The 72,089-nt window shown below is 37.2% G+C and overlaps 3 protein-coding genes, 2 long non-coding RNA genes and 1 pseudogene across 7 annotated transcripts in view; 2 read left to right on the top strand and 4 right to left on the bottom strand.

The window, feature by feature from the left end:
• Window positions 1–443, bottom strand: part of LOC149611156 (uncharacterized) — a 1,143-nt pseudogene extending 700 nt beyond the window's left edge. Inside the window, exons 1-2 of the transcript XR_016376393.1 lie at window positions 310–443; window positions 1–235 (exon numbers count right to left, since the gene is read on the bottom strand). The exon at window positions 1–235 is cut by the window's left edge and continues 700 nt beyond it. The product of XR_016376393.1 is annotated as an uncharacterized LOC149611156 (transcript). The remainder of the gene's footprint in view (window positions 236–309) is intronic.
• Window positions 444–27,865: 27,422 nt separating this feature from the next.
• On the bottom strand, window positions 27,866–39,172 carry LOC149611155 (uncharacterized). Its single transcript, XM_089858463.1, has 2 exons — window positions 39,092–39,172; window positions 27,866–33,043 (listed from the first exon to the last, which is right to left on the bottom strand). The coding sequence occupies exons 1-2, from the start codon at window positions 39,170–39,172 to the stop codon at window positions 27,866–27,868; spliced, it is 5,259 nt and encodes a 1,752-aa protein (XP_089714589.1).
• Window positions 39,173–41,571: 2,399 nt separating this feature from the next.
• LOC149611153 (uncharacterized) lies at window positions 41,572–49,710 on the top strand. Its single transcript, XR_016376390.1, has 2 exons — window positions 41,572–42,403; window positions 47,731–49,710. It is a non-coding gene; the product is annotated as an uncharacterized LOC149611153 (long non-coding RNA).
• LOC149611154 (uncharacterized) lies at window positions 45,920–47,163 on the top strand. Its single transcript, XR_016376426.1, has 2 exons — window positions 45,920–46,571; window positions 46,664–47,163. It is a non-coding gene; the product is annotated as an uncharacterized LOC149611154 (long non-coding RNA).
• Window positions 49,711–51,865: 2,155 nt separating the features above from the next.
• LOC149611152 (uncharacterized) lies at window positions 51,866–54,900 on the bottom strand. Of its 2 annotated transcripts, none has more exons than XM_089858502.1 (2): window positions 53,700–54,900; window positions 51,866–52,370 (listed from the first exon to the last, which is right to left on the bottom strand). In XM_089858502.1, exons 1-2 carry the CDS (start codon window positions 54,451–54,453, stop codon window positions 52,159–52,161), a joined length of 966 nt encoding a protein of 321 aa, XP_089714628.1. In that variant the 5' UTR covers window positions 54,454–54,900; the 3' UTR covers window positions 51,866–52,158. The 2 variants fall into 2 exon arrangements, with proteins under 2 accessions (XP_089714628.1, XP_089714629.1); XM_089858503.1 differs by lacking the exon at window positions 51,866–52,370 and adding an exon at window positions 52,983–53,545.
• Window positions 54,901–57,177: 2,277 nt separating this feature from the next.
• LOC149611151 (uncharacterized) lies at window positions 57,178–58,784 on the bottom strand. The gene is made up of 3 exons (XM_089858499.1): window positions 58,470–58,784; window positions 58,304–58,405; window positions 57,178–58,231 (listed from the first exon to the last, which is right to left on the bottom strand). Exons 1-3 carry the CDS (start codon window positions 58,767–58,769, stop codon window positions 57,200–57,202), a joined length of 1,434 nt encoding a protein of 477 aa, XP_089714625.1. The 5' UTR covers window positions 58,770–58,784; the 3' UTR covers window positions 57,178–57,199.
• Window positions 58,785–72,089: the final 13,305 nt, after the last annotated feature.

The raw sequence follows: 72,089 nt of genomic DNA, 5'->3' as shown, positions 1-72,089 counted from the left end.
TCTAGGAGACATATCCACGTCTTGAAGATTTCTGAGAAAGTAGCGATACTTATGTTAAAACGATCTGCGATGTCTTGCGTTAATAACCCCAGTTTTAGTCTCATAAGGACAGCCAAGAACTTATTCACGAGTGGTAATTTCCTATAGCCAATATGTTTTCGTTCTCCATCAGTGTTAGTCTTAGAAGTTAGCACTCCGATAGTAGTTCATACACCCAGCCTTTTCCTTTAAATAACTAAAAAATAAGAAATACAAGTGCATGTCTCACTCCACTCTTAAGCGTTAAAAGAAGGTTTCTAAAAATGTTACTTAAATAACCACATAAACACAGCAAAAGTCGGCCTTCCAGTGTAAAACCGAGTTACGTTGTCATCATCTTGGATTTTTTCTACTGACCATTTTTTTCCTTTAAGGTCATCATTCTTCTCTTCAATTTCAAGGTTTTAAATGTTCTTCCATAACCAGATCAATCAATGTTTGCGTTCCTATACCTTTAAAATTTAAAACTATATCTTAAGACAATTCCTACAAGTAAAATTAGAGCAACCTGTTGTAAAAAACCTTACTTTGAAATGATTTCTCATTATTTTCAAGTGTCACGGGTTTTGAAGGTATATCACTATCACCCAAAGAAATTAAAATTTTGGAGGAAATTGGGGATGCTACAGATTTGAATGTGAAAAACGGTAAATCGCATCACGAAGATTTTTGATCTTTAAATCATATCTTATCAAATTGTATTTTTTTACTTTAAATTTAGAAACAAAATCTAGTGTTGCACTTCTTCTCATTCCCAGCATTCATAACGAAAATTTTAGCCGCATGTTTTTAAAAGAGAACAACATTAATTATATCGATGTCGAACCTGTACTAATTTATGGAAAATCAATTCTTGGCAGCAGAACGTACAAGTTATATGTCGATCGAGTGAAAATATTGGAGGCTAGTGAACTGTCATCTGCTATTCCAACATGGTTTTGCTCGTTTTGGATTTTCAATATAAACTACATCGATGGCTTGTTAAAAACCTCCATGGTTTACGGATTCCTTATTTTGAACACAACCAAATCTAAAAATGCTAGCGGAAAAAACCTTTCGTCGAAATTTTAATAAACGTTAAATTTCTGAAAAATTAATTCCAGGATTTTATCTGAAACTTGAAAATAAACAATTTGAAATGGAAAATAGTTATAGATGCATTTTAATTTGTGAAACCCATGGAGAGTAAGATTTAAGGCGACGCGTAGGGGGAGTAATGGCGGCGCATAAGGGGAGTAAAGGCGACGCTTAAGGGGAGTAATTACACCTCACTTGGGGAACAATCTCGAACACAGGGAATTTATTGCGTGCAATATATGGTGTCATCTCAAAACATTAAGGGAATATGGAAATCAACCGGTAGTGTTATGACACTCTTCGAGGATTTTAGTTATTAGTCCAGGAGACAGAGGCTGGTTTCGAGCATAACCGTCGGATTCGGTATGACTAGGGTTTTTTGATCGATTCTTATATTTTCCAGAGCGCTAATCACGAATCTACCGGGTGCCAGGTCGAGAAACTTGAGCATTTTCGGTTATGACATCATCAAGATGGCCGCCGGTCATCTAACATAAAATTAGTGTTATCTCAATAATTATTTGTCATAAAAAATGTGTTTCTGGTATCGTTTAATAGATTTGGCCTTATCAAGAACAATATGTTATTAAACTTATAATATCTGGCAATAGGGGGCGCTGTCATAAGTTCAATTTTATCATCAGCGATTTTTACAAACAATATAGCCTTTTAATATAATATTTAAAAGCATTTCGAGCTCTTATATTAATTAAAAAAATGTTTATGACCTTCTATTTCCTTTGCTAGTTGATTTTTCAGTATATGGTGGGAACTCGGGGCATAAAGCGCCGATGACTCACGTGTCCCTGTGTTTTTTTTTTCGCGTTGAAAATTTATAGCGTGTACAAACGCCTTTATTGCCAAGTCGATTTTAAAGCAGTCTCATTTCAGTGAGCATAGTAAGCCTGTCTAAAATGACTTTCACTTGAACGTTTTTAAAGAACTGGATCGAAATGTCAGAAACTGATGTTAAGAAATGTTTTTTTTTGAGTGTTAACAAAGAGGGTAGAAATAGGGAGAGTTGAAGATAGCGGCTTTGGCAAGGCATTTTGCGTGTTCTCGCTTTTCTTTTTTATTTATTTGTTAGTTTTTACTCCTAATATCCGGTTCACCGAATTTCAACCAATAAGAGAGCAGAGAAAGATGCAAGCGCACACCAGAAGCTTAGAGGAAAACTTTCAAAGCGAGAACACTCCAGCCCAGCCTTCTACTCCCCCACTTTATACCCTCTTTGGTGTGAAAAGACGGGAAAGCTAATTAGTGCAAGATTATTGGCTATCTTCTTTAACTAAACGGAGAAGGAGGAAAAACGTATAATCAAGTTACAGCGGACGATACAGACATTTTTCTACTCCTGATTTACTTTGCTTGGAAGTACAAGATAAAGACAACTGTCTCCATGAATCAGTTTGATGAACGGGTAATTGATATAAATAAAACCGTTTCCAATCTAGGTGACAGAGCAGGGTCGATTTTGCCATTTCATGTCTTAACTGGGTGCGATTCAGTTTCTTATCCTTTTGGGAAGGGTAAAGTTATTGCCTTAAAAACGTTATTTAAAAGAAACATTGACCTCTCCTTAATCTTTGACGAGGACGCCTCAGAAGAAACTTATATGAATTCGGGAAAAGCTTTCATGATAAGTTTATATGGAGGTATCAAAGAGACAAGATATGAGCGCATTAAGGTTTGAAACTTTTAGCAGAAGGAAGGACCCACCAAAAATTAAATCTATTCCACCCACCAATGAAGCTACAATTCAGCATATTAAACGTGCTCGCCTTCAAGTAATGACTTGGTGTGCTGCTGACAAGCCTGGACCTCCAAAATTAGATATTAGAAGTTTCGGATGGCAAATAGACAAAGGAGTTCCTGTACCGATTTTTGGAACATCAGCTGTAACCCCTGAAGGATTATTTAAAGTAGTTGCTTGCTCTTTCCACTCTAAGAATATGTGTAAAGGAAAACGATCCACCTGTAATTCCTCAGGTTTATCGTGTACATCATACTGCAAATGTGAAGGCAGTGATAACTGAAAAAATCCAAATTCAACCAGCAACCCCGTTATAGAAGTTGATGAGGATGAAGGTGATGATGAATAAAAAATATTGTTCGAATTAACTTATAATAATTGAAGTTGTTATTACTAAGTGTGTCCTGAAGAAAGTTGAAATAGGTTTATTTTCCTTAATGCATCTAAAGCCTGATGCCCGTTTATTATCAACAGTTTCATACACACGCCTCATTAGAAACATTGGCGCGTAAGCTTCCATTAATTATTTAGCTAAGGTCATAAATACACAGTTTTATTAAAATGAAATCTCGAGATGATATTAAATGTTGTATTATAAGCCTATGATGAATTGAAACTTATGATAGCGCCCTCTTGTGTCAGATATTGTTAGATTAATAATATGTTTTTGTTGATAAGGCTAAAATTTATCAAACGATACCAGAAACACATTTTTATGACAAATAATTATTGAGATAATACTTATTTTATGTTAGTTGACCGGCGGCCATCTTGATGACGACATAACTGAAAACGCTCAGGTTTCTCGACCTGGCACCCGGCAGATTCGTGATCAGCGCCCTCGAAAATATAAGAATCGATCAAAAAAACCCTAGTCATACCGAATCCGACGGTACACCCCTCCGTCTCCTGGACTATATTGCATTGCTTGCACGTTCATTGGATTATTCAACGACAGTGTAAGTTACCATAGTTTCAATGGATTCTTTCTTTCTTACCATGAAATGGCGTTTAAAATGGGTTTTTATTTACGGACTATTCTGATTTGTTTGCTAGTGATTTGGACGTTGATTGCGTATTTTTCACGTTGTTTGAATTGAAGCTATAGAAAAGCCGTAATATTAGTTTGCTAGTGATTTGAACGTTGGTTGCTTTGCTTGCACGTTTATTGCATTGCTTGCACGTTCATTCAATTATTTAACGACAGTGTAAAATACCATAGTTTCAATGGATTCTTTCTTTCTTATCATGAAACGGCTTTTAAAATGTGTTTTTATTTACGGACTATTCTGATTTGTTCGATAGTGATTTGGACGCTGATTGCGTTGTTTTCACGTTGTTTGGATTGAAGCAATAGAAAAGTCATAGTATTAGTTTCCTCGTGATTTGAACTTTGGTTGCTTTGCTTGCACGTTGGTTGCTTTGCTTGGACGTTCTTTGGATTGCTATCTATATTCTATTGTTTGTTCTTTACATACCGACGGACATAAAAATGAATAGAGCTATAGAAACTGAAACTTTATTCCTGAATAATGATGATCCCACTCCACACCGAGTGGTTCCTATGCCTGGAGATGGTTCATGTCTCTTTCATTCAATATCATTTTCTGTGTTTGCGAACCTTGAGTCGTCGTATGACATTAGGCGTGCGATAGTGAACTATGTGTTTGAGCATTGGGATCAGATGCATCTTTATACGTGTGACGAGCATGGAGACCCTTACAATAACGCTGATCTGTACGCGACGGCAATGCTGCAAGCTTCCACGTACGGATCTGTATCTGAACTTATGGCGGCCGCTGCTTTGTATCCCTACACTTTCGAGGGATGGCCATTTGAGAGGACATTTTGGTGATAATCGTGGGAACCCAGTGAAACGTTTACGTTTCTCTGGTAATTTTTTAAGAGGTCATTTTGAAGTGCTCATCCCTCTCCCTAGTTCTTCTCTAACGACTAATGAAGCTTTCACGCCAGTTGATAAGTCTTCCAAACATATTGGGATTGGGAGACCCAAAAAGATTAAAAGAGGAAGGCCTAAAACCTCAGAAATGACACGTTCTCAACAACTTAAACAAGCAGCTTACCACTATCGGCAAAACAACCCTAAAAAACGAAAAGATACACTAGCTCGTTATACTTCTTCACACCCGGAAGTTAACAAGGCAGCAGTAGCGCGCTACACTGCTTCGCATCCGCAAGTCAATCGTCAAGCCGTAGCTCGCTACACTGTTTCACATCCGGAAGTCAATCGCCAAAATGTAAGGCGCTACACTGCTTCTTATCCGGAAGTTAATCGTGAAGCTGTGGCGCGTTACAACGACTTACACCCTGAAGTTAATGTTGAGTCAGTCCGAAGAAAAAGATCAAGCAACAAACTACAGTTGCAATTGAAAAATTTGGAAAAATTTACTCAAGCTCTAACTATAAAAATTAAGGACAGGTTGAAAGCAGAAAAATTAATAAAATGGACGGTTCACACTAAAAAATTGGCTCTGGGGAACTTTAACAAAACATTTGAAAAATTAAGACAAAAACTAAAAATATCATTAGAAAAACTGACCGCATGTCCTGCAGATAGTACTTTAAGTGACAAATTAGAAGCTTTTCTTGGAAAATCGGAGCACCGGGATAACCAGGAGCCATATTATGCACACGAATCTTACAAAGTCTATGAAGCTAAAGATAAAGCTATTGAAATTGATAATGCGGGCAAAGCGGTCTTTGGACACGTCAAAAAAGATTCCAAAGGTCTAGTCTGGGCTTGTTGTGATGATTTGTGCGCGTTAGATGAAAACGTTATTGTACAATTAAAAAAGTGTTTCGCAAACTGGGTGAACAAAACCACAGTTCAGTATTACTCATCAATACAAAAAGGACAACTGCTTAAATCTATAGCTTATGTCAAAGGTGTAAAATCGCATTTTCCACGCCTCAGAACAATAATAAGAGAAATGTATGAAGTACAGAGCATTTGTAAGCTTTTGAAGAATATAGATGAATCGTTACAAGCGACAGACGTCGAAAAATTGAAGGAATATGGAAAGCAACAAACAGTTGGAAGTACGGTTATGGAAAATATAAATTCCAATGAAATTATGGAAGATGATATCATAGAGAAGCATAGAAACGCTTTCAAATCCTTTAAACTCAAGTGTCCTGATACTCCAAAGCTTGAGTGTATGTCATGTATCAAACTTTGTTGTTCAAGAGATGTTTCATCTATAGAACGTTTACGAAAACCTATAGACACTAGTGTTTGGAGCTATCTATTTGACTACTACAAAAAAAAATAAACTAAATTACAGTCTGCACATTTGTCATTCGTGTTTACGAAAAATTCGAGCAAATCAACTGCCATCAACTTGTGTTTTGAATGATTTGTACGTTAGTGCTATCCCACCACAGATAAGCGTGTTAAATGACTATGAGAAGATTTTAATCCAGCGCGCCTAAGCATTTCAGGTCGTAATGTCAATGAATCCTGTCGCAAACAAACATTTGCCTAATCAACATTTGGTGAAAAAAGTAAAAGGCAGAACTTTCCTCCTTCCATTGCCACTTGAAGAAACGCTTAAAAAGATCTGCCTGCCAGAAGATCCGATTAACATCAACCCTGAGCTCTATATCGTGGTTCGTGGTGTGCCAACAAAGTCAAAAATTGTGTGGGAAGATATTGTAGATATCAACAAGGTTTATGCTGCGTTAGAATACCTCAAAAGTGTAAACGCTCACTATTCTCAGATAAAACTCCCACGATCGCCTCATCAATTCATTAGCTCTATAAATGAAAATGTCCAACATATTGTGGACCGGCCAGAACTTCAGGTAGATGACGTTGTTGTGGGGGATGGTGCACTCCTATCCCAAATTACCATTGATAAAGAGAGGGATTATGACCAATACACCATTTACCCTTTGCATGAGAGGAGAAGAAACGTTCAATTTCAGAGCTCTACCAAATGCTTAAGGTTAATGCTGCTCCCATTGATTCAAGAGATAAAGATTTAGATGTAAAGTGCTTCCCCGACCTTTATGTAGAAGGTAAATATGGCCAGTTTCAAGTTCGTCAACAAAGATTAACATCAAGTGAATTTATAAAAGCTAGATTAATGTCAAAACACTGTCAGTTTCGCTTAAATCAACAATATCTCTTCTTTTTACTAAATGATGCTAATCTGCGTCAAATAAATTCTGGCATTTTCTATAAAATGAACTGTGTCAATCCAAAGGAACAAAGTACAGCTCAACAATACTTTGAGATGCTTAATAAAGATGAGTTGGAAGGCGACCTAACTGCGATATTTGGTAGATATAGGAACACCGAGCAGTACTGGAAAAAACCTCGAAACGATGTTAACTGTATGACGCAAAATTACGGGCCAGCAACGTGGTTCCTTACCATAATTCCTTCTGAATGGATGTGGGATGACTTACGTGAATACATTATGGAAGTCAACGGTCCTGAAATGGCAAACAAAAGCGTTTCTCAGTTAGTTGCGCTTGACCCTGTCTCCACTTCCCGCTTCATTGAAAACAAGTTTAAAGCTATGTTGGATTTTATTACGTCATCAGATGCCCCGCTCGGTAATGTTGTACATTACTTTTGGAGACGCGAATATCAATCGCGTGGGGCGCAACATTTCCATTTAATGTTGTGGTTTAAAGACGCCCCTATCCTTCAGGAGTCTTCACTTGCAGAGGTTGCGTCATTTATCTCTAAGTACGTAACTTGCGTTATACCCAACAAAAACCTTTCGCCAACTCTTCATCAGCAAGTCACGTCATACCAAACCCACAAACATAACAGCTATTGCATGCGAAAAAAGAAAACCAGAAAAGGTTTTGTATCAGTTTGTCGATTTGGATTCCCACGCCCAGTCACTGAACTCCTTACCATAAGAGATATCGTTGAATCAATTGCTGCGAGAAAAACGTTATCTTCCAACAGTCGACTCTACAGTATTGTTCGAAAAGAGGAATGCGTGATGGTTAATGACTACAATGCAACAGTTTTGCTTGCGTGGAATGGAAATATGGACATTCAATATGTTGGTGAAAAAACCGCCATTTTAAATTATTACGTAAAAAAATATACAACCAAAAGTGAGAAAACTCATGCAACTGATATGTTTGAGGACATAAACTCTACAAAAACGTTAAGAAGTCGATTATTTAACATCGGTCTTAGAGTGTTGTCTAGCAGAGAGTGTGGAGCCCTGGAAGCTAGTGACACTCTGCTCGGAATTTCTCTCTATGGCACTGACCCCACTTCAACGATTAGATGGCTTGATGTCAACATTTATCGAAATCGCCTCGTTAAGTCTAAAGCTGATATGATGATGCTTGAACCAGAGTCTACTGATATTTATTACGAGTCTTGGATTGACGACTATTATCCTAATAGGCCCAAAGAATTGGAAAACAATAACTTGTATAGTTTCGCTGAAAACTATGATATAGTTAAATCGCGCCCAGTTTCTACCAAAGTCGAGTATTATGTGCTTCATGAGAGTAAAAGATTCTTGAAGAGAAGGGATAAGCCTTACCTTATTAACCACTATTTTTACGACGTAGAGCAAGTACCCGAAAAGTATTTCTTCTCATTGCTTCTTTTATTCAAACCATGGCGCTCCTTGGAACAACTGAAGATGGGTTGCGATACTTACACGGAGGCCTTTAATATAGCAAAAGATGATTTAAAGGAAGGTGTTGCTTATGGAAATTCACGGATGGAATTGAGGTACAAGTTTCAAAACGCATTTGACATGATAGAGATGAAAGTGGCTGAAATTAACGAAGAGAGAGAAAACGTTCATGATGAGGGCCCCGAAAACCCCTTGGATTTCGAAGCTTTGGAGGCTGCAAATGCGATGAACGACTTTCAGTGAATCAATTTCGCGGAGGTTGAAAATTCTGATATTGATCTCCAAGGGATGATAGAAAAGCTTAATAGTGATCAAAAAGGGTGTTTGATATGATCACAAAAAAATGGATAATATTAATGATGTTGGTGTATTACGTTGCTTTATAAGTGGAACTGGTGGCACGGGAAAAAGCTTTTTAATCAAAACCTTTCAAGTCTGGGTTCAATTACATTTAAAAAAGAAGGTGGCGGTCAGTGCACCAACAGGCATAGCTGCGTTTAATGTTAATGGGTTGACAATACATAGACTTTTGCAGCTACCTGTAGAACATAAACAAACGCCGAAACACAAGCCACTCTCGGATGAAGTCCTTCAAGTATTGAGATCCGATTTGAAAGATGTGGTACTGTTTATCATAGACGAAGTGTCGATGATATCCAATATTACTCTAACATACATTCATTTACGCTTGTCCGAGATATTCGATACTGCCGAAGACCAAGATGGATGGTTCGGTAAAAAACACATTCTTCTATTCGGAGATCTTTTACAGCTTCCACCCGTAAGAGAGAAATCACCTTTTGAGAAACTATCGACCGCTGAAACTAACAAGCTGTTAGGTTCTTTAAGTATGCCCAATCTTTGGGCTGAATTATTCATCTATGATGAACTCACCATAAATATGAGACAGCTCGATGACTCTGTCTTTATTGAAATGTTAAATAGAGTAAGATTAGGCGTAACTACACGCAAAGACCGCGATATACTCTCAAAAAAATTGATTACTTTAAATTCTAATTCCAATCAAAGCAATTTATTTGAAATTAGTGAATATCTCTCTAAACTTCCCGATGATACAGTTTGCCTATTACCGACCAAAAACATGTGCCAACAGTTAAACAGTGCCATCCTCAAATCTCTTCCTCACCCAGAAATAAAACTTGCTGCTGTAGATAGCATAGATTGCCCCAAGTATCTGTCAAAAAGGGCACGTGAATGCATAATAAAATATCAAGATGATGCTTCCATGACAGCGGGGCTAGAAGAAAGCATAGTCATTAAAATTGGGGCAAAAGTGATGTTAAGAAGAAATATTGACGTCACTCTTGGCTTAGTGAACGGTTCAATAGGTTTAGTTCAAGGCGTAAAAGTTGTCTCTGAAGATGCAAATAAAATTCATAAAATACAAATTAAAATCAATAACGATCATCTATACGAGCTAGCTCCAGTTAAAACTTAAGTTTGAAATTATTCCAAGGGCTTATGTTCATCGCGAACAATTTCCAATATGTATAGCCTATGCGATAACCATTCACAAAAGCCAAGGCTTAAGTTTAAAGACAACCCTACTAGACATTGGTTCTTCTATGTTCACGTCCGGTCAAGCGTAGGTTGCACTGTCAAGGGTGACAAGTCTGGACGGATTGCACCTAATCAACGTTGACTTTGGTAGTATCAAAGCTCAGGAGGCCGCAATTGCTGAATATAATCGATTAAGGAGCATTTATCGCCCAGACTTATCAAAGATTGCTACACCAAAACCGCTGAGAAAAACCTACAGAGATAGGGATTGGGATTTGAAAAAATCCGTTGCCGACGTGCAAGAGACAGTACCGGAAAATAAAAAACGGAGGATTGCCTCCAAAAAAACCAAAAAAAAAGTGACTTCAACATGTAAATTACAAAATAATAATAAAATGTAAATAAATTACATTTCATAGTTAATAACCAATATTTTCTGACTCTATCGATAATATACATCTTTGTATATATGAATAATATGTTAACTTGCCTATCACACAATATGTGCATAACGAATAAAAAATCTCTCTTTATGCATTCAAGCTAAAATTGGTGTATATTCATGGACCTCGTGAGAATTCTTAGAATCCAAATTTTGCAATACGAGGAAATCAGTCCCAATTCCGTCCCATATCATTTTCAGATGCACACCCGCGCGAATACCACACCGTCAGATTTTGTGGCAGTGGGAACCCTAACCACTTTCCACGCCTCGAAACCACCATATCTTTTACCGCCTCTACCACCCCCATCGTAGACATACATCATACGATGTCGCCAAAAAAGGGCTTCCTACAAAAAGAAGTGAGATCCCATCAAAAACATTTAACATGTACAAAAATGGGCCAAGTCTCGCTTCGTGCCCTCTCCACCGTAAAACGTTCTGAGATCCCATGTACAGCCAAGTCTGTCATTTTCTTCTCATTCAATCGCCAATTGAACAATTATGTTATAAATTAAGTCCTTTTCCTAATTAATAACTAAAATTCTTTGACTCTATCATTATTATACATCTTTGTTCGTATCAAAAATATCGTGACTTGGCAATCGCAGGTAATTACCTTATAAACGTGTACATAGGGTTATGCATTACTCACCTTATAAACTTGTACATAGGGTTATGCATTACTCACCTTATAAACTTGTACATAGGGTTATGCATTACTCACCTTATAAACTTGTGCATAGGGTTATACATTACTCACCTTATAAACTTGTAAATACCCTAGTAGCACTGCCGACGTAGGGCCTACATGGTTGGCTTTGTGTGTTACCGACGAGTTGGTAAAAAGTCACTAATAAGTCGGGAGAGTAATGGTTTGAAAGTCGAAATGTCCGCCTGGAGGGACGACGGCCCGCCGGTTTTCCTACTGTTTTGAGGCTACTATAAAACGACTGTTGGCCGACTATATGTCGGCGTCATTATGCCTACCTAAAGCCGCGCTCAATCCGACGATTTCGCGACTTTTTAGTATAGGAACGGTAAATCGTCGGTAAAGGGCTGGTAGAGTAAGGGTTTGAGAGTAGAAATGTCCGCCCGTCGGGACGACGGCCCGCCGGTTTTCCGACTGTTATGAGGCGACTATAAAACGGCTGTTGGCCGACCTTAACTCGAGGCCCGACGGTTTTGCGACGATCAAGCCTTAACTCGAGGCTTCATTCGCTTATAATAAAGGATACTGATACCTAGTATTGTAATTTCTTTATTACATTTTCAATGAAAATCGCTTTAGAATTTGTACTTTGAATATTTCAAGTAGCATACAGGTTGAGCATCAATTATAACAATTTCAAATATTAAACAATGTATTCGATATTACACGACTAGTCGAATGGAAATATTAGCTGCCTTGCTAATTGGTTTTAACAAAAAGTAAAATTTTTCAGGGCTAGTATAATATTTACATCAATTAAAGTATTTATTATTATTCATTGTTAATATCTTCGATGTGGCCAGTTACTATCTCTTAAATTACAAAAATCTTAATGAAAAATATGCACTTACAGATTTTTTAAAGAAAAAGAAAAAATACAATTCTAAAGGGTATTACTTGACACATTTTTCTCTTAAAATGTTTGAAACCGCATAAAAATTCTGTAACTAAAACAAATTGAGATCTATTTTGGAATTCAGTATTATTTTCACAACCAAAAATCTTTAAAATACTTAATATATAAGGTTTTTGAACTCCAAGCGCCCCAAAACACTTGCTTCTTTTATATTCAAACAAAGAAACTGAAGGTACACATAAACGTTTAAGTTTTGGTTTCACTTTATAGGGGTGTGGTTCCCAGCAGATGAGAAGCTAGGTAAAAAGCAAAGGCTTATGCATAAAACTGGCTCTAAGAGGTAGATAAATTGATAATTCAATAACAAAATTCAAACCTTACGTGACAAACGAAGGCGTTTATAGTTTATATAGTGTGACAAAGAAGCGTAGCAATGAAATTAAAAGTTAGCAAGCCTAGAACTAATCATTTTCGACCACAAAAATCTCGTTTAAACATTCTAACGACCCGGCCGCATCAGAGATATTGGAAAGGCTGACTTGCTTTCGCACTAGCAGCGCCCTCTTCGATGATGACGTGCATGGCGTTACCTTAGTTACGCCAATAGAACAGAGGCGTGTCACCTGACCCGAGAAATTACAGGAGAGAAAATTCAAACTAGAAAATCAGATGTGTTTTCTTGCTTTGCAGTTTTTTGCAAGGTTATGTTTCTAGTGTTGCCAAAAATATAGTATTATCAACTTTTAATTGTGGGTCGAAATATAGTATAAGTTAAATATTTAACAAAAATATTTTGGTGGCATATGCGGAATAGTAAAACTCCAAAAAAACCGTCCCACGGAAAAAGGCCTACCAACAACTTCGTTTTTCATTTTACTCTTTTTAAACGTGACAATACCGACTAGCGGGAAGGAGTTGGTAATCAATTGGCAAAAATGGGTTACATGTTTAGGACGGTAGGCAAGCCTACTTCAAACCACCACAGTTCCAACTGTCGGATAAATGTCGGTTACTAAACGGCCTAAGAATAGCTTTGCTTTTAATTTTACTCTTCTTAAACGTCACAATACCGACTAGCGCGAGGGAGTTGGTAATCAATTGGCAAAAAATGTGTTGGAATTTTCTAGACGGTAGGCAAGCCTACTTTAAACCATCTCAGTTCCAACTGTCGGATAAATGTCGGTTACTAAACGGCCTAAGCATAACTTTGCTTTTAATTTTATACTTCTTAAACGTCACAATACCGACTAGCGCGAAAGAGTCGGTAATCAATTGGCAAAAAATAAGTTGGAATTTTCTAGACGGTAGGCAAGCCTACTTTAAACCATCTCAGTTGCAACTGTCAGTTAGACGTCGGCATTGCCAACTAAAAGAAGTAGTCGGCTCCATGAGTCGGAAAAGTGTCGGAATAAGCACGGTACAGCCGACTGGACCGTAAACCGACTATTCGACCTTTAACCGACTGTTATGCGGAAGGCTTGTGCTACTGGGGTAGGGTTATGCCTAACTCACCATATAAACTTGCATACATAGGGTTATGTCTGACTCATCTTATAAACTTGTACAAGAAATTCACGGTTTCCAAAAATAACTACAATGAAAGAGGAAATAGACCATCAAAATTGACAGCGAACTTTCTAGATCTATCCTATACCACATTATTCACAGTGCAAAATGAAATGCCTAGCAACGAAAACTTTTTCCAAGATACCAGAGAAATACTACGCTTATTTAGACCACCAAGCAAGAAGACCTTGAGTCACTATCCTGGTACCTGGCCCGAGAAACTTCTAGAAAATTTTTTTTAACCCTTAAACTGACCAATCCGTATTTGGTCCCAAAACAAAAAGTTTTGCCTATTCGCTGACAACATGAATCCGCCCGGCTACGTCATAAATATGGTCCACTATTTGCCAAACCGAAGTCAATCAACAAACGTCATTATCCCAGAAATCCTTGCGAGAAACTAGAAGTTATATATACGAAGTCCCTCCTGTCCCATCGTCAGTCGATACCTGAACTGTCTAAACGAGACCCTGTCAGCTCACCCTAAAGAAATCCTAAGTCGTACGGAGATTATTTTAAATCGAACCCTTTATTTTTCATTCGATACTTTCATTTTTATTCAATTGATACCTATATTTTTCATCAAGTTGAATATTTTATTCCCTAGAAGAAGAGAGCGCGCGAATTATTAAATCGCGAGAGAAAAGAAAAAAAAACATAATTAACCCTTAAATCGCGAAAGAAGAAAAAAAAGATCCTGAATTAAAACCCTTAAATCGAGAAGAAGAAAAAAGATCCAGAACCCCTAAGATGAATCTGGAAGAGGAGCTACTTTGCGTAAGAAATTAAAAAAATTGAAACTATGGATAAAGAACTTGGACTATGGTTGACGGATTGATTCATTTCAAAAAATTCTAACTTTCTATTTTTGAACATTATTATTTTAGTGCATAACTGCACGATTTTAACCGAAACACCCCTAAAATTTAAATTTGAAACTTAAAGGAGACATTTCATAGAGGTTATAAAGTACAAACCTCCCTTAGATATAAGTTGATTTTTTTGTTTAATTTCTTTATTTTGACCCCCATAAAAGTGTGTGAAATTTTATGAACAAGATTGAATATTATGTTGAATATTAAAATTTGGATTAGAATCTATTTTGACTCTCACTTGACACATACCAACAAACGCGGTCACTTTTGATTCAGAAATTTTATAAGCCCATCGTTTCCGCTAAAAGGCCTTAACCCCCCACAACTGACTGCATTCTAACTAACATCTAGTCTAGCGTTTGCGAGGATGAATCATTAGTGAAAAAAGAGATAGGTGTTTGCCTTATACTTTAACCCCCTCTAATAAGAATCGAACACCCCACCTTAACCCCATAAAATCTTAAAGAGCATAAAGAATAGGCTTATATGGCAACTTATTATGATTATTCGATATATACTTTGTTCCAGTATTGGTTATCAGCAGTGGCTTTCAGCACAAGCAAAACTAGGTCTCTATGTAACGACGAACAAATATTTTGTTTCATTATACAGAATATCGGCGTTTTAAAATCCTAAATATCAGTATTGCTTTCTTCTGTTGGCAGTACGCAAAAACCTACCTCCCATAGAGACCTAGCATTGCTCGTACTGACCACCGAAGCTGGAACAGTGTATATATCGTATCAGCTGCCGTCGGAGATAAGGAGTAGAGCGAGGGGTCGGACGTTGTGGATAAAATGTACGGGATTTCGAAATCCAATTTGATTTCGTCGGATTTTGATTCATTTAAAGATTCGATAAATTCCCACCGATTTCGTCGGATTATATCCGTGATTTCCACGGATTTTGAGGTATTTCCTGTGATTTCCTCTTATTTTGAGATTTTTTTGTTGATTTCGTTGGATTCTGAGATTTTTTCTTGGATTTTGTGAATTTTTAATTTATTTCGCGATTTCTTTACTGATTTTGTGATTTCTTTAATGATTTTTTTATTTAGTTATTTCTTTACTGATTTTCTGATTTCGTTATTTCTTTACTGATTTTCTGATTTCGATATTTCGTTACTGATTTCGGATTTTTGTAAAATTTCGAAATCAGCGAAATAAGTTTGATTTCTTTCCGGATTTCTGATTTTGTTATTGATTTCTTGTTTCTTAAGTTGGATTTCGTGAGTCGCCTATCCTATAGCGAGAAAAAAAATTTTCTCACGCATTTATGATTTCACAACAAAACGAGAGGAGAGAGTCTCGTCTGGTTGCCATCCATTATGACAGTGCAGAGAATGTAGGGGAGAATTATACACCTTCTGTTTTGTTCTGCCAACTACTGTTAGTACAGTCATTTTAGCCCAAAAATAGAGGGAACCCTGAACAAATTGAAACAAAGCTAAAAATTTCAGATTTTATAGATTTTTGGGCGCTCTTTAACGTGGTGTGGTCTCCCACACTCTCCCATTGGAGGAATTTCCGCCATATTGGAAAATGGCGGACAAAATCGAGAAAAAGTTTAATAACTCCGGTTCTACTTAACCGATTAACACGTAATTAGGCTTCAATTGTAGATCACCTTCAAACACATAATTCACCTCTTAAGATATTTTGTCCTACAACTAACCGGAAGTTCACAATCTGACTCTGAATATTAGCCTCATATAAAAATGGGAATTTAAAGCATTTTATGGTTTCTATATTCAGAATACATTTCCAAAATCGAGAAAAAGTTTAATAACTCTGGTTCTACTAACCCGATTAACAAGTTATTAGGCTTCAATTGTAGATTACTTTCAAACACATAATTCATACAACAGATATGTTGTCGTACAACTAAACGGAAGTTCACAATCCAGCCCAGAAGGTAAGGCAAATCTAATTTTTGAGTATTTCGAAACGCTTTCAAGCGAAATAAATGCAAAGAGGGTTTTAAACCTAAAATATATTATTCCCACTATATTTTTACCTCTTTAAGTGACGATGACGTCACGGAGAGGTATTATACTGGACGTGTGTGTGTGGGGGGGGGTGTCTGTCTGTCTGTGTGTCGGTCACCGCGTCCGCAGTTGGCAAATCGGAGCAAACGTTTTGCTTCTACTCCCAACGTTAGAATAAAGAAGTGCGTGGCGATCGGCTAGGGTTACGAGAAACGTCTAGCCTTCCAATTGCAGGGCTTCAACCAAAGGTTCATGCAATTGCGGATTTCTAATCATTTATTGTGAATGAATCGAATTATATACCCTAAATTTCCAAAAATTGTTAAAGAGGCATACGCTAGAATTCAAACGTCAACAATAGTTATGTTTAAAATTATTTTAGGAATTAAGTTTCTTAAAACGACTTCAGTAGAATTACGTTTAACTACTGACGACTAAAGTAATTAATATCAATTATATTTTCTTAATTATTTTCTTAATATTATTAATTGCGTCCCGTATCGGAGAGGTTTATTTTGGTTTACCAACTTGTATATTAGTATATTTATCAACATTGGTTAAGCTTAAGTTTAATCATAGTCCTCTATTTGAGGTTGAGCCTCAAAATCTCTATGTTCATTTGAACAAGATACTCCCTTGCATTGTCTACAAATTGAAGAACCGACTGGACCAGTTTTACCGCATTCACATTTCAAATCACAGACTTAATTGCATTTACGAGGGATCATCCGCAGAAGCTCAGCTGGAGCAGGTTGTAGAGTGGTAACGATTGGTTTGAGTTCAGATCCTACCTGTCTCCAACCCCATTCTCTAGCATTTAGGCTGCTTCCAAGCCATGTTTGAACTTGGTGATAATCTCTATTTGAATGTTGCTTTGCTGCCGCACTTGTTGGTGGAAGAGAAGCTAATTCAAAAGCTAAATTCCATAATCTTCATTTAAAGTATACTCTTGGTTATGTCAACTTTGTTTCACACGCTTTAACTCAACTTTAGCCGTATTGACAAATGTGGGCGAACAATGGTATATATTAAAACATTAAGTTAAAAGGCTGTTTTACCCTCTTCCGTACTATACATTATAGCTCTTGTCAGAAAAGTAACAAAATTTGTCAGTAATAGGAACTATATGTTTAATTTTGGAAACGTATTCTGAAAATAGAAACCATAAAGGCTTTAAATCCCCATTTTTTATATGAGGCTAATCTTCAGGGTCAGATTGTGAACTTCCGGTTAGTGATAGGACAAAATATCTTGAAAGGTGAATTATGTGTTTGAAGGCGATCTACAATTGAAGCCTAATTACGTGTTAATCGGTTAAGTAGAACCGGAGTTATCAAACGTTTTCTCGATTTTGTCCGCCATTTTCCAATATGGCGGAAATTCCTCCAATGGGAGAGTGTGGGAGACCACATCACGTTAAAGAGCGCCCAAAAAGCTATAAGATCTGAAATTTTCAGCTTTGTTTCAATTTGTTGCGGGTTAAAACCTATTTTTCCTGTACTATAAATTTTTCATATTAACTTTACGCAAGGAGACCCAGCTCTAGACTCAGCCAGTGAGTCAGGCCTCTTAGTGTAACACTTGAAGCCCAGGCCTCCCTGTTTAAATGCAATGAATCCTCTTAGTCTGTAAACTATGTATTCTCCCTAATTATTTTAATGTTCATTTTATGGAGAAGCCTTAAGTTGAAGATTTTTATTTCATACATTCATAGTAACGTTATTTTAACCTTCAATACCTTTTAATTTATACTTGAGTAGCATAGTTTTTAGAATGATAACTTAATTTAAGGATGATGTCAGTTTGTAAATCGCGTTAATTAAGTTCCCCTTTTCAAACTGGGATAAATTTAAATTGAAATTCCAAATTATAATTAAATACTTTTTGTTTGATACCTTGAGACTGGAGGTGGCAACGTTGAGTGACAGACTCAATGGGTATTTAAAAAACTGGGATACATTTAAATTGAAATTTCAAATTATAATTGAATACTTTTTGTTTGATACCTTGATATTAACGTAATCAATTCTTGAATATGTTAATTTAGTTTCACGTTAGCCACAGTTTCGCATTTCTTACTCCTGTTATCGTTGAGTTGTTGATTTAATTTTATAATTATCTTTGATCAATTCTTCCTCTCTCTTCTCTTGACTCTAACTTAACTCGATTTATGTACTAACCGAGCGTGGCTCAGTTGGCTAAGGCAGGCGTTTTCACTAGCGTCGAGTGTGGATCAGGAGGTCGCGGGATCGGTTCCTGGGTGTGTCTGAAAAATAATTGCATTTGAAATAAAATGTGTTACGCCACTTATGTGGTGTAACGTGAACTAAAGGTGAAATTTGAACGAGAAATTCGAAATTTAAATTGTTCATTTATGACGAATCTCATCAGTTCACATCAAATCCAGCCAGCCGACCAGCCAACCTTCCAACAGAGGTCGGAACAATCGTTTTCCAGCTCTAAAGAGCGGCAAAACGAAAAACTTATCGGTTTCCTATGCGAACTTTATTGCGACTTTTTCTAAAAATATCGGTTTCCTATAGACCTTTCAATAAATTTTCTATCAAAGTTTCAATTAGGAGTAAGGATCTTACGCGAGGGCAGGAGATAGACAACCTATTTATCTTTGTACTTTGGAGAACGCGTCGTCTGCTACTCATTCTGGAGTGAGATATAGAAGAAAAACTAGAAATATGTAAACCATAGATATAGAAATACACTATTATAGCCAGATACACTACCTTTGATTCAACGCTCGAGACTCAATAAAGCCAAAAATCGAATTTTGCCCCTCGGCATGTATGATCGGTAGGGTAGGGAATAAAGCGACACTAGCCACCTAACGGCGGACGGGGAAACTAAAAATAAAAATGTTCTGGTTTTTTTGTTTTTTATTTTTTTCGTATACAAATTATTGAAAAAAGGCGGGAAATTCAAGTTGCAACTTTCATATTTTTAAAACTTAAAAGCTTTTGGCGTTGTTAAAAAGGATAATCGGTAAGTGGAAAGTGAATTGAACTAACTAGTAAAACCGTTAGAATGTCTTTTTAAACATTTTTAATGCAATAAAAACCTGAAGTTGATTAAATATCTCATTTAATGAGTAGGCTTAGAAATGGTTTAAGTTTGTGCCGTTCCTGACTGCAAAAGCCTTTCAACATCAAATAAAATATCATTTCACAGGCATGTTGGTTGCACTTTTTCTAAATATTTTTTGCACTTTTTCTAAATATGAAATAATTTATACTCGTTGCTTTCATGTAATTAAGATTTTCACAATTAATCAAACGGTTATGTCATAAATGGCTCGTGGCTACAAAACGGTTGGACCATTTTGTATATGGTAACCACTTTCAAGAAAGTGATTTTCGTGTAAGCGAAGACAGAAACCACAAAACTCTGAAATTACTAAAGGACGAGGCAATACCTTCTTTGTTTTATTTAAGATTTAATGAAGCCGGTTCACAAGTATATATAACAATTGAATAACATATTAAGTTCGGAGTGTCAGTACATAGTATGTAACATAATAGCGCACCTATGGCAAATTGGGCGCGAGATATTCGCAGAAACCACACATTGACAGTGCATTGCTTAGTACAATACCCACCCAACCTCGCGCAACAGAGTCTTCATCATCGATCCCAGATTTTCTGTTCTTTACCCACGAAGTAGAAGTCTGTACATCAGCCGTCGACAACGTCGAAGTACATATCTTGAAAAATAATAATATAATTAAAATAATAATAATAATAATTAAGACCCAGCTTGGTTAATAATATATTATTTGCAATGGGAAGTCTGCGGAGATTTTTGACCACAATTCATTAATTGAGGCTGAAAAAAGTGAAATGGTCGATGATGTGGGAGAAGGTAATCCTACAATTGATGACCCAGGAAACACCATGGATGTACAAGAACCTGATGGGGTTCATGATTACCAAGACATAAAACAAATATGATCATGTAGGTGGCTGAGCTACGAGTAATAATTACGATCTCAGTGCATACAGTAGGTTTTTTTCCGCTGTTTTTAAGACATATTTCAGGAGGCACAGTGCCTGTGATTCTCCATCAGTTCATAAAAAAAAAGAAAAACGCGAGGTTTGAAAAATCAATTATCTAAAACATACCTAACAATATTAAATTCTTCGTCGTGAAATTTACTTTCCAATAAACAGAAATCCAGTCAAACATCCATGCATTTGATGGCGCTACAATATGCACTACAAAAAGAAAAAAAACAAAAACAAAACTCTTCGAAAAAAGCTCAAGGTCGCTCACCAAACACGACGGCGAAAGAATTTAAAACTTTCTTGCCTCAAGGAAGTGAGGAAGCAAAATCTTCTTTTAGAATTAAATGCGGTGGATATTCAAGAGCGCTTTGGACCAACTGCGAAAGAAATGTTTAAACTTTTACGACATTCAGGAGAGAAAAATCCAACAAAACAAAAATACCCTCAGTTAATTCGAAGCGTTGCCTTGACGGTCCACTTTCATTCGCCCAAAGCGTATGAACATTTGAGGAAAACGCTTTGTTTGCCCCACCCAAACACTTTACGTGAATGGGTAAATAAAATTGATGGCCAACCTGGTTTCACTGCTAAAAGCTTTGCATACATCAAAAATGAGGTGCTAAAATCAAAACACCCGCTATTAATAGCGTTAGCTTTGGATGAAATGTCCATCAAAAAACATACAGAATGGACAGGGAAAGAGTTCTCCGGTTACGTAAACTTGGGGTTAGGCCACAATGCCCAAGATTCTGACGAGATTGCAACATCGGCCCTAGTTTTCATGGCTGTAGCAATAATTGGCCATTGGAAAGTGCCAGTCGGCGATTTGCTGCGGTTCACGGAACCCCTAACTCTATGCTAAAAACTCTCGTAACTGAGTGTCTTTTCAATGTACACAAAACAGGTGCCAAATGTAATGCTCTTGTGTGTGATGGACTAAAAAGCAATATCACGATGGCTCAGTCCCTTGGGGTTACCATCACAAAAGACGCCGTAAGTTTAAGTTGAAATAATTTATAAAGTTTGAAATTTAATTAGAAATATTAAATGAAAATATTTAGTTGGAATATGTCTATATTTAGTGGGATAGTATTAAATTTGAATATAAATAACTCCTAAAATTTGAAATATGCCTATATTTAGATAACCTACGCCTCTGTTTCGGCTTACGTTAATGATACGGGATTTGAAGCGGGTGTCGGGAAACTATTTAAGATAGCGGTACCGCTGTCATATTCAAGAAATTCGAGCCAATATACTTCAACTTAATACTTCTAATATAGTATTAAATTTGCATATAATAACACCTAAAATTTGAAATATGCCAATATTTAGATAACTGACACCTCTGTTTCGACCTACGTTAATGATATGGGATTTGAAGCAGGTGTTGGGATACTATTTAAGAAAACGGTACCACCATCATATTTCAGGAAATTCGGGTCAATATACTTCAACTTAATTCTTCTAATATAGTATTAAATATGTATATAATAACTCCTAAAACTTTAGAAATTATTTCAACTTAAACCAATTTCACTTTATTGATAGACCTATTTCAAGGATAAGAAATGTAAATAAAGAGGTCGGTGATCGGGAATAGAGAAACACGGATGGTAAATAAACGATCCTAGTAAATAATTTGAAATCGCGATACACACTTGTAGAAAGCGGTTAGTGTCAACATGGGATGATAGTTGGGGTTGCAATATTTGTTTTTGTTAGGAAACTTGCAAGTAAACGAACTAGATTGAACTTGACGCGAATTTCGAAACTTGATGAGGATTTCAACGTGAGGTCAATGTAAAACTTGTATGATGGTTGAAACAAGGATTTAATGGACGACGCCAAGAGTATAAAAGCCTGACGTGTGCTCAAACTCAAATCACTTTTTGTTCCTGACTTCAGACGAGATCCAGCTCAATCACTTTTTGTTCCTGACTTCAGACGAGATCCAGCTCAATCACTTTTTGTTCCTGACTTCAGACGAGTTCCAGCCTGCTCCCTAGTTGCTTTATAGTATTTTTCAATACTTGGTAACATTCGCCGTTGGAAGATATTTTGCGGAGGGTATGAACCGAGAAATGGATGACATCAAGAATATGAACTCTCAAGGGTGAGTAGAAATTAAACCTTATTTTTTTTTCTCTCCTGCATGAATTTACTCTACCAGTTTGTCAGAGTTTACTAATTTATATTTATATTTATATTTAGGCCGAACACCCTTTCAAATCCTCCTCAACCTCTACGCATCAGGCTGCCACGCGCAGGCTCGGCGAAACGGCGGGAAAAGAAGATGAAGAACGTTTCGGCGTCGCCACTACCTCCAAACTCCGAGTCATCAGGGTGGGATGCCCGACCACCACCACCACCGGCGTCGAAAACAACGTTGATGCCACCTCCACCGCTCGGCCCTATACCTTTGGATCTGTCGACAACACCAAGAGGTGCACCTATGTGCGAGAGGGAGCTCGGCATGGGTGCATCGATAAGTTACCGCGATGGATTCGAGGAGGACGTTACGATCGGCAAACTATTGTCCGAGTTTGAGGGACTTTACGAGGAAGTTAACCGGAGACTTCCTCGTAAAGTTTTCTACATTTGCGAAAACCAAAACTTTTTAAATTACTCCTATGGGACGACATCCCATAGGAGTATAGCTGAGTGGCCTAAAAGCCTGCGAGGCTTAAAAGAAAAAGTGGAGGCGCAGTGCGGGGTACAATTCAATGCCGCAGTTGTGAATTTGTATCGGAATGGGAGGGATAGTGTTGGGTGGCAATCCGATGATGAATATGGAGTGCACTCAACTATCGCCTACCTATCCTTCGGTGCTGAAAGGACATTTCAGATGCGGCCTAAGGGCGCATCTTGGGCAACCATTTCGGTTGTTTTAAAAAACGGTTCCCTTCTTTTAATGAGGGGTTTGAATTGTCAAAAAGATTGGGAGCATTCCGTTCCCAAGGATTTCAACCCCTCATTAAAAGAAAGGGTAAATGTTACCTTTAGGTACATGGGGGACATAAGACGCGGATATGCGAAAGAAAATCCCTCATGCGTGTGATTTTATTATTTTTTTTTCATATAATAATATGCTGTAATATGTCTATATATATATATATATATATTTAAATAAATGAGAAAGTATTAAATTCGAATATTTATTATTTAAATTCAAAGTATTATTTACAGGATGAGTTACATACACTTTTAGAGAAACCATTTGCCTACAGAATTGAAAACTTAAGTACAATTATTAAACATCTATTTTAACCAATAAGTTAAATAAAGTCTGCGAAATAATTATTGGCGAAATAATGATTCGAACCGTTGGATCTCATATGATAATGAACTTCGTAAAACAATAAACTGTGGGTGTTATCATACAGACACTCGGCTAACTTGCAAATATACATGGCCTTGTACATATAATGCATGGCCGTCTCGTTTTTATCCTTATAGTTTTTTCTAACTGCCTTGTTAGTTTTATAAACCATAAACATACACATATGAAGAGCTAAGTTCAAAACTCTTAAGTACTGGTAGGGGCAATGAAATTCGTATCCCCCGTAGTAAAAGGTGCCAAATTTACATTCCTCCTCATTGCGAGGATGGCAACTACCTAACTGGCAAATATTTGGGTTGGGCATTCCGTACATTTTGTGGGGGGAGAGATGTACATAATGTGCATAGATAGAATCCCCCTCGAATTCTTCCAATTTGAAATAATGAGTCCTATTATTTATGATACATGGAAACTGTCTAGCAACCATGTCGATTAATGTCCCTGGTGGGAGTTGGGCGGAGACAGTTAGTAAATTGTACAACGCTAAGTGCTTCAAACCTAAATTTATGTGGGGGCATTAACGTATTGTAATGTTTAATATTCGCCACAATCATATAAATTAAAGACTTCATTCGGTATGGGGTTTATCACTAAATCCCCCGTTTCTGAATCTATAGTACGTTCGGCTCTCCCGTAATCCTTATCCCGTCCGATGATTTTGAATTCTTTAATTCTTCTTAAGTTCTTTCGTCTTACGGTAGATTCTACAATAATCGGATAATTCTTTCTCGGATCCACATTACACCGATTAGAGTTGGAAAGCCCGTTCTGTGTATTACTGGTTTCAAAGGATGATAAAGGTTCAACCCTGTTGTGGTAGAAACCCATATTCATAAATACGGGCGAAATTAACTACCATAAATATATGAAAATAATTATACTTACATTTTTCGGATCTGGATCGGTACTTCAAGGAAGGATATAGAATGTCTTATCTTTAAACCGTCCTCGTCTTTTATACTTTAATGTCACGTGACTTTCTGACCATGTAAACATGACGCTCTTTTAGACCAATCACGTTCTTATAGTGAACATGGCGTTTAAACCGCGTGTTGATAGAACATAATTACAGTGTTAATTACGGTAACGGTTCTACCGTCATATACGTTTGAACCAATATATCCGAAAGGTAATATGACACATAAGCCTAACATTAGCGTCTGATTCACTGACGCCATAGGGGATACAATGACGCCTTGATTGATTCACTGACGTCATAGGGGGATACGTCATTGACGTCGCAGCAGGATTGTCAGAAAAATGTTTGATTCACTGGCGCCATAAGAAGGAAAATGCTGTGGACGCCATGTTTGATTCATTGACGCCATATTTGATTCATTGGCGCCATATTTACGAGTGCCAGATCATGTGGCAGATCTGCCACACTGACGCCATGACCCCAAAGTGACACTTCCTATCTACTCTACTCCCAATGGTAGAAATATGCTAATCAATTAATTCCGCCTTCTCGGTGTATAGTCTAATGGCGTTCTCCATTTTACTGCTCTGAGATCGCTCTTGATTTGCTCTAGACGACATGAAATGCGCTTCATTTCTTGAGCTGCGTTAACTATTGTCTTTTTCCCTCCTAATCGTCGATACAAATTTAGCGAGCTATCAATTCTGTACAGATTAGCACCGATAGGATCTTGGATCCAGCGCTCGGTAAATGGAAAACAGAAATCCGAGCGCGAGCCGGTCTAGCGCCCTTGAGCGCTAAGTTGAATACGCTATTGGCAATGCTGCTATCTAGGTGAAAAACTGAAAAAACCTATTTAATACTTCTGGTAAAAGCAGGCAGATCCCTATTCCAGGGTTCGTGCAGAACCCGTATAAAAAATTGGGAAATATCTCGAGGATTCTAGGTGTGTCGTCAAAAGTTTCCATCTTGGATTTTTATCCGAAAATGTCGTTCCATCTCTCCTCCACTTTAATTCAGAACTAGCTTTTACCCGCGGCGTCGCTCGCGTGTAATAAGAACTTGCATGAAAATGATGTAAAAAACGGTTAGATTTTACTGATGACTAACCTTTTTGAAGCACCCTAGGAGCGAAGGACTCGGCGTTTGCCCGTCAGCTCGTCGGGACATTTTTTATTACTTTCATGCTTAGCGCCAAAAGACCATTCAGCCCGTCTATAGGCTAAAGGAAACCAGTGTACAAAATATTTGTGAAATCGGTTGAAACGCTCTGACTTTGTTGCATAGAGAAGATTTTTTACATTTCTGGGCGCCATTTATTTAGCTGGTGGCGGGTTGGAAATATCTTTCTTGGTACGCGACTACTCTTTATGAGTAACGTTCCTGCAAATGTTCAGCCTTCTAGGGCAAGCGGTTTGGGCTGGGCGTTGATTATCAGTCAGTCAGTCAGGACTTCGATTTATATAGATATATAAAATATGGTTGTCAACGGCCTTAAATTGAAATCGTGGCCCATTGAAATATAGCCCACTGGGTAGTATGGACGCGCAATAAAGCTAGATTATTATTATGTATCAGAACCTTTAAAATGTCCTGTTTCACAAGGGTCTTCACTCCTTTCTTAACGCTGGTACCATAAGAAAATAATACATAGCTCTCTTTAAGTATGAAACGTATTACATTTTCATACTACAGCATTTGCTTCCAAATTTGGCGCGCTTACTATTTACGACCCGTGGGAGTAGTTTTGGAACTACGAGTAAAGGGGGACGAAACCGCCACCGCCACCTAAAGTGTCCGCGAAAAGCACGATGGGCCGGGGAATTTTGGCCACGCCCGTAGAGACACGAGACACTCCTTACCCCGTACCAGGTCGTCGAAATCTCGCGTCATCTACTAATTTATTAGGATAATTTTGACATGCCCATTAATCAGTTATAATTATCATAATAATAACTTCAAGACCTTTAACGATTTAATTACATTATAAAATTTGAAAATTTTCTAAACAAATAATCAGCTTTTTTAAGGCCATAAGTTCTTAATACGTGGCTTTAGAAACTTTCTTTCAATGGAAGAAAATGCTGTTTACATAGCTTAAATGGAGAGTCTCATACTTATAGGGACCTTTATATTATTTTCTTATGCTGGTACTTATTTCGACCAAAAATTCGGAGTTTATTTGTTGCTCGATAAAACTAGATGTTGTTTCTGGTTACGCAGATTTTTGTAACGATAAGTTTTATCTATCGAAGGGATATCCACATTAGTTATTTTTAATTATGTGTCAATTGTACTTCATTTCACATATATGGAAAATATAACACTAATAAGATCTCGGGGGTGCCATTTGCCAGGCAGAGAAATAAAGTGAAAACTAGGCGTGACAAAAAGAGAGAGGGGGTGCAAGAACGAAATAAATTGGTTACATGTGTTCACTCAGCATCAATACAACCTTTCTATTTTCGCGCCGAGGTTTCTCCTGCATTTCAGTTGATGTTCGTTCATCCCCTTTTGGTTGATGAGGTCGTTTACTCATCGGCTAACGCCTTGATCAGCACTGTTTCTTTTCTTTAACACTGAGTTTTCGTACAGGCCTTAGCATTACATTTTTTATGAAGTGCGCTTGCATGTTCCTGTATTTTTGATGCTATATTGTAAATGGAATGTGTGTCGTTGTTATATTTCGTTAATAATTTTCTGCAGGAAAATTAAAGAAGAAACGTTCAACTCGGATCAAATATTCTGCTGATTATAAAAGGGGTCCACAACGTCACATTAAGAAGGGTAACTGTGCGTGATCAATAAAGACATTAAGTTAACTGGTTCAATGTAACGGTTAAAACAATTTATTTCTAGTTTAAACAAACGTGTCATGAATTAAAGAGATAACATTTGGATTACAATAGAACTGCCTTTTGATATGGAAATGCTGCATATATATATTGACATTTAAAAAATATACAAGATAAGAAATCTAATAAAAAGCCGTTAAAAAATAGCCCTAATTACGTGATACATAGCAAATTGATATTACAATAAAAAGCTTTAAACAGCAATAGTTTTTTAAGACTAAACATTCCGCCCGACTTGAAATATTGGTTTCAATTCTACTTATTCTAATGGTAGCTGACACAACTTAACAATAGATCGCTTAACTTGTTTGTCAGCTGTCTGCACGGTGGCTACTCGGACAATTTTATCGGCGCCGGGATGAACTTCTTTGACACGAGCCATCTTCCATTTTGTAGGAGGTAGATTTTCGTCCTTCAGTAACACAAGATCGCCAATCTGGAGGTTCGGTTTTGGTTTTGTCCACTTAGGTCGTTGTAATCTGGACAAGTACTCGTTACTCCAACGTTTCCAGAAATGTTGTACGAGTTTCTGACTAAGTTGCCAACGTGATAAGTGATTCAATCTTTCAGTTGTTAAGTCCGGTTCTGGGATGGCGGTAATCGGGCCTCCTATGAGAAAATGCCCTGGTGTTAATACGGACATATCGGAGGGATCAGCGCTCATCGATGTCAATGGTCTTGAGTTAAGGCACGCCTCGACTTGACATAGGACGGTCTGCATCTCTTCGTATGTTAGTGTAGTTAATCCAATAACTCGTTTCAAGTGGAACTTCACCGATCTGACACCAGCTTCCCATAAGCCACCCATATGTGGAGAGCCTGGAGGATTAAAGTGCCAATTGATTCCTTCCTCGGATACCCAGTTGACGACGGATGCGCTTTTTGATGTGGCAATTACTATTTTGATCATTTTCTTCAACTCATGATTAGCCCCAATGAAGTTTGAACCGCAGTCGCTGTAGATGTTTAGACATTTCCCACGACGAGACACGAATCGTTTAAGGGCAGCCAGGAACGCTTCGGTGGACATATCGCTTACCAATTCCAGGTGTATTGCTCGAGTGGAAAAGCAGGCGAACAGAGCGACATATGCCTTAAATGTCTTTTGACCACGACCTTTTAAGACTCTAAGAATGAAAGGCCCAGCGTAATCAATTCCACAGTTTAGGAATGGCCGTGCTGGAGTGACTCGAGGCGTCGGTAATTGACCCATTAGCTGTGATCCAGTAGTGGCTTGAAGACGGACACATCGTACGCACCGTCGAATGTGAAAGCGTATTGCGTCACGGAGGCCAATAATCCAGAATCGTCTTTGGATAACAGCACTTAGAAGTTGAGGTCCTCCATGCAAATGTTTAATATGTTCGTGATTGATTAGTAAATCAGTTAGGGGGTGTCTGCGAGGCAACAACATCGGATGGATTCTATCGACTGGTAGGCCAGAATGTTGAATACGCCCTCCTACTCTGATTATCCCCGTTTCATCCAGGAAGGGGTGCAATGATAAGAGTCTGCTCTTTGATGGAAGATCTCTTTGTTGTAATAATCGCTCGTACTCTTCAGAAAAACATTCCTGCTGTACTCGTTTTATCCAATGCTTGAGAGCGGCTTCACGTTCATCCGGGCACAGGACTCCAATTTTTCTTGACTCTTTCAGATTAGCGTCAACTCTGCTGTTAGAAATAAACCGGAACATATAGGCCGTAACATTTATCAAAGTTCTAAAGGAAGAATAGCTGGTTAGCATGGAATTGTTCGTGTGTACGTGAGCCGCTGCTAGTTTTATGGTTCTTTGTTCGACACCGCATTCCGCTGATTCTTGTAAGGGAGGCAATTGTTCCAGTGGTTGAGATGAATGTAACCAAGGCGGTCCGTGCCACCATAGTGGATGTTGATGCATCTCGGTTGCGTACACTCCCCGGGAGGCGCAGTCTGCTGGGTTGCTTTCTCCAGGGACATGGTGCCATTGAGCGGTTGGTACGATAGCTTGAATTTCAGACACCCGATTGGCCACGAAGGTCTTCCAGCGTTGAGGTGGGGAGGTGACCCAGGACAGCACGATCGTGGAATCGGTCCAACAGTGGATCTCGTTCACTTGTTCCTTTATTGAGGTTTGGAAAAGCTTTATTAATTTGGCTAGTAAAACCGCTCCACATAATTCGAGTCTGGGAAGTGTTGCTTCCTTCAGTGGAGCGACTCTTGTTTTCGCGGCAACTAATTGAACGTTCACTTGTCCCTCTGCAGTTACTGATCGCATATAAATTGATGCAGCATACGCCTTCTCTGAGGAGTCACAAAATCCATGTAGGGTTGCTTCCTGGACACCAGGCTGGTAAACGTAGCGTGCAACTGTTAACGTCTCAATCTGGGGGAGATGCTTTCGAAATTCTTGCCATTTTTTAACCAAATTAGCTGGTAGTGGTTCATCCCAGTCCACTTTGAGTTGCCATGTATCTTGAAGTAGTATTTTTCCCAAGATGGTGACCGGCGCGAGAAAACCAAGTGGGTCAAAAATCTTTGCTGTATCGGAGAGTATAGTTCGCTTCGTGATGATATCTCCTTTGTTCAGCGATGCCACAGAAAAGGTGAAATGATCTGCCGTTGGTGTCCAATAGAGCCCAAGGGTTTTTATTGCTTCGTCGATGTCGATTCTCAGCGAGTCAGGACTGGCACGTAATTCGGCTGGTAGTTTCTTGAGTAGAGTTGTATCATTTGACGCCCACTTCCGGAGTTCAAATCCAGCTGCAGTAGTTGCCGTAATCAATTGTTCTTGAAGTTTGAGTCCTTCTGCTGTAGTCCTTACTCCTGTCATCAAGTCATCCATGTAAAAGTCGCTTTTTAGGGCTTGAGACGCCCAGGGCAACGTCTCCTCCACGTGTTTAGATAGTTGTTGTAGTGTTTTTACAGCCAAGTACGGTGCAGTTGCCGTGCCATAAGTGACGGTCCGTAATCGATATTCTTCCCATGCCTTCGAAGGATCAGATCTCCATATGATTCTTTGCCAATCACGATCCTCTGGATGAATCAAGATTTGTCGATACATCTTGGTTATATCCGCTGTCATGACAATTGGGAAGGAACGAAAACGGATTAAAAGAGTGATTAGGTCGTCTTGAAGTTTCGGTCCTGTAAGTAGAATATCATTGAGCGATATCCCTGCTGAAGTCTTGGCCGATGCATCGAAGACCACCCTCAACTTTGTTGTTGTGCTAGTTTCCTTAATGACAGGATGATGTGGCAAGTAATAGGCATTCTTCATTTTCTGATTTTTAGGCACGCGCTCCATATGTCCAAGATTGAGATACTCGTCCATGAAATTGCAATATTGTTCCTTTAAGGTTGGGTCCGCTTGGAGGCGTTTTTCCATATAAGAAAATCTTCGGATAGCTGCTTTCTTTGAGTCGCCAAGGTTGATCGGATCAGATTTAAATGGTAGACGAACCATGAATCTTCCGGAGCTTTGTCTGGTATAGGATTCTTCATACATTTGTTCGCAGAGTGTTTCATCAGGCGTTAGGTAACTAATTTGTCCAATATTTTCCAACTCCCAAAATTTGGATACTTGATCATCGAGAGTGCAGGAATGAACTCGAATTTCGGGCTTGATAGAAGATCCTGGGTGTCCTATTGGTCCACCAATAACCCAGCCGAATTTCGAATTAATAGCCATAGGTAGCCACGGTTTTCCCTTGCGTTTTTCTTCTCCGATGATTTCAAAATAAATGTCCGCACCCAGCAGCACGTCTACTGGACTTGAAGTATAGAAATTTGGGTCGGCAAGTTTCAGTCCTTGAACATGTGGCCATTGAGCTGGATTGAACGAAAAACTCGGCAGATTCTCGGTTATGTTCTTGAGTATCAAGGCTTTAATCGTTAGTTTACTTGCCGCTTCTACTTGAATTTCCAACTGTACCGTACCCCGTGACGTTCCTATACCAGTGGCTCCTATACCACCAATGGTGATACTATAGCGTGTTCTCCTCAACTGGAGCTTGCGAATGCCTTCTTCCGTAATAAATGTGGCTTGTGACGCTGAATCTAACAAGGCCCGTAGCGGTTTGAACTGTCCAGTACCGTCTTCAACGTGTATGATCGCCGTTGGTAGGATCACTTGGTAACCCTTGGAGTTCTTCGAACATGTTAGGGATAGCTCTCGAGAGACGTGCGTAGTAACGTTTCTTGATTCAGGTTCTTCTCGATGAAGCATTGTATAATGTTTTGAATGGCATAATTTGCAGGTTCCCCATTTGCAATCGCTGCTCTGGTGATCAGAACGGAGACAATTAAAACAGAGAGAATGTTTTTTAACCATACCCCATCTTTCATCGCTTGAGGCCTTCACGAAGATCGGACATTTGAAGATTGCGTGATCTTCTGTACAGAAGATACAGTTCCTTTTGATCGCTCCATGATGTGCGTGTATGCTCCTCTTCTGATGAAAAGCCTCCTTTGACTTTAATGTACTTGAGACCGGTTGGGCCGCTGCTAGCGCTCTGGCTCGCTGTTCCAGAAAATTTGTGAGTTCATCATATGTTGGCCGCCTTGTCCCAGATAAAGATAATTCCCAATGACGTCGTGATTCATTGTCGAGTTTTTCTTTAATAATGTAGATTAAAACTGCGTCCCAATGCTGAACAGGTTCGTTGAGGACCTTCAATGACCTAATACATTCCGAAGTAGTATCCACCAATCGCCTTAGGGCTGATGCTGATTCATCCTTGATTGAAGGCTGGTTGAAGAGGCGTTTTATGTGCGCATCGATTATTTCTCTTGCATTGTGATACCGATTTTTTAAGATGTCCCATGCTTCAATGTAATTTCCGTCTGTTAACTGGATTGAATGGATTAAGAGAGCTGCTTCGCCAAAGGTGGCATTCTTGAGATAATGTAACTTCTGAGCGCCTGACAGCTGTGCGTTGGAGTGAACGGTAGCAACGAACAGGTCATGAAACGGATACCACTCTATGTAACTTCCCCCAAATTTTGGTAGATCAATAGGTGGTAGTCGAATGTCAGCCGTGGTTTTTGTCGCCGAAAGATTGGACATTGCTAGCTTGTTCTTTTCATTCCGCAGCAGAATATCCATGTTCTCTAGCCTGGTAATGAGTGCGTTATATTCTATTTCGATTGCATCGAACTCTTCTACCGTGCATTTCATCTGCATGATCTCTTGGAGTGAATCAAGGTCCGACGAAAGTTTTTGAACTTTGTCAGTGTATAATGTTACCGCCGCATCCGTCAGAGGTTGTAGTTCTTGCCTAGTGCCAGGTTGCATAATGTTGTTTTCAATACGTGTAATTTGACCCTTGAGTGCCTTGCGTCTTGAAAGTAGAGAGTCCATGGTGCTGCTGTCCTTGTTGACTGAGTAGACGTCTCTTGACTTGACGCTTAACTTGATGCCTTTGAAGATTTTCACGAAATTATTATGCCGGGCTAGCTGCGATTGAGTTGTAAGTTCAATGCATGTGCGTATATCCGGCTCGACGGACCAAAATGTGCGTGATCAATAAAGACATTAAGTTAACTGGTTCAATGTAACGGTTAAAACAATTTATTTCTAGTTTAAACAAACGTGTCATGAATTAAAGAGATAACATTTGGATTACAATAGAACTGCCTTTTGATATGGAAATGCTGCATATATATATTGACATTTAAAAAATATACAAGATAAGAAATCTAATAAAAAGCCGTTAAAAAATAGCCCTAATTACGTGATACATAGCAAATTGATATTACAATAAAAAGCTTTAAACAGCAATAGTTTTTTAAGACTAAACAGTAACGAAGAAAAACGCTTCAAATGTAATCAGTGTAACTATGCCAGCACAATGAAGAGTAATTTGATCAATCATCAACGCATTCACAGTGGTGAAAAGCCCTTCAAATGTGATCAATGTGACTATGCATGTAAGTGGAAGGGTGATTTGACAAAACATGAACGTAGAAGTCACATGAATGACTAGATGGAATTGAAGGCTACTGGACAATGTAAAATTTCTTTTTAATCGTAACATGAACATTTTAAATATTGTTGGACAAAAACTTTTATCTTTCATCCTTTTCTGTAAAGAATGGGCCGTAACTGTTAATGCTAAAATAAAAAATACCGATACGCCTCTATATCTTGTTGTGGTTCAAGGCTAGAGAATTGCCAATTGCGCAAATGGGGAGGTGGCAATCGAGAGCGAATAAATACTTGTAACTTGTCTTTTTCTATCTTTAAATTTGCTTGCAATTAATTCCACGAACATTTGTTAAACATTTTGAGGGAAATATTTAACGACCATTTCACCTAAGGATAGTACTCCCTATTTATTTGATGTTCATCACATTTATGTGGATAACGTTTTTTCGCGGTAAACATTCGTAACGCATTTTTTTGCCTCTATAGGCAAAGAGGAGAGAAAGGTGATAGAAACCCGCTTTATAAAATGCGCTAAAAAATGGGAAAATAAGGGGGTAGTTAAAACAATTTTCTAAAAGTTTAGTTTCAGGACTCGTATCCTTTCCGCGTGGGTGGATGGACCTCCTCGTCGTGTCTCTGTCATCCCCTATGTCAACTATGCGCGATAAAGCTGCGCTCAGGCGCCGCGACGTACCGTCCGTAGATTTACCCCCGTTTTCAACACGCATGGATCACGGCTGCCTATACTGATTATCTATCCGTCTCTCTCTATCCTCTTTGTTATAGGAACGTTACCCTATTGAGAGGTTCTGTCTGGGACGTTTCTGTGTCTGTCTTTCTGTTCTTTGTTACAATAGAGCGCGTTCGCGGGTTGCACATGGAAGTAAACGTGTTCCCCATTTCTGAACTGCGTACACTTTTTCCCGTAATTGGGGAAATTGTATTTCACTGTGTTAAAGGGATAGAATCGATCTTTTGACTACTAATGAAAAGCTTTCATTTTTTTAAATCAAATAGAACCTAAAATTACGTTTTCAAAAATATGTAGATATTGATAGTTTTAATAACTTAACTATTTTTAATTAATTTTTAAAAGTATTAGTTTTCGGCCCCGCTCCGATCACTGCCCCCTCTACAGGCGTTTGCAAAAACACGAGCGAAAAAACTAAATTACTCCCGCGACTTTCCTCTCGCTCGGAGGTACAGTAGATTTACTCCTAAAAGTAGTTTTCATACTATTCTGCATTTTCGCCAAATTAATATAACTCATTTCGATACGGGGATGCTTTGAAAGTTATAAAGGAAGGTAAATAGTTTCACTGTAATTTTGGTGTTCAAAGTAATAGTTTTACTATGTTTAATTACAATTAAAAATATGTCAAAGCTTAGATTAGGGCCATTAGGCTAAAATATGGCCATACCATTATTATACATGGAAGCTAAGCCTTTGCCAAAATAGCGCAAAAATGTGGTGTTTACCGTGTTTTGGACATTACCTGTAACAATTTTGACAAATCTCTATCATCCTTACTCTACAACGTAACCGAGAGTTAAGAGAACAAAGGATAATAAACATGAACACGTTGGGAAAACCAAAATATTACCTCTCCGAGTCAAGACGACTACTTACAAACTTATTTACCCAGACATGGAAATGTTTCTTAAGTTACAATTTATGAAATATTAAAGCAGTATACAAAGCATAGCAAATATACTGTAAATCAGACGACATTTTACATCCAATAATGATATACTTGTACACATTAAAATCATCCGATGGGGTAAAAACGGGAAATGAAGAGATAAAACTTTGGAGGGATATTACCTTTACGTGTTTGTAAAGGCCCGATTTTCTACTCCTCAACTGTATGTCCTCTATGTTCAAAGCCATATTCACAACAGGGTTGCCATGTAAACACTATCCTCTCGTTTCATCTCAACGATTTTCTTAGTTTGTCAACATGACTGTTAACGTTACATAACACCAAAGCTTATTTGTGGCTACAAACACTGAAAGTAAATGCGTACCATAAAAAGCATGAAAACACGAAGCTATTATCCGATTACGATCAGACCTTTCACTGGTCTGGGCTGCGTTCAGCAGAGCTCACCAAAAAAGACAGCGAATTTTGGAAATGTTTACCGGTGAGGTCTGTCGTCATAGCTTTTCTCCGGTCATCGGCGTTTTATAAATGACGCTAGCGCAATAAAGCGTGCAAGGTACCAAAAATTGTATGATAACATATTTATAGAGATAGATAACAAATTTTATAATTAAAATTAGAAACTAAAATTATCGCGTGATCAACTGATTTCACGCCAATTAAATAGCTATAGTCCCATAGAGCTATTTGTATTACTTCCTCCATGGTCTTTTCGCCAAGCTGAGAACTACGCGTTTTACGTCACGTTATCCTAAAAGGCGACTATTTTCTTTGAAGACCGCGCTAGCTCAGCGCTATGCACCGTGACGTCAAAATTCAAAAACAAAATCCCGTTATGTAGGACACTGCTAACAGCGCTGAGTTCTGCTGAACGCGGCCCAGATTTCCACCATGACCATAAAATCTAAGCCTAATTATTTAAAAGTGTATTTAATTTTCGGCTCACTCTGAACCGTTAATGTCTCTGCATTACAGAAACGAAAACCAAACTCAAGCGTTTACTTTTTGGTTCACTAGGCCTATTGACAAATAAAAGTTCATTTGACCAACATAGTAGCGTTGTGCTTGTATTGACTTTAGAAAGGATTATGCTATAAACAGATGTAGTATAGCTTAAGTAATATATAAACATCCATTTTAAATAATAATATTAAAAAAATCTTTGAAATATCAAAATGAAATAGAGCTTTAAAGCTACAAAAGTACTAAATGCATCATAATTACGAAAAATATTTCCACATATTCACTTTATATTAAGGATAAAGGGAATATTATGGTTCAGTAGGATTTCTATACACATCAAAACAAAAAGAACTTCTAACGCAGCGCACTACTGTAACAACGGACGGACACACAGAGACAAAAACATAGATTGCTTTTTAACTCTTTCCGTATTAATTTTGAATTGAGAAACAAGATTATCTTAAATTTTAAAATAAATATAATTAATATAAGCAGTCTATGTTTTCTTTAATATTTTCTTCGTTAGTTATTCGCCTTATTGAACGTTACATCGTTTTAAAAAAGAACAATTAAACATTCTTGAGAGACTTGACTAATATTGGCGTTTGAAATGAAGCATACGCCGGTTGCTTCGCCATACTCAAATAGGTAGTATATAAGGGTGTCGAACTACAGCTAAAAGCAAGAACAACCGCAATTGCGAAAACCTATCGTGGACAACCCACCCTAGGGAGGCTAGACTTTTCTCGTAACCCTAGCTGATCGCCGCGAATGTCTTAAACTCAACGATGACGATGGATTAGAAGCCAGGTGTGCAGACTGGTGTCCATGTGGGATGGACAAAAACAAAGACCAGAAGATGGTGGTGATTAGAAGCCAGTATGTACAGACTGGTGTCCAAGTGGAATGGACGAACACCAGAAGATGGTGGTGTTTAGAAGCCTGTATGTACAGACTGGTGTCCAAGTGGGATGGACGAAGACCAGAAGATGGTGGTGATTAGAAGCCAGTATGTACAGACTGGTGTCCATGTCGGATAGACGAAGACCAAAAGATGTTGGTGCTTAGAATTTTATAGAATCAAATAGAACTGGCGTCTGGCGCTAGCGTTTTCGTTTTGAGCTAAAACTCTTCCCCTCGGGTCTCGGTGCTTGAATATTGTTTATTTTTAAAGGTACGGTTTTATAAAATATTTTCAAACAATATTGACCTAATAGTTAATGAAATTTGAGTTTAAGTCACCTTCTTTTTTGAAAATAGTAAAGTAAAATAAGCAAGTTATCAAAACGGGAAAATATAAGAGTTGCAAAAACTGTGAAACGACAAATAGTAAAATAAAATTAAGGCGTGTTTTTTATTCCTTTTCCTAAAAAAATGCGATCGAAAGTGCGAGAGATTGTTGAAAATTGTAAATAATAAGTGTCTTACTCCAGAAAACATAAACAAAAAGCACTATGTTTGTGAATTGTTTTCAACAATGCACGGGTTAGATTTGTATGCAGCCAGCGCTAGGACTTTTAAAAATGTCTGACCACAAAATCCAGTTTGGAGGGTAAAATATTTATATTTGGCTGAACTAAACTAGTCTGAATCCAAGAGCGAGAGGCTTTCAGACAAGCGTTCCTCCCCCTATCTTCCCCTTCTCTCTTCTAGGTAATCGCATAGTACCACGCGCGCGGCGATCTTTTCCACCCCATGGCATAACCAAATCACACTATAGCGTGGGAATCTTACAAAGTTACACGAGTGGCTAAATGTGCGGCACTTTTGGGGGTAGAATGAAACTAAATTAACAATATTGTTGAAAAGGAGGCAATAAACATGCTAATCAGCAATAATTTTTAAAAGGTCAGGTTATTCAGGGGTCAAAACATATATACCTACTTTAGTAATGTTTTGGAAAATGAGGGAATTTATTCTATAGGTTAAGGTTTGGATCGTTACATGCCTTGTTGACATACAAGTTGCATTATATTCATCACTTACCAGCTTAAACGTTCGACCATAACTCGACATTCTTTAACAAATTCCATCACTCTTTGTACAGTTTCCCTGTTAAGATAACATACGAAACATTTTAATGATAATAAAAATATGGCCATAAACAAAAACTTAGTGTCACTAATATGTACATTATCACTTGCCAGTCAGGGCTGATATGAAGTTAGGAACCCATCTTCGGGAAACACTATTTAATCCCAAATTTCCTTTTCACCAACTTTTACTGAATTACCCCAAATTCTAAAATAGTAGAAATCCTCCTATGCGTCGTCTTCTAAAACATTTTAATGACTTTTGGCTTCGGCTTTTACGGGTAAAATAGTGATTTTCGGCAGAACATTTTATGCCAAGAGTTCCAACGAGACGACCCAAGGGCTCGTAATAGTAGCCACATCGTACGAGTGAATAGCTCCTCTATACCCTACCCTAATGAGAGGATAACCCCTCTATACCTTACCCTAATGAGTGAATAGCGCTATCTTTTACAATGCTTAAATGATTTACCGTGCATAAAATCAGTGTGAATAGCCTCTCGATGCCCTACCTAAACAGTGATCAAATTATTACCCGTATAAATTTACTTATGCCGTAAATATAATAATCCGGCGAATCGAAGAACAGATAGTTTTAGTGATTATCCCCTCGATGAGTTTACAACGTAGACTTATGCCGATGCACACTTATCGCTTCTTATAGGTTTCTAACATTACGTATTTAACGTTCAATTAATACACGTACAGAAAGTTTTAGTTTATGACACAGACTTATGCCGACGCATAATTTTTGCATCTTATAAGTTTCTAACATGAACTTTTGGCCAGCAAAGAGGGTAGAAAGAGGGGGAGTAGAAGACTTGGCTGGAGTGTTCTCGCTTTGAAAGTTTACCTCTAAGCTTCCGGTGTGCGCGCGCATCTTTCTCTGCCCTCTTATTGGTACAAAAGTTTTGTACTCTATTGACTTCTAGTCGGGCCTTGACTGGTAAGAATCTATATTGATGAGGGGAAAACGCTGAATCTTTGTTTATGGCCATGTTTTTTACTATCATTAAAATGTTACGTGTGTTATCTTAACTTTGCTTATCTTAACAGGGAAACTCTACGAAGTATGATGGATTTTGTGAAGGATTGTCGTGTTATGGTCGAACGTTTAAGCTGGTAAGTGATGAATAAATTGTAACTTGGATATCATTATCAATAAGGCATGTTACGGATCCAAACCTATCGAAACTATTTTACCTTCAAAAGTAAAAGATCTTTCTTGTCATTTTAAAAATAAAAAATACTAGCAGAATAAATAATTTATACGAAGCTGGTTGTATTCAAAAAATCATGGGTTTGAGGAATTCCCTAATCTTGAAGAAAGTTGCAGTGTCAATTGTCACAATCTTTTGAACTAGCTAACCATGTTTTTCTAAGCTTTGATAGCGAAAGCTTCAATGTTTTGGGAAACCTTTCTTGTTATATGTTCGTTTTCTTCTGTTTGAAAAGAAATTTTATTTTAGGGAAGATTTACAATTTCACAAACGCTCTGCACAAAATTTTAAAATGAGTTTAGTAAATCTTCAAAGGTTGGCGATTAAAGAGGTATTTGAGAAATTATTGCAATATTGGCTGTTTAAGGCAAATATAAAATTAGGGAAACTTTGTTTTTAGGAAATGAAGACTGAGGAAGATTGTAATTACGATCACTTGAGTAAAGATGAACTTATCAATGAAGTTAAAGCCAGGGATGATCGAGTCAGGGAGCTGGAAGCCGAGGTATTTTTTACTAGTGTGAAATTAAGCACAAAAATACGAGACCCTTTTGGTATCATAGCCCACTTTAAATGCACTGGATGAGTTGTCGAACCATATGTCCCTTAAAGTAGAACCAAACTCTGTGGGTGGCTGAATAATTAGGTTTATTTGTGAAAATACCAATCAGGATTGGCTCGGATCTAAGAGGATTGGTAACACATCCCTCTTTAGCAACAAAGAAACCCAGCTAGGACCTTTGTTCTTTCTTGCTTGCCCCTTTAAAATACGTTCAGCCAATGAAAGTCCAAAGAATATTTACTGTTAAAATGAAATCTTATTTTGTTTAGCGTAATGTTTTAATTTCAAACATGGGAAAAGAGAGAGTGAAAACATCATTAACGATAAATAAGCAAATAGACGAAATTGAAAGACTCAATAGGGTCATTAAAGAGTTGGAAAAAAGAATCAAAGATCTGATGGTATGGAACATTCTTCACTTTCATAGTCGATTGGAAAGAGGATTATTTTAAGAATGAAAGTTATTGTTAATTGTTTGAAAAATAGGAGAAAAGTGGAATGGATCAATTAGCTAACGATGAATTAGTGAAATCTGAACCCGTTGAAAATGATTCGGGAATTAATGGCCAGGATTTATCTCTTCCAATTGTGATGCACAGTGTCGAAGCTGTCAATGTCCAAGGCATGCTGGGTAGAGAAGATACTAGTGAAGAATCGCCGGATTCTGAGCCTCAATATGTTGCCGAGGTTGGCAATACAAACAACGAAACTGAAATTATCCCAAAAACGTCTAAAAATATGGGGTTTATAACGCGAATTACGAATGCATGTGTCCCTAAATTGATATACAGTGACAATTCGCCACTTTGTGTGCCTTCGCCGAAGCTCGAGGTCGAAAACCAATTGAAAATGCCTCTCGACACAACGACGGAACGAGAACCTCTTGAGAACAATAATACAATTATCGATTCTTATTGTAAATCACAAAGTGTTACAACAGTGGGAGAAACTGACGAAAGAACAACTCGATCAAAGGAATTTCGTGTTCCTGAATTGAATGTTGAAGTCGAAAAACATTTGGATCTTTCTCTTGGCGCAAATGTCGAAAGCGATTCACTAGAATTAGCCGTAGAAAATGATCTCGATGATAACCAATCCAAAATAACCTTGACAGGTGCGAAGAAAACAGATAGACAAAATCGAAGGATGGTACTGTGTTTGCCAAAACTGAAGCGTGTTGATCCAAGGTCACTGAGTGTGCCACCGTGTGTTCCTAAACTACAACGCAACCCAAATGAACGGTCAAAATTGACCTCCGTCTCTATGGAAATCAATTTACCCGAGGTTCTGATTGAAAATGGAAGTAATAGTTCGGTTTCCAACTTGGAGACATTTCAAGAAATCGCTTCAAAGAATTCCGAATCACCTTGTTCGGAAATTGGCAAGTCATTTTATTCTTTATTAGTCTGTGTGCCTAGGGTGGGGTTTCACATTCCTACCCCCAATGGGGGGAATATGCTAATCTATTAATTTCAAGCCCAGGCGGGTAGTGATTTTTGTATTTCGGGTCGGGTACGGGTAGTTGAAAAACTTCCCATCGGGTCGGGTACCCGGATTTCTAACGGGTTACGATTTAATACATTATCAATTTTTTTTCAACGCCATAAGTTCTTAATAGGTGGCTTTAGAAACTTTCTTTCAATGGAAGAAAATGCTGTTTACATGGCTTAAATGGAGAGTTTCATACTTATAGGGACCTTTATATTATTTTCTTATGCTGGTACTTATTTCGACCAAAAATTCGGAGTTTATTTGTTGCTCGATAAAACTAGATGTTGTTTCTGGTTACGCAGATTTTTGTAACGATAAGTTTTATCTATCGAAGGGATATCCACATTAGTTATTTTTAATTATGTGTCAATTGTACTTTATTTCACAAATGTGGAAAATATAACACTAATACACCTAAAAATAAATTCATTCAAAATTTACAACGGCCTTACGAGTTTCTAAACCGGGCTTTCACGAATGAGGGGTGATCTTATTGGTTCGCTTAGAAATGCGCAGAGGCAGAATTTTAATGTCAGAATGTTCTCAGCCAATGAAAAAATGTCACCTTTGAGTTTGTATTTCTGTTCACTAGATGTAGTGGTCGGCGTTTGGACAAGATAATCCACAGAATTTTGGTTAATCAGTTATTCATGAATAATAATCAGATAATTTTTCGTGATTACATTGCATTAACCATAGACTTCCCGTGGATAATTTCAAATTATGAATAAAGATAAAACAAACAGATATAATCCTATCCAAATGCCGACCACTAACTAGATGGCGCTTGCTTCATTTTCAATCTGCCCCTTAACGGGCGTATATATATGGCCAGCTTGTTTATTTTATTTTTAGGTCTATAAGATCTCGGGGGTGCCATTTGCCAGGCAGAGAAACAAATTGAAAACTAGACGTGACAAAAAGAGAGAGAGGGGGTGCAAGAACGAAATAAATTGGTAACTTGTGTTCACTCAGCAGCAATACAACCTTTCTATTTTCGCGCCAAGGTTTCTCCTGCATTTCAGTTGATGTTCGTTCATCCCGTTTTGGTTGATGAGGTCGTTTACTCATCGGCTAACGCCTTGATCAGCACTGTTTTTTTATCTTTAAGACTGAGTTTTCGTAGAGGCCTTAGCATTACATTTTTTATGAAGTGCGCTTGAATGTTACTGTATTTTTGATGCTATATTGTAAATGGAATGTGTGTCGTTGTTATATTTCGTTAATAATTTTCTGCAGGAAAATTAAAGAAGAAAAGTTCAACTCGGATCAAATATTCTGCTGAATATAAAAGGGGTCCACAACGTCGTTTTTAGTGTTCCCGCTCTTTAGAGCTGGAAAACTATTGTTCCGACCTCTGCTGGTCGGCTGGCTGGAAATGTTGTGACCTGATGAATTTTGTCATAAATGAACATTTCGAATTTTAAATTTCCCGCGAATTTTCAACTCGAAATTCAACCGTAGTTCACGTTACACCTCACGTGACGCCTCGTTTTCAAAGCAGCGGGTAGCGGGAAAAATAACAGCGATAGCGCAAAATAAGTAAAAAATATCGCTCTCGCTTTTAACGCTACTGTTTTCATGCAAGCGATGTTTTGAAGCGATAGCTCAAAACAAGCAAAGAGATAGCGCAATTTCAAAAATCGCGCACATCTATCTCAGTTTGATTTTATCGCTTCGTTTTAAAAAATCGCTTGACGTCATTCGTTTGACAACCAATGAGAAGGAGCCTTCGGTCAATTTTCATTTTTAGATTCTGATATCTGTGAAAGTCGTAAGGCGTATATGCCAAGGCTTAACAACCATACCTTGAAAATCAAAAATGCTAAATTCCTAGAGACAATTAAAAGCCGAGCGTTTCTGGGTGTATCGTCTTTTAGCGTATCCATAATATTTCAACAAATATATATATATATATATATATATATATATATATATATATATATATATATATATATATATATATATATATATATATATATATATATATATATATATATATATATATATATATATATATATATATATATATATATATATATATATATATATATATATATATATATATATATATATATATATATATATATATATATATATATATATATATATATATATATATATATATATATATATATATATATATATATATATATATATATATATATATATATATATATATATATATATATATATATATATATATATATATATATATATATATATATATATATATATATATATATATATATATATATATATATATTTGCATTAAAAGCAATTTTTTAACTTTAATAACAAGGCGCCTTCGCTTGCATATTACCACCATCTTGATAGAAATCGGTCAAACCGCACTGGGCCTATAGAGCAATCGCTTCTTTGAAAACCTTTCAGCGAGAAACAAGGCGCGATTTCTTAGGCGATAGCGACAAACTAATAAATCGCTCCAGCTTCGAAAAATCGCTCGCGTGCATTTTTTTGGCTGAAACCCGCTGCTTTGAAAACGAGGCTTAATAATAGAGTCTAGAGAAGAGAGAGGTTAGGAGGATCTGGAACCCCCCCCCCCTCTACCTAACGCCCGCCACTTTCTACGTGGCTGTAGCGGGAGACGAGAGAGAGAGAGAGTTGTCTGGCTTTGAGGCGGCGTAGCTTCGCGCGCCACAATTTTTTAAAATGCGCGAGCTAAAGTAAAGTTTAGCCCCAGACTGGTTGCTAATCCCAGATCGTATCAAACGAAAAGTATTTTTTAATTATAATTTGGAATTTCAATTTTAATGAATCCTAGTTTTTAAAATACCCATTGAGAGTCTGTAACTAAACGTTAACGACCTCTAGTCTCTGCCAAGTGATTTAAATTTCAGACCTTCTCTGTGGGAAAGGGGGAATTCAATTAGCTAGATTTACAAACTGTGACATCACATTTAAATTAAGTTATCATTCTAAAAACTTAGTTACTCTACTATAAATAAAAGGGTATTGAAGGTTAAAATAACGTTACTATGAGAAAATCAAATAAAAAATCTACAACTTAAACTCCTCAAAAAAAATTAACATTAAGATAATTAGGGAGAATACATAGTTTACAGACTAGTAGGGTCCATACTATTAACTCAAGGAGGCCTGACTCACAGGGTGAGTTTAAAGCTGGGCCTTCTCGCGTAAATGGTATGAATCCTCCTAGTCTGTAAACTATGCAACCTCAGCAAGATCAAATTTTCAAATCTAGCTATATAACCAGCCATCTATCTATTTTTAGCATTATAATTTAAATTAATTGATCGTGATGATTTAAAGTTGAATAATTATATATTGCTAATGTATTTCTTATTTAAGTAATTTTATTTAATTTAAATAGTAAATTTAATGATGGTTATTAAGGGTTCCACGAGAGGGTAGAATTTTTTTTTAAAATTCAGTAATGTTTTCACCAGGGATAAAGGAGGAGCGTGAGGATATTTGTTTTCACGCTTAGAGGATACGCAACTCCCTATCTCCGACGGCAGCTTATTCGAGATATAGAATCTGTTTCAGCTTTGGTTGTCAGCACGCGCAAACCCAGATTTCTATGTTGAAGCGTCTTAGTGGCGATCATAGTTACAAGCAAATTATTCACGACGAGCCAGTTGGTGGACGCCATGTCCTTAATCTTTCAAAAAACTTTCATGAATTCCGCCTCAATAAAACTGTTCCCGACTAGCCGGGAACAAATGGATTTATTTCGGAAGACCACTCATTCGTTTACATGGAAGGAAATTTTGAAGCACTTGTTCTCAACAGGAGAATTGGAACAGTGAGTGTTTACAACCAATAAGCGAGACACAAACTTCATCCGTTTACGTTTACAGGACTTCGCGAACACTTTATAAAGCGATTTCGGACAACACTCAGAAGTTCTCCCAACTTTTCCTAATAAAGGAGGGAAAGATCGAAAAACACAATTTCGTGTACTTAATCATTTGTTTCGTTGTGAAACTAGTCCGTAAGTCTTACATTGTTAAGGTTGACAAATAAGACATTTTAAAATTTGATATTGCTCATTCATTGTAGAGGCGAAACTAGGCCCTTAAACGGTTCTAAGGGAATTTTTCCCGGAAGAGGTTGTGGTTGTGTACCATAAGGTATGCGGAAAATATCCGCATTGGCTTAAACCCTTGCAAATGGAAAGCGGATGTTTCCAAGAGCCCCACGCCAACGTTCCTCACGCTAGGTTCCCGGTTGCCGGTAATTATTGCATTATAAAGTGTATCATGATGATGTAATAAAATATAATTATTTGTACAATTTTGACGCCTCTTAGAAATCGAAGAGCTTCCAATTATTCCGGTGGAAAGCTCGGAAGACCATTCAACACTACCAACTATGATAAATCTATATGAAAAGGGCTTAACCATTTTGGAAAGTAATCTAGAGAAATTTGAGGTGGCCCTCCGCGGCACCGAAAAAATTATAGATGAACACAAGGAAAAAATTAAAAATTTGAAAAAACTCATGGTTGAAAAAAATAGGCGGAGCAGTTGCGCCTCAGATTGGCCACAAACAACTCGACACCAGCAGAGGTTAACAAATGCCTCTCGATCGTCGAAAAGATTACACAAAAGACAGGAGGAGATCTTTTGACAACTCTTAGACAGTTAGCGTCAAGCAAAGGGCTTATTTGCCCCGATGATTCTGGTTAGACATATTTACCAATTCTATAGTATTTAAGCATTCCCGACAACCGCGCGCTAATTTACAGTGCCGGGGAAGCGCTTAAGCTTCTCTTATATTTTCTGGCAATAATAACTTGATTTTTTTTTAGATTATGAAGAACCCGCGACCGCGAGCTTGTCGAAATCCCCACCTAATGGTTGGTATTATAAATATTATTCCGTAATGAAAATGTAACTGTTTTTTTTTTCGTTTAGAATTTCAAGAAGAATTTGAATCGCCATATACAAGTGAACACGAACACGACTCGGTCCCGCATACTCCGGGCAAAACTCCGGAGAGTAAGAATATTTTATATTAATCATTTACCTTAAATTAGGCGTTAATTATGTTACGCGATTGCAGGTGAAGACGAGAGTCCGGCTACAACCGGAAAGCAAGTTGAAAGTGGGTCATCCGACAAAAGCGCTTCGGAGAGTAAGTATAGCCCATTTGATCAATTTTTCTGAGTAGCTTCGACACGAGACCTAGATCATGAACTTACGTACGTTCGTATTATTTTACTCTAGGTGAAGAACATTCGTTAAGTAGCGGAGGAGCCGAGCTGGAAGCAAGTCAAAAAGAACAACGTGCGTGCAGACAACAGACAAAGGAAATACTGATTTACATTATTTAAAACCTCGACATTTTAAATCCTGAAGATGAGTATTTTTTTTTTCGTCTGTTGTCTCGAAATATTTCTTTCGTATGTTGTCAGCACGCAGAACCAAAGCTGTAACACATTAAATATCGAATAAGCTGCCGTCGAAGATAGGGAGTTGCCTATCCTCTAAGCGTGAAAAAAAAATTTCCTAACGTGCTTCCTTTATCCAGGTTTTTACTTTTGCGTGTTTTAGAGGTTCTGCAAAATATAGGTCCGACCCTGGCTGGCTGGCTGGCTGGCTGAGCGTCCCTTCAACCCCATTTTTAATTCTAAAATTGTTTTAAACCAAAAAAGATAAATGCTCTTATGCATATAAAATAGTTGTTTAATAAACTTTTTTGGCACAAATATTAGTGCCAAATATTATGAGATTTTTGTAATGTTTTTCGTTTCCGGCTTCTGATTAATTAGCACTTAGTACGTCATAAACAAAATAGGAATGAGGTTTTATTCCAGTACGATTTGCTCTGTTCTCTATCTCCACCATCCGTTTCCTTGTCACGTCTAGCGTTGTTCGGTAGGGCTTATGCAATTTACTTCATTTCTATCGCGTCAAGTTTCAAGACAACATGACTCGGGGTAATTCTAAGCGCTTGTTGCATATTGCTATAAGCGTGCAATCAATGAATAATTTTCGTACCCAAACACATCTATTATCCCACAAATAGTAGGTTTGCAACAAAAATATCAACAAAACTGTTCCAGTTCATAGAACAGAAGTTTATTATTTACTTGTTTCATTAATCTATGACCCAAAATCACGCTATATTATTTTTATTCATAATTGGAATTATATTTGATATTTAAAAGATGAAAAAAAAAACCCGTAAAGTATATAGGCCGGGGTCACGTTACAATAAATTTTGCTAGCCTAGGCAAAACTTTAATATGGCCGGGGCCATCTTGTTATATTTCAATAATAATTTTCTGCAGGAAAATTCAAGACGAAACGTTCAACTCGGATCAAATATTCTGCTGAATATAAAAGGGGTCCACAACGTCACATTAAGAAGGGTAACGAAGAAAAACGATTCAAATGCGATGCAAGTACGTGTAAGAATGATTTGATCACACATCATTGCATTCACAGTGGTGAAAAACCCTTCAAATGTGATCAGTGTGACTATGCCAGCACAAATAAGTTTAATTTGATCAGACATCAACTCTTTCACGGTGGTGAAAGACCCTTCAAATGTGATCAATGTGACTATGCCAGCACAATGAAGAGTAGTTTAATCGCGCATAAACGCATTCATAGCGGCGAAAAACCCTTCAAATGTGATCAATGTTACTATGCAAGTACGTGGAGGAGTTCTTTGGCAGAACATAAACGCATTCACAATGGTGAAAGACCCTTCAAATGTGATCAGTGTGATTATGCAAGCACGCAGAATAGTAATTTGATCAGACATCGACGCATTCATAGTGACGAAAAACCCTTCAAATGTGATCAATGTGATTATGCCAGCACGCACAAGTATAATTTGATCACCCATCATCGCATTCACAGTGGATAAAACCCCTTCAAATGTGATCAATGTGACTATGCAAGTAGGTGGAAGAGTTCTTTGATAGTACATAAACGTAGAAGTCACATGAATGACTAGATGGATAGCAGGCCATGTAAAATTTCTTTTTAATCGTAACATGAGCATTTAAAATATTGTTGGACAAAAATTTTATCTTTCATCCTTTTCAGTAAAGAACGGGCCGTAACTGTTAATGCTAAAATAAAAAAAATACAGACGCCTCATTATCTTGTTGTGGTTGCAAGGCTAGAGAATTGCGCAATGGGGTGGGGGCAATCGAGAGCGAATAAATACTTGTAACTTGTCTTCTCCAATCTTTTGCTTGCAATTAATTCCACGAACATCTGTTAAACATTGAGAGAAAAACTGAACGACCATTTGAGCTAAGGTTTGTATTTATTTGATGTTCATCATATTTTTGTGGATAACGTTTTTTCGCCGGTATATATTCTTAACGTTATTTTTTAACCTCTATTATAGGCAAAGCGGAGAGAAAGGTGACAGAAACAGGCTTTATAAAATCCGCTGAAAATTGGCAAAATAGGGGATTGTTAAAACAATTTTCGGTACGTTTAGTTTCGGGACTCGCATCCTTTCCACGTGGTTCTATGGACCTCCTCGTCTATTCTCTGTCATCCCCTTTGTCAACTATGCGCGAGAAAGCTGCGCTTAGGCGCCACGACGTACCGCAGATTTACCCCCGTTTTCAACACTCATGGATCACGGCTGCCTATACTGATTTTCTCTCCGTCTCTCTCTCTCTCCTCTTTGTTATAGGAACGTTACGCTATTGAGAGCATTTTGAGAGGTACGGTCTGGGACGTTTCTGTCTTTGTCTTTCTGTCCTTTGTTACTGTAGTATCCCTACAAAGTAATATTGAAAACTCCCGCTAGTTAGTTCCACTCTTAACCGCTTATGGCGCCCAAAACTACCTTCCCTAGTTTTATCAGAAAGTCTTAAAGGCTCATTTACATGCGTGATTGTAGCTCGTAAAAACAGGATTTTGCTTGAAATATTGTAAAACTTTTCTGCACAAGCTGGGCCATTTTAACTTTTCGCTAGTGACAGAGCTCGAGATTTTTTAATTTACGTTTTCACATGCTCAAGCGCAAGTTTCAAGCATTTTGATTTACATGCTTTTAAAAATATATTTTAAGATATAACTTGAAATGGTTCAGATTTTCGTTAAGCCTAATGTTTCAAACTTTTCTTAAGCCTAATGTTTCAAACTTTTCTTAAGCCTAATGTTTCAAACTTTTCTTAAGCCTAATGTTTCAAACTTTTCTTAAGTATAATGTTTCAAACTTTTCTTAAGCCTGATGTTTCAAACTTTTCTTAAGCCTAATGTTTCAAACTTTTCTTAAGCCTAATGTTTCAAACTTTTCTTAAGCTTAGTTTTATAACTATGTGCCAAATGTACCGAATTGACGTTATGAATCATAACGTCAATTCGGTACATTTGGCATTTCAAAGAGGCCAGGTATATACCTAATATCCAGTTAAATTTTGTCAAAATGATTAAAAACGGATATTTCATTGATGGCGGTAGCTTTTTTCTGGCGATTGTTAGAAAAAAACCAAATTCGTTTTGGTTGCGGATTGAGTTTGTTAAAAACCAAAATAAGGAACAAGCAAAGCTACAAGCAGTCATGTAAATGGCCGCGCTTGAGCTTGTGCAGAAAAGATTTAAAATAGTTCAAGCAAAATCCTGTTTTTACTAGCTACAATCGTGCATGTATGAGCCTTTATAGAGAATCAAAATGGTGAGATTAAGCGCGAGATTTGAATTGAAACTTTAATGAAATGTCGCACTACTGGCTCGTGATTCTAGCGCATGGTTTAAAAAGAATTTTTTTAAACCTATACAAAAAGGTCAACTTAACATTACACTACGCGAAATGAGATACTATACCTTTTCAGCCTTTGCTAGTGCTGTACTGTTAGGTTGTGAAAAAAGTGTACCCCCTTGTTCCCGAAACCTTGGGCCTAACTCGCTAAAATTTATCCACCTCGTAATGTTAAGCCAAAAGCTCCATGGATTAGGGAGTTGCCTATCCTATAGCGTGAATACAAATTATCTCACACGCATTCTTTGCTAATGTTAATTCCACTCCAGTATTAAATTATTACCGCCTCCAAGTCCGAGGTTTTCCAAACTTTTACGTCTGCTAGTCATTCTTATTATGGATTGTAAAGTGAAAAAACTTAATTAAGTTGAAATTAACGTTGGATTGTGGTTCGGCAAAGTAGATTAAGCTTATAAATTGAGATTCAATAAATAATTCGCTTTAATATCAATGTTTAATTGAAAATTCAACCCTTGCCGAAAAAACCCTATTTTACCCCAAACTTTGGAATTTCCTGAATATTAATGTATTATAAAGATAATATAATTTAATTTCAGTGTTAAATAGGAAACAGGGGGTTTACCAGCTTATAGCTTAGTTTTAATCTTAATTATGTAGTTTAATTAAAAGTTATTTTAATTTTTGTCCAAAAATTGTATGTTTTTGGTCGAATTTTACGTTAATTATACTTAATTAAGTTGAAATTATCGTTGGATTGTGGTTCGGTAGAGTAGATTTAGCTTATAAATTGAGTTTCAATAAACAATTCACATTAATGTCAATGTTTAGTTGAGTTTTTGATCTTTGCCGAAAAATTTATTATTTTAATAGTCGTTGGGGCGAGAGAGTTAGTTTAGTTAGGCTTATTTAGTTTCTGAAATGGATTTGAATTTTTGCTTGATTTAATTGCTACTTTTAGTGTGGGGGCAGTATTTTTATATTTTACCCCACTCTTTTGTGCCGAAAAGTGCCTAAACGGTCACTAATTTACCCCGAAAAGCCGAAGGCGAAGCCAGAAGTCATTTAGGATGTTTGAGCAGACGACGCATGGGAGATTTCTACTATTTTAGAATTCGGGGTAATTCGGCAAAAGTTCGGCCAAAATAATTTCGGGGTAAAATAGTGTTCCCCCCGCTTTTCGCGCCAGCCGCCATAATAAGACAAGAATGACTAGCAGACAGGATTCCCAGGAATGTTTCTTAGTTTCGGACTTGGAGGCGGTAATATTTTGACTACTGGAGTGGTATTGAGCAGCCATGAAAATAAGGTTTTTTTTTTCAACTAGTCCCGACATCAACAATATTCAAACTGGTCCCTAAGACCAGTTACCCCTGTGCGATTTATTTTACTACTGGTCCCACTTTAAAATTATTTATAAATATAAAATTACATGGTCCCAAATCATTTTTAAAAATTTTATTTAGCCATCTTTGACTACATTATCGTACGAAAGCCAAATGATTATCGATTTTCAACCAAAATTATCGTACGCTCCGAGCGCCTTCAAAATAGTGGTGTTCTGATTGACCTTGTATTTATACTAAAATCGGTACAAATTACAAGGGTCCTGAAGGAGATGGACAAATAACGTCTCCAAACGTTTCTCTCATCCTGCCTTTGGACTTAAAACATGAATAATTTCATCCTATTTCACCTTTTTCTTCTTCTCTTCTTCTAGCGAGCCTTTTGTGCGCAGATTAGTTAGATTTCCCGCTAAATTATCGTACAATTATCGTACGCCGAATCCGAATTATCGAATTTAGCGTACTAGTACAGCGTCATAACTATCGTACGCTTCGAAAAAACTATTAAAATTATCGCATTGTACTATAATTATCGTACGTCTGGCAACGCTGTACTGATTACTTCTAATCTGAAACTACGACTAGGAGTAGAGATAATGAGGAAATAAGATTAAGATTCCTTGCAATGTGAAAGGAATCGAAATTTGACGAAAACCTTGAATTAATAAACTGGTCCCCTTTCAATATTTATCAAAAATTATAATTAATAAACAAGTCCCTTGGACTCGTGACCCTCGGTTTTTGAATAAAAAACTAGTCTGAGTAATTACTAAAGTGGTTTTGGACCTGTAAACCTGTGTTATTTCCATGGCTGGTGGAGTGTGGACTGGAGTGAATTGTGGTTCTCTAGAAAATATCGGAGATTCTACCAGACTTGGACCGCAAAAAGTATCTATAACAATTTTCAAAAGCAAACTAAATATATCTGTAAAAGTAAACTTTACATGGTGTTCGTACAGCCTCAAATGTTTCCTATTTTACGGATAATGGGTGTCTATTACTGAACGATAATTTTAAATTAACCCAAATCAATAGCGTGAACATTTGGTGAATGGCCCGCCATTTGGAGGTGAAGTTAGAAGCCAATGCGACAGATTCGGTTCTTGTGGAATGGACGGGAGACTAGGCAGATAAAGGAATAGTGGCCACTAAAAGGGTGGATCGGTACTCAAGTAAAATAGTTAACATAGCGAAATATAATTTCCCCCGATTACGGGAAAAAGCGTACGCGATTCAGAAATGGGGAGCGCGTTTACATCCATGTAAAACCTGTGAACGCGCTCTATTGTAACCAAGCACAGAAAGCCAGACACAGAAACGTCCCTGACAGTATCTCTCAATAGCGTAACGTTCCCGGCCGCAGTGTCCCGGCGAATAAACGTTATGGATATAAATGTGATGAACATTAAATAAAAAGGAAGTACATACCTTTGGTCAAGCGGTCGTTTAATTTTTCACTCAAAATGTTTAACAGATATTCTTGGAATTAATTGCAACCAAAAGATAGGAGAAGACAAGTTACAAATATTTATTCGCTCTTGATTGCACGTTTGGAAATTTTCCAGCCTGGAGAGAAGCACCCAAAACAAGATGAAGAGGCGTCTCTTTATTTTTTTATTTTAGTAACGTAACCAGGAACAATATCTCATTTTATCGAGCAACAGGTAAACTGTTTCGAATTTTTGTCGAAATAAGTAGAAGCGATAAGAACGGAGTGAAGACCCTTGCGAAAGAGGAAGTGTGAACGTTTTGTCTAACACATTGAAAAATGTTCCATAGGCCTATAGGATTTAAAATTTTTTTCTTGGCTGCCTAGCCTTCAAATCCACTCTATTTGCCCATGATTTTTCTACATTCATCAAAACAGTCTTGAGCGTGCTTCCAAAGGCACATTGATCATGTACAAGGGTTTTTTCCAGATTTGTAAATGCATTGATTCTGATGAAATTAATATTCCGCTTGGTTCTAAAGAAACACTAATCCCATTTGAAGGGTATTTCTAGTCCACGTTTTAATGGGATGTTATAGATTTCATGCAAACTAAGTTTGAACTCGAAACAATTTAGCCTGGATGAAGCAAAAACATTTCGCCGTACTTTTCATATAAAGTTTACAAAAAAGCATTAAATACGTAGAATTGCGTACGCGAAGAGTACCAACAAATACTTAATGTCGAAGAAACGTTAGGTACCCGAGACTATAAAAACATAAAATGACTTACGTGCAATTCCCGAATGAGGCGATTCTGGAATCTTTGGAGTAATATTTTCAAATGTCTCCAAGTTGGACTCCGAACCATTATTTTCAACTTGAATCGGAACTTCGGGTTTATCGATTTCCATAGAAGTCAATTCTGATAGGTCATTTGGGTTGCGTTCAAGTTGAGGAACACATACTGGCACACTCAATGACTTCGGATCAACATGCTTCAGTTTTGGCAAGCACAGTCTCATAGTTCGATTTTGTTTATTGTAAGTTTTCTTTGCATCTGTCAAGATGATCGTGGATTGGTTATCATCAAGATCGTTTTCACGGGCTTCTTCTAGCGAATCGCTTTCAGCATTTGTGCCGGGTAAATCGCTTTCCATAGAGACGGAGGTCAATTCTGATAGTTCCATTGGGTTACGTTCTAGTTTAGGAAAACACACTGGCACACTCAATGAGCTCGGATGTTGACTATTTTCAGTTTCCTTTGCACCTGTCAAGGCAATATCGGATTGGTTATCATCAAGATCGTTTTCTAGGACTCTTTCTAGTGAATCGCTTTCAACATTTGCATCAAGAGAAAGATCCAAATGTTTTTCGACTTCAACATTCGATTCAGGAACACGAAATTTCGGCGTTGCAGTTGTATTATCTTCAGTGTCCCTCTCTGTCGAGACACTTTGTGATTGAAGAAGAAAGTCGTTACTGTTAATATTGTTTTCAAGAGGTTCTCGTGGCGAATCGCTCTCCGTGTTCGTGTCAGGAGTCATTTCTAATTGGTTTTCGACCTTAATTTTTGGTGAAGGCGCACTGTCACTGTATTTCGGTTTAGGGACACACTGATTCGTATTTCGCGTTTCTTATAAACCCCATATTTTCAGAATTTTTTGAGGAAATTTCAGTTGCTGTGTTTGTATTGTAAACCTCCGCAACATATTGAGGTTCAAAAACAGGTGATTCTTGAATAATATCTTCTTTATCCAGAATGCCTTGGACACTGTGCATCACAACAGGAAGGGATAACTCTTGTGCATTTATTGCACAATCCATTTCAACAGGTTCAGTTTTCACGTATTCATCATTAGCTAATTGAAGTATTCCTTTTTTCTCCTAATTTTTAAACAATTAACAATAACGCTCATTCTTAAAATAATTCATTTTTCCATCGATTATGAAAGTGAAGGATCTTGCATACCATCAGATCTTTGATTCTCCATTCCAACTCTTTAATGACCCTATTGAGTCTTTCAATTTCGTTAACGTTGTTTTCACTGTCTCTTTTTCCAAGTTTGAATTTAAGACGTTACACTAAAAAAATTAGATTACATTACAAAACAACCTTCGGACTTTCTTTGGCTGAACGTATTTTGAAGGGGCAAGCAAGAGAAAGGCGAAACCAATAACACACAAGAAGATGGATCAGTAACAATGGTCCTCTTTAATAATGACGGACATGTTACCAATCCCCTAAGATTAGAGCCTTTAATTAAGAGACAACAGATTCGACAACTCATCCTGTGCACATAAAATTGGCTATGATCCCAAAAGGGTCTCATATTTTTGTGCTCCCCCTATGCTTTGAAAAATACCTCGGATTCCAGTTTCCTGATTCGATCATGGAGAAAGGGTAATGGAGGTGAAAAGAGCCAGTTTTCTACGTTGGAGCCGCGACCCCGAAAACCCCACCGGCGGGCGGAGAAGGGGAGTGAAAACAAGTAGGGAAACCAAAATAAACCTCTCCGAGCCGAGACGAATTTACTTTCTAAACACAGGTCCACCAGCCAATGAGAAAAACCGGAAATACATAGTTCAAATTGGCGAAATATTGCCAAGGTCTTTAACAATTTCCTTTGTATCCTCAATAATTCTAATGAGGACCTAAATGTATCACTGAAGGGTGTATTTAACTTTCGGCTCACTCTGAACCGTTAACACCTCCTATAAGAGGAGGCGAAACAAGGTCATTTCTAGTTTAAAACTAGGGTATCTTATTTAACAGACCCAATCGTTTCAACACTTGTGGATAGATGAAGAATTAACACCCATATTATATAATGAATATAAAAAATGCGATTACACTATATATAAATGAAGTAAAGCTGAATTAAAAAGTAAACACCAAATTTGAAATGTTAATATCGAAAGATGTTCTTGGAATATTAAGATGAAACAGAGCTTTATAGCTACACAACTAGTTAAAGAATCGTAATGCCGAAAAATATTTAAAATATTTCCATTTAATATTCTGCAAAAAGGAAATGTTATCGTTTTGTAAGAGATCTTATCATCCTACTCGCTTTATATTAACTTTGATGTGCGTGTAGTGTTTCGATTCGGATGCAATCTTCATTACTCGTTCTATATAAACTCTCACTTGTGTCATTACATAGAAATAAGGTTATCTTAAATAATTAATTAAATATAAATGATATTAATTATTTTAGTCGCTAGTAAATAACTTTAAAAATAGTTAAATCGATTAAAATAAAGTTGTTCCTATTATCTTTCGAAACTTTGCTAATATTGACGTTTAAAGTGAAGGGTACCCCTCTTGCCCGCTTTTTTCAAATTTTGGGGTATATATACGATTCGTTTCCATTATAATAATAGATAAAAACGCATTCGCGTGAACCGATGGTGGAAGCCCTGCCAATGGGAGGCTAGACGTTTCTCGTAACCCTAGCCGATCGCCGCGTATATCTTGAAACCAAACGATGACGAAGGAAAAGAAGCCAGAATGGACTGACTGGCGTCCATGTGGGATGGACAAAGACCTGAAGATGGTGGTGCATAGAAGCTGGTGTCAATGTGGAATTGACGAAGAACAGAAGATGGTGGTGCATAGAAGCTGGTGTCAATGTGGAATTGACGAAGAACAGAAGATGGTGGTGCATAGAAGCTGGTGTCAATGTGGAATTGACGAAGAACAGAAGATGGTGGTGCATAGAAGATGGTGTCAAGGTGAAATTGACGAAGAACAGAAGATGGTTGTGCTTGGAAGCCAGCAAGTACAGACTAGTGTCCATGTCGAGTGGACGAAAACCAAAGCTGGTGGTGTTGGAACTCAAGTAGAATAGCAAGAGGAGACAAACCCAAATTTCCGTGAACTGTCAATGCAGTCCGGAAATCGGGAACACGTTTGCTCCGATACGCAAACTGCGAACGCGGTCACGTGGGGCGTGACAGACACACAGACAGACAGACACGGCCGGTGTAATACCTCTCCGTGACATACGTCACTCGGAGAGGTAAAAAGGGGAACGCGGTCGGGTTCGCCTCGTCGTTTCGGTTGCCATGGTTCCAACGAGGCAAACATTTTTGCTTCGGTATACCGCGCCATCTTGCAAGGGGTTTGTCGCGGGGAAATGGGAATATTTTGAGCAGCATTTCTCCATGTGACCACGATGGAGATGGACCACAAGAAATACTAATAATTATTTATAAATATTAATAATTATTTATAAATTTTGGTCCTCATTTCTAGCAGTGTAGCTTCATCGAAACCACTCTTTGAAGTCATGTCAATTGAATAATTGAACAATGTCCTTTTAGAGAGAGTGGTATGGCTTGCCTTGAAGCCTCGTATGTTGTTGGTGACTTCGCTTTAATGGACAGACACCACTGTATAATGGCTGGATGCCACTTACGTGGCCTTGATTTATTTGATGCATTAATTTTCATCTGCTCACGTAAAAATAACTTTTGAAAAACTGTTTTGCTCTGAAAAGGGTTTTTTTGTAAAATATTTTCAAATTCGGAGCTTTCTTCTTGGGACATAAAAATTCCATCATTCTTATAGATTTTCTTTATGTTTTCCTTCATGTGCTTAATTTTTCTTTTCTGTATTGTATTGGCTGTGTATAATGTATCATATTTTCCCCGTAAAGCTTCTGCGCTGAGATATCGTATGTTGGTAAACTTTGAATTAGGCTTCCCACTGATAAATCTGTTTGTTTCTCGCAGTTTCCTCCTCTGTAAAACCTTCTTAGACAGGCCACAGTTTACACAACTTTCTTTTTCTTCCAAGAAAAGCTTTCGACATTTATAAGATCTTAAAGACTGACTTAATGAGCAAACATAAATAGGTTTCAGATATCGGTCTTTAAACGAGTCAAACAATTCACCCCGAATGCCTTGGCAGCAATTCCAACTATCTAATTCTAACATTATGTCAACTAAATCTCTTAGTATTTTAATTGGCTCTTGAAAATTTACTGTTGAGCTGTTAAAAGCAGCATGTCTACTAGGAACTTCCTTATCACAAACTGTTACAGAAAGAGCCATTGTTGGGTTTAAAATGAGCTTCATGAAGTCATTCTTTTTGAACACTAAGCTTGTTATAGTATTAACATTTCTGTTCGAACCCCGCTTTATCTCCATGCTCCATTTTATGGATTCCATATTGCTTGATTGGTAATTTAAGAAGTCTTTCGCAAGATGTTCAAGAGAATCGATAAGTTTAATTGGGATTTCTCTTTCCCCAGAATCATTCTTAGTTTGAATTGCAATCTTCTCTACTATGGTACACGAATTAGAATCCTCAAATACCTATGACAAACATTATAATATATATTATTATTGTTTAACGGTAGTAGTATTGAAACCTCGTATTTGACTCACCATATCTTTTTCATTTTCATTTTCCATAAGAACCAGCGCCTCATTAACAACAGAATCATGGATAATGTCTGTTGAGATGTTTCTAGTGGGTTGCACTTCAGGCTATATAATCACCAATATTAGAATAACAACCTTTATGGATAGAACATTCATTTATGCAACTCACTTGTGGGTTGACGTTGACAATCTCAGAACATTCATCGTAGTCAGGCATAGGGTCTGGATTGCTGATTGTTGGTCCCAAGCCACCCGGAAAATGATTACCACAGACGTAGTGGTGTTTTTTTACATTTGTTGTTTGTATTTCAGGCCTTTTAATAGAACGTAACCATCTCACACACTTCTCATATTCAGTGGTTGGTTTTGGTACAGGAAAAAACCGAATTTCTCCGGTTGTTTGGGAGGCACACTTCTTTCCATTTTCACGACTTTTGCAATTAAGATAGACGCAGTATCTTTTCCCCATTATTTTTCAGCATTCAGTACTAATTTCTTAATTATAAAAATATTGAACTGCAAAAAACCCCAAAAGCCATGAAGAAAAACCATACACGAACACGATTAGACGACATATTGCGATTGACAGCCAGTAGAGGGCGCAAACAAACGATTAAGTATTTCGGCGGCAACGCGTAACCATGGCAACCGAAACGTCGAGGCGGACCCGACCGCGTTCCCCTGGACGGTTCCTGGACCTCAGTCGCGTCCGTCTACGACCCTCACGGCTTGGCTTCCGCTCGCGCGCTGGACCTCCTCCTGGACAGCCTCCCGTCACCCTTCCTCATCATGGGAGACTTCAATGGCCGCCACCCCTCGTTTGGGGACACTGTCAGTAGTATAGGGCTACATTTCGTACCACGGTAGAGGTATAAAGTAGGTGCGTGGGAACTGGGTCATGGGAACTGGGTCATGGGAACTGGGTCAAGGGAACTGGGTCATGGGAACTGGAGCGTGGGAACTGGAGCACGCCGCCGCCGCCGCCGCGGTGAATCTTCGCGAGTTCCCCGCGAGTTCCTTCCCCCCTCACCCCCGCGGGGTTTACCGCGCGCGCCGCGAGTTCCTTCCCCCATTTTAACTTCGCGCGTGGCGCTAGTTTCGTACTATTCAATTCCAGGAAAAATTCTATTGTTAAATTCTTACTATCTACGTAGTGATTAATGCTTTTGGCATATATTCTATAGACCCATACTTATAGAGAGTATCATAGACTTATGGTGATAACTTATAGCGTATGAATACAGTTGTATTGTTATAGTGAAATCAATTCTAAATAAAGGAATAGGGTAATAGAATTTAAGCTTAGCAATAACAATGGAATCAAAATTAAGCCGAGTATATTACGATTCTGAAAACCCTCTTAGTTACGGAAGCGCAAATAAATTGAAACAAGGAGTAAAAAGTATTTCAAAGAAAAAAATTGAGACTTGGCTTCAGTCTCAACCCACATACACTATTCATAAACCAAGGAGAATAAACTTCCCTCGAAATCAAACTTATGCTACAACAGCTGATGAAGTAATTCAATGCGATCTAATTGATCTACGACGTATCAAAAAGCATAACAAAGGTTTTCAATACATTTTGACTATAATAGACGTATTCTCAAAATATGCCTGGAGTTTTCCTTTAAAGAATAAAACTAGTAGAGAAGTTTTAAGCGCATTTCAGAAAGCGATCAAAGAGAGAAAGCCTTTGCGTATTAATGTTGACCAAGGCAGTGAATTTCTATCAAAATTGTTTAAAGAATATTTGAAGAAAGAGGGTATTCAACTCTATACAAGTGTTGGAAGGATAAAGTGCGGTGTTATTGAAAGATTTAACAGAACGTTAAAGGATAAAATATTCAAACTATTTACAAGAACGAAAAAATATAATTATATTGGTAGTTTGCCAAAAATCATGAAGGCCTATAACTCTAGTACGCATTCAAGTATTGGTTTCGCTCCAAAAGATGTTAATATCGAAAATGAACATTTAGTATGGCAGCGTTTGTATGGCAATCAAAAACCTGCTAAACCCCCAAAGTTAAAGATTGGTGATTTTGTCAGACTGTCAAAGAGTAAACCTCTTTTCGAAAAGGGTTATAAAGGTTATTGGACGAGGGAAATATTTACCGTATCAAAAGTTCTTTACAGAAATCCAGTTTGTTACGTAGTTAAAGATTACAACGACGAAGAAATAAGAGGTGCCTTTTACGAATGCGAACTTCAAAAAGTAGTCTACTGATATATGTCTATTGGCAAATAAATAAATGTTCATTTTAATCTAGTTAACCATGTCGAACGATTCATTTTATGTTACACTCGTAAGTTCGGCTTCTATGAATGTCTTTCCGGATAACACGCAATCTCATTTTAAAGTTCAGTTACCAGCTCCTTTAAACTTAGTTGGTAATTGGCATGTGGGGCTTGCCGAAGCATTTTTACCCCAGGCCTGGGATAATGTATCCGGCGAGTATTTATATTTCAATGCTGGAGTACATGACTATACTGAAAACAGCTGGGACCAGTATAAGATACAACTTGTCGCGGGAAACTTGCGTGGAGACGAATACGATGTTTATAAGAGTTTAATTAAATCTATTAATAATACCATACCCCTCGAAATACGACGGTCGGTTTATATGTTTATCACCTACAGTGATGACAATGAGAAGGCTTTTTGCGCTCTGAGAGCTAAAAATGGATATGAAGTTCAAATACCGGAAGAAATGGGTAAAATCTTGGGCTTACCCTTCATGGATTGGATCAAAGAGAGATACACTTTTCCCGAAGAACTGATTAAAAGAAAGAAAGACGATCCTTTAGAACTAAATAGTTCCAATAATTTTTTACATATAAGAAAAAGAAAAGGCCCAACGAATCCAAGGGAAATTACTCTGCAAATTCAACCCGGCCAGTATAACCACATTGAAAATGTTATTGAAGCAATGCGCCACGCAATTCCTCGAGAACACAGTAGTAATTTTGTAATTAAGCTTAATCCCGACGGAAAAGTAAACGTAAAATGTGAAAATAACTATTATTTGTGTTTTAACAAAAATCAGTCTGGTCTAGGTAGACTATTAGGGTTTCACATGGACCAAATGGATAGACCCCTTATGGATGAAACTGGAAAAAGTGTTGCCGATATAGACAAGGGTACGGCTAGTTTGTATATTTATACAAATTTAATTCTACCACAAGTGGTTGGTGACGTTTATGCCCCTCTTATGAGGGTTATACCAATAATAAATGATAAATCTTCTAGCTTAGCTGTACATAGGTTTCAAAACATTGATTATTACCCTTTAAGATGTCCATCATTTGAAATGATCGAAATTGATATGAGGACAGATTTCGGAGAAAATATTATGTTTAAATTAAACAAGTCCGTCATAAAACTTCATTTCATTCTCAAGCATGTCACGAAGTAACATATATCTAAACTACTACTTAAGCCAAACCGGAAATGGTCTTAATCACTTCCGGGGGCCTGTATTTCAAAGAGGAAACGGTCTCGGAAGTATCTTCAAAAGTTTAATTAGATATATTACACCGATATTTCGACCAGCAGGTAAAGTGTTAGGTAGGGAAGCTCTCAGAACGGGGTCGAGAATAGCAGGGGATCTCGTAGCAGGAAGAAACCTAAGAGAATCATTGAAATCAAATTTGAGCGAAGCAGGATCAAATTTACTACAAAAGGCTAGCCAACACTTGGCTCAACAACAAACGGGCCAAGGACTTCGCAGAAAGCTGAAGCCTAAAAAGCGATCAAAAAAGAGAAAAAGAACGAAAACCGATTTTCTCGATTAAAAATAACAATGGTTGAAGGAATGATGTCTGAACTGGATTTGTTCGCGGAGCCACCAACAAATTACAACATAGAAAATAGTGATTATGCTATGTATAAAGCTTTGGCTTCGCTTTCTGATGATGGACCAATTGAATTTTTTATCCCTGGATCTAATGACGTCTTTATGGATTTGTCTAAAACCTTATTGCAAGTTCGAGTCAAACTAGTTAAGGAGGATGGATCTTCTTTAACTTCCCAAGACAAGGACGTTGGTCCTACAAATTTATTACACGCATCTTTATTTAGTCAAGTTGACGTATTTTTTGGAGATACGCAAGTTAATACACCAACGAATGCCTACCCATATTTGGCATTTTTTGAAACACATTTAAACTATGGTACAAGTGCCAAAAAGTCTTATCTTTCTTCAAAAATGTATTACAAAGATGACCCTGTGGACGCTAGTAAAATGTTTTTACCGGCGTCAAACAACGACAAGAATGGAATGCTGAAACGAAGAGATCGGGCTGCCCTATCGAAACGCATTGATATGTTGGGTGATTTACATTTGGATGTATGTCGAATGAGTCGATTTCTCATTAATAATATTGATGTACGGTTTCGCTTCATAAAGTCAGTTAATGAATTTGCAATTATATCTACAGCAGCACTTAATCCTAAATTTAAAATTAAAATTGACGATGTTACATTATTTATAAAAAAGATTAAAATAAATAATGAGGTTATGTTAGCTCAGGCGATGGTACACGAAAAGCACAATGTAATTTATCCAATTAACAGAACAGTGTTAAAATACTTTTCCATCAGTAGCGGTTCCACTGACATTATACGAGAAAATGTCTTTATGGAAAGACAACCATCACGCGTAGTTATCGGCTTAGTTAGAACAACGGCCTTTAATGGAGCCCTAGATTTGAATAGCTTTGAATTCAATCATTTTAATTTAAGCTACTTGGCACTAACAATTGGAAATCAAACATATCCCAATCCTCCGTTTACACCCCACTATGCCGTTAACGAGTATTCCAGAGAGTACCTCTCAAACTATACGGCCTTGGATTTGTTCAAAAGTAATAAAGGAAACTGTATTACCTTCGAAGAATTTAAAGAGGGTAACGCTCTGTACGCGTTCGATCTTACACCGGAAGAACAAGCGGGCGCTGAACATTTGTCAAGAAACAAACAGGGAAGCCTAAGAATATCTATGAAGTTCAAATCTCCGCTAGTCCATAACGTAACTGTAATAGTGTACGCCGAGTTTGAATCTGAAATTATTATTTCTAAAGATCGTACCGTGATTTATAACCCATCGGGATAATGAATACGGTGGAAATAATCGAAATTTTAACGTGTGAACCTGTAACAAGACCTTTTTTCCTCGGTGTATTTGCTTTTGATCAAAAACCATTACCGCCAAAGCAAGCTAAATATTGCTTTTGTCTAAATACGGAACCTTCATCGAGTCCAGGACTTCATTGGTTAGCTATATATGTAAATAATAATGTAGGGAACTTTTTTGATTCTTATGGAAATGATCCCTCTTATTATAATCTTAGCGATCTTTATGTCTACGCTAAAGAATGGTTTATAAACCCTGTACCTGTTCAATATCCATTATCTTTAACATGCGGTTTACATTGTATTTTTTATCTAGTTAATGCCTGTTACGGTTATAATCTAAACGTTATTATTCAAGATTTATATAAACCAAATGATTTAATGTATAATGAAGCTTTGGTTCTATTGTTTTTATGTAATCATTTGTTGAAACATCAAAATAAATATTGCAATCAATAAAAAAAACTTTTATTTAAATTTTTCTTTCCATAGTGTAGTGGGTACAACAGTTTTTTTATCTTTTCTGGTTTTACGTTTAGAATGAAGAGGCGAATATAGTTCTTGAAATTTTTTAAATTCATCTAATGATTGAGCCACGCTGTTTTTACGTAGAGTTTTTTTTCTTTTGGGTGGTGGAGACTTAGCCGCTATAGCCGTAGCCGTAAATGGCTGCCATGTCAAGGTGGACCCGCTAGGTGGTGCTTGAAAAATGGTGGAACCCTGTGCAGAAGCGGTAGGCATAATGGGGGTAGTTGCGTGTATTCCTGTTAGGCTCGGAGTAATGGGTAAAGTAGCGGTAGAAGTAGAAACCACCGGGGTAGAAGGTAGCGCTGGATAAGTTGTAGGAGGTGCCGATACAGTTTTTACGGTAATGGGTTGTACTAGTTTCTTCATATTTAAATATTTTTGCAGGGTTTCCAAGTATTCTCTAAGTTTAGTTTCTGTAGACCCGGACTTTCGAAGAATGTTATGCATTTCTTGATCTAGCTCAGATAATTCTTTATCCACCGGGTCCAAAATGGTATTGGCAGGCACCAAAACCATTTTCTTCATGTTAAACTTTTTATAGCTGAGATAGCACTAGGGATAATACTAGCCAGTAACATTGGCCAAAAGGCTCCGCCTGATTGATTAATCATCAACTGACGCTTCTTACTTAATGGCAAAGACTTTTGAGCCAATAGCCTTATAACTCTCCTGTGACGTTTTAAATGATTTTTTAGTTTGGAGGTCAAAGGTATCCCGCCGTGTGTAATGTTAAAACAAATATTACAAAGCGTCTTTAATTGATCTTTGGTACTGTTTTTTAGAATGTGTTTTCTTTGAATTTTATTGCTTCGTTTAAGCAAAGTTAGGTAGGGGTATTTCTTACGAAGTGAGACCGGCAGAATCATTGTATTAAATAGATTAAAAATGCGCCGTCACTCTTTCTTATTCGTCGATAAATACGTACATATTTCCATCTGGAGGGAGGACATTTGTTCTAACTCGTAGACATTCATCCGTGGCTTGATGACAGTCAATCAAAATGTACGAGTGCGGCTTTTCAGTAGCAATGGCGTAGGCCTTCACTAGAAACTGACTTTTCTAGGAAAAACTTGCCTACTTAAAAATTGTATTGGCGATGAATCCCTGGGACATTTGAATATTAAAATATAAACGCAATTTAGGCTAATCAATCTGAACTCTTTATTTTTACCAAATAAGCTCTGTGTAATTAAAATTATGCTGGTATTATAGTGGTGACTCCCCTTAATAAACATATCAGCTATTTCTTTACTATTACCACATTCTGAAGCTAAATAATCCAACACCAGGAGGTTATTTTGATTTCTATTCCAAAATTCTTCGTTATTCGGAGGTAACCCTTCCAAAAATTCTATTTCGGGGATTTCCCTTTTCAGATCATCAAATTTATTTTGGTAAATTGAAGAGCAATAAACTATCCGATCTGGTTTTGGACTAATCATGCATGTTCTATATCTTAATAAATTAAAAACCCACGATGATTTACCACACATGCTAGAGCCTGCGCATAACATCTGAAAGGGCGCCACAAATTTTATTCGACACGCCATGGTTAATAAATGTAATTAAAATGACACAAAAAATTCAACACTCGAATATTTTATTGCTCAGTTCGAATTGTATATATTTTGAGTAACATTTTTTCCACCTTTCGAATACGATCTTTAAACCTTAGCGCATCGTAAAGGGCGTAATTACGTCTATCTTCGATAGGTATTTCAAACACAGTTACATTTGGTGAAAAATGTACATTCTTTTTAGATCTACTCATCCTGAGTTGTCTCTGTTAAGTAACCATATGCAAATGTATTAAAACCCTTAACTACGCGCTTCTTAAATGTATATCCAAATGTCTTTTCCATTTTTTTATTTATTATTGTTGCCGTATATTTATCTCTACGTACATTAAAAGGAACGGCTACTTTAATTCTTTTCGATTGATTATGAATACTTTCAAATATGGAGTCAAAATTTACAATATTTTCATTTATTCGATTTTGAAGACTTAAGCCCTTTACTTTCACGATAGTTTTGTTGTCTGTAGTTTTCAGGGCGTAACTTTTTGGAGCATTGCAAACAAATTCTAAAATTGATTCCTCTCCCAGTTCGTTTACCCAACACCCCAAGTTAATACCGGTGGGGGGTATGTAGTCCCCCTCTTTTGCAACAAAGATTACGCTATCAGTATCCATATAAAGTACACGCTCATTCAACTTTGCAAGTGTTTCATAAAGAGTTAATCTACCATAACATGAAACAAAGCTGGCAACATATGGGTTCCCCTTATAATATGTGGGTTGAAACTCATCCTTAAAACTATACGTTAACAAACATAGCTCTTCGTTTAGGGGACTTAAATCTATAAGTTCTTTTGTGTCGTCTACTAAAATGCCAATTAGATCTTTATAATCATCTATTATGATAGACTTTGGTTTGATAGTATTTAATCCAAATTTTCCCCATAGTGAGTTCAAACAAATTTTTGAGATTGCTCTCATAGCAGGGTTTTTAGTTACCTCATCCATTTCGATTTTGATTCCTTCAGTCTCATAAATTGAATCTAAATATTCCCTCTTTTCTTCGAAGGTTTTAACTGAGGAGGGGAACCCCGAGTTGGCCTGCTTAATCTTTAAAAATTTATTTACGTAACCACCGAAAAGTCCGTCGCTTACACCTTTTTCATATTTGAAAGTTTCTTTATAATGATGCACTTCTGATATTTTTAAAAGTTTGTAACCCATTTCCATAGCTTTATAAATTTCTGGGGTACACCACACGCCCGAAATTGACCTTTCACCATCGCTATGACTACAAAGTTCAGTATTTTCTTCGATTACACAAGATTTACATAAAGGAAAATACAATCGCCCATTATGTCTGTAGGGTAATACAGGAATGTACAGACCATATGGGGGTTACAATGTCGCCGACATGATTCCAAAATAAGCGTCTTTCCGATAATCAAAATTGAATTAAATCACCTCAGGGAAATGCTTCGGGTAAATACCATATTTATTTTGACTAGGGTATAAAGACATAATGTCAAAATATAAAATACGTTCATTTTTACTTGGATCTGCTTTATAGTATAACTTTAGGGGTTCGCATCTTCCTCCATAAAGCGCTGATCTTGATAAGATAGGGTCACACACTTCGACTGAATTACAAAATTCCCTAAAATCTGAATTTTCAGCCATCAGTTTATCGTAATCACATTCCCACATAGTAATGATCTCAGCCCTAGGATGAAGCTCTTTAATGTATTGTATTCTATCAAGTCCTTTTTCGTAAATAACTTTATTGGTTTCCTTAACTACGCTATTCCACTCACTTCCTTTGTAACACTTTTTACACGCGTGATATAAACAGCCCATGAATTCTAAAATTATTTCCGGGTCACTACAATAACCATCAACTGCATATGGTCCAATTTTCTTTTCTCCTGATGCTGACATTACAGTTTGAATCTCGACGTTTCTTTCCTTACTTACCCATGCCATCCATTTTATGGCTTTCTTGCTCTGGTTACCTGAACCACGGAATCCAGGGTTTGGAACGACACCAAGGGTATTCTTCTGTAAGTATGTGTGAAGATACACCGAAGTACAAGCTCCAGCTATGGTTATCGCACCGCAATTCATTGGGTCTAAACCCGTTACTGTTTTGAAATGGTTACGAAAACAGTCTACACCCTTCTGAAGGACTTGGACATCAGCCACGCAATATTCTTGAAACTCTAACATGGCATTATAAACGGGTTGTTTTGACTTTTCACTATACCACTTTTCAAAAGCTATGTTATCATCTTTTTTCATAAACTCTGGCTGAAAATAAGATTTATCGGGAATTTTTCCACAATAATCTAAATTGTTTTTGTTTAAAAAGATATATGGGAAAAACTGCTTGCAGGTTGAACCCAACTGAAATGTCTCCGAAAAAGCCCTTAATGGTATAGCCAGAAAGGAAAAACTACATATAAATTTTAAATTTTGGTTTTTAACAAACATTGCTAGCAGTTTTGCTCCATCGAATATAATTTCTATTTTTCCATAATTATGGATTAACCATTGTAAAATGAAAAACCCGTCATAGGCTCTCATGTTATGAGCAACAATAGTAACATTTTCAAACCTAGGTTTGGTTACTCTACGTCTTTTGTTGTCTCTTGTAAAAACAATTTTTTCATCTACTTGGGTTAGGTATTGCATAAATTTGTCTACGCAATCTAGTCCTCTAAAAATGTTATAATCGTAAACATTTTCCTCTATTTGCATAGCAGAAACTAGAAGTATTGGGGTATGAAGGGAATTATCTACTATACATTCGGTATCGAAATAACAATAAGTTGTTTCCTTATACTTTTTAGTAAGGGGTTGGACATAACAAAGCCTAGGCGGGTGTTCAATTTTACATTTTGGGCATACTTTACTACATTTGTGGTTTTTTTCAATTTCCTCGCAGCAAATTTTGCATCGTTTTACTTTTTCACAAATTTTATTAGTTCTATGTATTTGGAAGCATTCGGGACCTTTAAAATACCTATTACAATCTGGACATTTCACGACGTCCAAGGATGGGCTCTCGTGGAATGTCTCAGAGTAACATCGCCAACATTTTGTGGGTTCATTATAACATTTATGATTTGAGGCCCTAAATACATTACTAAATGTTACTAAGCATTTGTTACAATAAGAAACACATCCGAACATGGCTGCTAAACTTTTAATAACATGCATATGTGTATCTACAAGCAGAAGGAAAATTTTATTTTCAGCGTAAATTTCACCTTCATAAATTTTCTTAAAATTATTTTCAGCGCTAAACACTATAATTTGGTATTCGGGTTCTAAGATTTTTTGAAAAGCCGAAATCTGTTCTATACTAACGGGTCCTACCGGTAAGTTAGCTTCATGGTGAAGTTTTAGGGCCTCTTCCCTCTGTAGCGGTCTGTTAGGTGCCTGTATTCTACGGTATCGATTATAGTCGAAACCAGATCTATCTTGTTTTTGTTGTTTTAAATAGGTTAAGTCCGCAACCATTTTTCCGCACACTATGCTTCGAGCTACGCAAAGATCGTCATCGTTTAAAATTGGTAAAAAAGTCCTCCCGTTTTTCATGTAATGTTCTAGTGATAACATCGATCTATTTCTGACTGATTTTCTACCCGATATTGGAATATCAGTTTTTAGAAAAATTGCATCAATTCTAATATCACCGTCTAAAATGAAATTACGATTTGATTGACTAACTTGACTTATAGCACCAAAAAGCCTATCAACTGTCAGTTCGTTCAACGCCATAAATCTTAAATTTATGGCATTTTCCAGCTGGTCACTTCTAACACAAAACCTGACTCTGTTGTAGTCTCTACCCGCGTTGATAATAGTCTCAATGATTGATTGAAATATGAGTTTCAATTTTTCATATAGTTCCGTCACACATATTTTATCAAGGTTTTTAAAGATAATTTTGTATTCGTAGGATGAACAGTTAAATTTCCTAGATCTGGCTACATTTACTTTATCTAATTCATAAAAGTTTTCTGCTCTAAAAATAGAAAGGTCTAGTGGTTCATCATCAGACATTTTACTACTTCAACGTAACCTTCTTCAAGATGCTCGATATTAGTTCTACTACTTCCGGTATATCGACGGCCTTCAAATCCAGTTGCTTCTCGCGCTCTTGGCCCCTATATTTCGTTATTAGACAACCCTTTTCTTTTATTTTCTCGATTTCCAACATCCCAGGCAAACAGGAACTTTGCGGTAACTTATTCAGAGATGCTAATTTCAAAACCTTAACTAAGTCTTCTACTATTTCAATGGGTATGCATACCCCCGATTTAAGGGGTATTCTGAGTAGAGCGTACTTTCTTATGTCTACGTATAATTTATTATTAAACTTGCATAGTTTAACTCCTATTTGTTCGGATTGACTAAACTGTAGTTGAAGAGTCTCCCAAGGGTTGCTGCTTTGAGCCTAGATAACATAAAACTATGGGGTAGTAAGAAAAAGTACCAAAAATATATATTTATATATATTACTTACCATTTTGAAGAATTTATTAATTTTAGCGGGGAGATTAAGCGAAAGCAATGAGGATATTTTGTAGTTCGCGGGGCGGTGGGTGCGGTATTTATATTGTTCAGACTTCTTAAAGGGAGTGTAAAAGGTAATTTATGTAGTTTATCATGCCTACCGCTTTTGTACGTGAAAGCAGGGGAAAATTGGCGCTACATACTTAAACGAATAGAGAAATAAAACTTAACAACCATACCATTAAATAAAATTAAAATTTCTTGGAACTCAAGCCTTAGAAACAATGACGTTTTAGTTAATTCGCAGTTCTGGCATAGAAGGATTTTTCTTGGAATTATGACTCAACGCAACAATTAACTTTGAAGTCTAATGAGCCTTATATATGCTTTACTATACTTAAACTACCTTTGCCAAAAAATCTAATATCACCTCCGTCATACATTGTATAAATAGTAGTTATTGGAAAAATAGACTTATAGTTTCACACTCAAAGATCACAGGTAGCATTAGGTCGATTGGTAGCGTATTGGCTGCTAAATATGGAATTCGAAAGATCCTGGTTCGATTCCAGTTATCGGTAAGTAACCTTTCAATCGACCTAATGTTACTTTTGGCGAATATTTTTATCTAATTAACAGTAGGTATTTAAGGGGAAATTTAAAACTTAAGGGCACATACAACATTCAGTTATTAACTTTAAAGCATCTCTTCATATATTTAAAATCAATATGGAATCTCGGTCACCCATGTCTTTGAGATCCATGGCCATTAGAGCCATGGTAGTAACAATGGAATTCGTTTTAGCTAATACGGAGCAAACCTTTAATGATATTAAGAAAACAATTCCACGCCAACTTTGGGGAGTATCCGAACAGGTATTTTGGAAAGCAGCTATTGGTGAACGAGGGAACCTGGGCGAAGAGGATCTATACCCCGAAGAAATGCCAAATTGGCTTTGGATCACAGAATCAGAAATTGAATTCGAAGTGGATAATCGCTTGACCTTTGCTCAATTTCAAGCTACGCAAAGGAATAGAGTTACCATCCCTTTCTTTTTATTGGAAGGGTACCACCACATAGAATATGACTATTTTTTTAAAACATGGAGAAAAGGTGAAAGGAAATGCCAACGTAGAGTTTGCAGAGACTGTTTTGTCTTTTTTAGCGATATGGACGAACCAAATACGAAATATCTAGCGGTAAAAACTCATACAGTAGTGCATCGAGACGACATGATGGTAGAAGTAATTTGGGACGTTCAGAAAAGTTTCTGTAGTAATTGCATAAAAAAACCTTTATTTAATATGTATAGTGACGAATTTTGTTCGCATAATACCGGCTGGCATACTATTAGCAATCGTAGATCATTTACATTTAGAGACCAAGAAGAGGTAACTCATACTAAAGTGGCTCGTGTATCTTTTTTACATTAATTTTTTTTTTACGGAAATGAATAATAAGTATTGTAAATTGTAGTATAATAAACTTAAATTCTCAGTCAGATACATTGTTTTCATTTCTAGAGAAAAGGGTTTTACATCTCGCATTCCTAGCGAAAGGGTTTTACAGCTACCATTTCCAGTTAACAGGATGGTATGACTTTTGTTTCATAAGAAATGGGTTGGATTTTCTGCCGTTTAAGACAACTAAATAGATGAAGCTCTATACGCATTGCTAATTTAAATGAAGAGTAGGAGGAGTTCGTTTATTTTTCGTTCATTACCCATTTTTGTCATGTATATTGATTTTATTTTAGTGGCTAACACCCTGTCACGTTTATAACTCATAACGATAGTTCACTTTTAGAATATTTTTCTTGAAATTTATTAAAGTGCACATTTCAAAAACTAGGCACCCCAAAACTAATTTAAATATAGCAAAATATGTTACCTTTCAATGTGAATATATGTATTCCTTATTTAAGTTGATGATCACAAAAAAAGACGTGGTTTTTTACTCGAAAATTACACGCTTGAAACCACTATATCCACACAAATTATATTTTGCACTCGTACTTAAAATCATTTTCATCAAAAACTTTAAACCAAGTTGAAAACAAAAAGCCCTCTTTTAAAAATTTTGACCA

This window comes from Phalangium opilio, unplaced genomic scaffold (genome assembly GCF_054372755.1).
Source record: "Phalangium opilio isolate 3A_F unplaced genomic scaffold, DU_Popi_V2 ptg000246l_1, whole genome shotgun sequence".
NCBI classification, from domain to species: domain Eukaryota; kingdom Metazoa; phylum Arthropoda; class Arachnida; order Opiliones; family Phalangiidae; genus Phalangium; species Phalangium opilio.
The sequence above is the reverse complement of the archived record's forward strand: the minus strand, read 5'-3'. Positions and strand labels throughout refer to the sequence as shown.

Coding starts and splice junctions, on each gene's coding strand:
- LOC149611155 (XM_089858463.1), bottom strand. CDS start 39,172: ATGGCCATAAACAAAGATTCAGCGTTTTCCCCTCATCAATATAGATTC. Junction 33,044..39,091: donor CCCGACTAGAAGTCAATAGA/GTACAAAACTTT, acceptor ACTCAATCGCAG/CTAGCCCGGCATAATAATTT.
- LOC149611152 (XM_089858502.1), bottom strand. CDS start 54,453: ATGACTCCTGACACGAACACGGAGAGCGATTCGCCACGAGAACCTCTT. Junction 52,371..53,699: donor GCCTCATTCGGGAATTGCAC/GTAAGTCATTTT, acceptor AAATTGTTATAG/ATACTTTTTGCGGTCCAAGT.
- LOC149611151 (XM_089858499.1), bottom strand. CDS start 58,769: ATGGGGAAAAGATACTGCGTCTATCTTAATTGCAAAAGTCGTGAAAAT. Junction 58,406..58,469: donor TTGTCAACGTCAACCCACAA/GTGAGTTGCATA, acceptor GTGATTATATAG/CCTGAAGTGCAACCCACTAG. Junction 58,232..58,303: donor ATGAAAATGAAAAAGATATG/GTGAGTCAAATA, acceptor TGTTTGTCATAG/GTATTTGAGGATTCTAATTC.